The 60,948-nt window shown below is 44.1% G+C and overlaps 1 protein-coding gene across 2 annotated transcripts; it reads right to left on the minus strand.

Annotated features, from left to right (window-relative positions):
• Nucleotides 1-14,834: 14,834 nt before the first annotated feature.
• Nucleotides 14,835-60,747, minus strand: LOC147884904 (uncharacterized). Of its 2 annotated transcripts, none has more exons than XM_087397743.1 (8): nt 60,241-60,747; nt 54,802-54,857; nt 54,232-54,293; nt 49,954-50,013; nt 37,877-37,942; nt 32,750-32,868; nt 18,857-18,972; nt 14,835-15,504 (listed from the first exon to the last, which is right to left on the minus strand). In XM_087397743.1, exons 1-8 carry the CDS (start codon nt 60,714-60,716, stop codon nt 15,347-15,349), a joined length of 1,113 nt encoding a protein of 370 aa, XP_087253869.1. In that variant the 5' UTR covers nt 60,717-60,747; the 3' UTR covers nt 14,835-15,346. The 2 variants fall into 2 exon arrangements, 1 of the variants encoding a protein (XP_087253869.1); XR_015543567.1 differs by having other exon boundaries at nt 15,364-15,504; nt 32,754-32,868.
• Nucleotides 60,748-60,948: the final 201 nt, after the last annotated feature.

Raw genomic sequence — 60,948 nt, forward strand, 5'->3', positions numbered from 1 at the left:
GGTCCCATGGCTACATTTAGTGAGATATGGCCTAAAGTCCATGAGAGAAGTAATATAAAATAGGTGGAGATAGATCTTATATTGGATTATTCCCTCCATGTAGGATAGGCCCATGTGGGGTTGGTATAGATAGTCAAAGAGTGCGAGTTAAATAATGGGGAAAGTAGAATGAGGTGGCAAGATTCCTTGTGCCAACACTAAACTTGTCCTCCTAGATGGTTGAACGTATTATAAAACTGGGAAGAGACCAAGGGAATATCATAGACTTGGGATATGGGAGTTGATATATGTGGAAAAATGTGCCCAAGCGTATTGCACACAATTGAGAGTGCGTAACCGCCTAGCCCACATGGGAGACTTTTCCACACACACCATGCATGTGGAAGGATGCACTTATTGAGAGAGATCTCTCCCTTGGCTATAAAAGGAGGGGGCTATTCCTTGATGGGAAATGCTCATTCTTGTAAAGCCACCTAGCTAGTACTTTGATTTCCCCCTTCCCTTCCTTTCAAATAAAGCATGGCCCTCTTCCCTTGATGTCTCCATCTCTACATTCCTCCTCCACCCATGTACATACTCCTCTTTCCCCTCTCCCTCTCCCCTTGTGCCATAGTCTCCCTCGTCTTTCCCTCCCCTCTTAATCCCTTTTCCCCACCCATGTTAACGCTCCTCCCCTCACATTCCCTATTCCTCTATGGCCCTCGAGCATCGCCATACCTATCCTCTAGCCTCTTGTCTTGATTTCTTTTCTGACTAATACCAGTCGAGTCCGTAGCTTCATGTCTACACCCAAAAACACTAAAAGTATAACTGTGAGGCTAGGTGGTGATTTGTACCCAAAACTAGTGAAAAAAAAAAGGAATATGATCTCTAGAATAAGGAGTAGAACATTACAACTAGTGAGGCAAATCCTTGCTATCTTGCTAAATACTACTGCTCAATGAGCCAATAGCTAGAGAATGTGAGGTAGAAAAGCATCGCTATCCCAAAGAACACTCTCCAGCACACTTGCTCGATGACTCAGCACCACTCTTTGGTTAGCAGCTCAAACACAGCCCTTGGGCTTAAGGAGCCCCACTAGGAGGAATGGAACAATGTCTGTAGAAGCATCAACCTTATAAATGACCTGATAAGCAGCAACTAGTAAATCCCCCATGACAAGAGCAATGCACGATATGATACTAAGAGTTCTCGAAAAAAGGGATGGATGAGACAAAGCTTCCAAGAAAATATGAATTACCTCCAAAAGCTAGTGAGACAAGCTAGTACCTGTGCAACTTGAACAAAACTAGGAGGAGGAACCACTAAAGAAGTTGTCGAGCCATGCATGCACCGAAAACTCCACTTTGAGCCCCTCCCAATAAATTCTTAATGTTAGATGCCATAAAATTTAATGCATGTAGATCAAGTCCATATATGTTGACTGTGAGATTTCAGTACCGCTCAAATTAAAAATTTGAGCAAGGAGCAACAAGAAGTTATACTCGACTCTCCACCCACAATTGTGGCCATCCTTTTGCTTCACTTCCTGGCATGTTATATATGATATATTCAATATGCTATTGTCACCTTCCAATTGCATAACTACTTCTATAGCACTTACCAACCTGCCCATCATAATAGATAACCTAAATGAATGTGTGCATTGCATATGATGCATATCATGGAACTAATCGTAGCATAGGTAGTATATTCTTATGCTGACACACTACCATGGACGGATGCTATTGAATTGACAAAGAAACATTGCTTGGCGAAGATGTCCATAATTAAGAATAATTATTATTTGACATAATTCTAGCAATGTAAGAGAAAAGTTAAGAAGGGATTGTTACTCACTTCTCATAATACATAGTAAAGATAACTCATGCCTCGATCAAATCAATAGGTTGCAACTGGTTTCAAACATCATCTATGTACTTTTGCTTGTTGCTAAGCACTTTTTTTTTTTTGCGCAAAAAGTAGTGCTTGTTGCTAAGCACTTTTTTTTTTTGCGCAAAAAGCGGGCTGTAATCACAAAACGGATTCAGCCCGAGAAGTCAAAATGCTAAATACAAGCCTCCTAGGGCATAATCATCAGAGAGTGGACAAACAACCATGGTGGAGGGGCGTAATGCCACTGAAGACTCTGAGTGGAGTGCTAGAAGAATAACTCCCGGTGGTCCCAGTCGCGAAGGAAACATCGTCTCTTTTCCTTCCCTGCCCGGGACTCTCCCTGAATCTGATCCCACTGACCCTTGAGCGTGTGAATGATCGTGCTCCAGATATCTACGAGGGTCTGGGTAGTAGAAGAAGTCTGAGCTCCTACAGTCTGCGCGCATTTGGAAGTCCAGATATGCCAGCCTGTGATGCTCCCTATGATCTCCCAAACTGGGTGCCGAGGCATCGCTCCTGCATCTGTCTCTCTCAAATGCCATGGGAAGCTGTCCATGTATGCCCAAGTGGCCTGCGTGATGAAAAAGACAGGATCCTGTCTAGAGAACTCATAGGCCAACGGCTCAGTGCTGCACCAACAAACAGCTCCCCAAGTGATCGGTCCTAGCTCGGGTGTAGCCCTAGCTAAGATCCCCATGATTCCCTTCCAAACCATCTGCGCGTGCGAGCAACTCCAAAGGCAATGCTTCAGGGACTCCTCCTCCTAAAGACACATCTGGCAATGCCCCTCCTGTCCCATCTGTCTTAGCCAGCTAACAACTGGAAGCCCCTTGTGTGCCACCATCCAAAGGAAGTAGGAGATCTTCCTCGGATGCCAACTAGCCCAAAGAGTCTTCCAGAAAGTGCGAAGAAAGACCAAGGATATCCCCTGGGCATACCACCTATGTGCCTGTGTGGGTAGCCCACACTGGAGAGCCCCAAGAGCACACCGACCCGTGCGTGCACTGTAAGAAAAGAAGGGGGTAGGGTTCTCTGAGGTCTCCGACGGTGGCCAACGCCACTCCCTTGTGTCCCACTCCACCTCTGACAAGGAACGGCCCTCCCATATCCAGAGTCTCCAATCCTAGTCCTGCATAATCAGGGGGTCTATATTCCAAGTCTTCCCTTGCAGCCCTACAATGCGAAGGCGCTGCCAGGGAAGCTGGGGGTCGATCACGGCCTCTCTGCTCTGTTGCTAAGCACATTAGAACCAAGAGGATCGAGTATATATGCACATCTTTGTACATATAGAGGAATCTATGCTATAACTATACTAAAACAAAAAGAAATGAATATTATGCCATTATATTCAATCAAAATACAAAAGTATAAAGCCAAGAAAAATATTGTGTCGAACCAGAGGATGGCTATTATGAATTTGTCATTAACCTCTTTCTTAGGTTCTTGTTCACATATCAAACCTAACATAAAACAACCTTCCCATCTACTACAAGGTAGTCATATTTTATGTTAACATCAAACCTAACATGAAATGACCTTCCCATCTGCTACAAGGTAGTCATATTTTCATGACTTCGTCCAATGGATAGCGAGAACTGCTTTGGTTTCTTGAGATGAGCTTCCTATTTTCTCTACTAGAACTATGTCCTCCTCATCCCTCCTACTAATAATTAGACAAAAAAGGTATGAGATTTAAACATTTATATTAATTCTAATTTTAAAAAAGGTTTTGTTAAAGAAATATATAAAACTAAAGATAAGGTTTCATACTTGGAGATATCTTTGTGGTCTTTTTATGTAACCTTCTGGGGCAAGATCACCTTCATCCCTGACTTCCTCACTATCTCTAGTATCCTCACTATTGTCTTCATCACTTTCATCATTTTCACCTTCTTTCTTACTCTCATCATATATAGCCATCTCTATGTTAACATCCTCTTCATGTGAGATATGACCTTCTTTCATACTAGTCATGTGAGAAGATATGGTACTAAATTATTCCAAGTAGGCATTGCTCTCAATAATTTTTACAAGATATCCTTTCCTAATAAGAGCTTTCAACAAATGTACCATTCGACACAAGGTGACTTCACATCCTGGAGGCATCCAAAATTCCTCAAAAAGTCCATCATACTAATTAAAAGATCAACACTATTTGCTAGTCTTTCATAGCAATTTTCTTTACAAAGGAGGGGACTTAGAGCTTCATGGTCTTCCAGCACTAGTCATAATCTCTTTACATTGCCTCTTATGTTATTCTATAAAGAGTGATCAAGATATCATGCATAAGAAAAAGGATTCAAGATTTTGTATTCTAAGGCTACATTCTCTATTCTCTCTTTCTTGAGTACACACCATTGTACACCTTAAGTTCTCTACTTTATTGTCTTTCCAAGATAAGACACATTTCTTTCTTATCTTCTTTATCTGTAAATATGACAATGTTACATAATCTCACTCTACCAATGGTGGTATGTTCTGTCAATGAGTGGACGAACATTAGTGGGTGATATTTTATAGACAAAGAAAAGTTAGGGCCTGCTTTCCCAAGTTGTGTCATCAGATAAGAATTCATTCCATGAAACTCCCTTAAACTTTACACTCTTTTTAGACTTTGAAATTATCTCATGTATGAAATAGAAATCCCTATTTAGAGTGATTTTCTAAGAGTGTGCTCATTGATGAGTTTTTGAACGTATGCATGCACATTTTGTGGGATGTCATTTGTCATAGAACGAGTAACTTTTGATCATCATCTTGTACCTTCGACTGCCATTGCCAAAGAAGTAGAGCTCCCAAGCCAATCACAAAAGCCAACAATAAAGAAGATTAAGCTAAATCCAAGAGCAAAGACAATTGCGAAACAGACATGGGTGCAGCCTGAAGGTGACCTCCCAAGGATCCTACTCAACTCTCCTCCACATGGCCCGGTAGGTGGTTTCTCCCCACTATGCAAACTGACTCTTCTTTTAGAGACCCTGCTATCAGATGCATTGGCAAAGAGAACACATGAGGAGGTGTCAACAATGGAGGTAGACCATGCATTGATCACATTGAAAGACTACTGCGATCAGCAAAGAAAAAAGAATCAGGAATTGCAAAAGCAAGTGCAGGAATTATAGAGAGAGAAAGAGGCAACAAATAGTTTACTTCTTAAACAGACAGAACTCGAGCAGGAGCTAAGTAATGCACATGCAGAGCTTGCCAAGATGGCTAAAGAGTACAACAACTCTAAGGAACAGCAAAACAAATACATCGCAAAATTGACAGGGCAAGGTGAAAGTACAACAAGAATGCATGCCCACTATCAAAACATGGCTGCAAGAAATGAAGGATGAGTTTTTTATTCAACTTGAAAAAATGGGCGCTGATCTGAGAGAATTACAGATTGAGAATACACTCCTCAAAGACCGCATTTGTGTGCTTGAAAATGTGGAAATCCAACTCAGGGAAATGGTAGCAAAAGTTGACAATGTGTTTATGACAACATCCGATGTCAATGAAATGAAGAATCAACTCAGTAGAACTTCACAAGAAGCATGGGACAATCTTAAAAGCAGGATTTTTACAATTGCTACATGCCCATATCAAGCATTTGCTTTAGCTGCTTATGCATATGAGGCTATGGCACACGAGCTAAAGGATCTCAGGGCAAGAGTAAAAGCAGGAACTCAAAGACAAATGCCATTTGAGCACAATTTTTCCCTTTTAGAAGAAGAACCTACTACCACCTTAGCACCTCCTACAATGTAGGCAAAAGAGGTTAATCAGTCTGCCAGGTAGAACCAAAGATGCCAGTATTACTTGCACAAGCTGATGCTCTGCACAGCCCAACTCAATCATGGTGTGCTAGTCCATCTAAGACCATAGAAGCAACAGAAAGTACAGATGCAGAGCAACGTGACACAGAGGAAGACTAGCCCACATCTGACCCTATTGTCACTCAGAGTACCAAAATCGACCTGGAAATAACACACAGTTTCAAGCTTGACCTGAAGGATTATTTCCAATAAAGGGTTCGAGTCTCCAACTTTTTTGATATAAAGTCTCTCCACCAGAAGTGCCAGGTGTTGAAGACTTAGTCTCCACCTACGTGGCCAATAACCTAGGGTTAGCATAGGTTAGGATAAGTCAGTCCCATGGCACAAGGTGGTTACTAAGCATGTAGTGGATACCATTTTCTGTAACTGATAAGTACTGGGCTAATGCAATAGTATGATGTTCTGTAACAAGGGCTGCTACTAAAAAATATAACTGATTGCAAACTTATAAGAGTCGCAAGGGATCTAGATAGCTATAAAAGTCCTGTAACAGCCCATTTTGAGTTTGAGTTGTTTATCTCCTGCTAAAGCATAATACAAAATATCCATTTTGCAAGTTCATGAGTTCTCTGCTGTTTTTACGTTATTTAGTACTATCTACATGCAATCCGACTCCTATCAGTCTCTTTTCCAACTGCTTGCACCTGTTGCATTTGAGTTGACGTGTGTTTTGTGTTTTCATTAGCTAAATGCACCCTGAACACTTGTCGTATGGGATGGCATAATACTTGTAATGGTGAGGTACTTGTCATAAATATTATTTCTCTACTTGTAGACTTCATAGATCCAATTTGGACAACAAGGTTGCTAAGCTATAAATCCCACATTATCTTAAGTATGAAGCACTAACAAATTGTAAAGGTGATGAAGTGAAGAGAAGAGAGAGAGAGAGAGAGAGAGAGCACATGATATGGCTACTTGTACACAATGTTGTATTGAACATAAACGTGAATATATACATGAGTACCCTTTAGGGTTAGCATTAGGGTTTGTCCCTAATGCCCTATCTAGATAGTGCAACTTACACTATCATCAACACCCCCTCTTAAATTGCAATGCGTAAGTAGAGGGTGCATGTACAAGATCTTTTGGATTTTGTTTGGTGCATATGATAGCATTCAAACTTGAAAAGAATCAAAGTAGTATGTGCATGTGTGAGCACAGTGTCTACGTAGCGGAAGCATGTACAATGAGTACAAGTTACTAGATCCTACATATAACATGCATTTCTTAAGTTGTGGACCATCCTTCACCTTTGGGAGTAAAACCCAAAAGATCGGCCGAAGGGGAGAGGAAGGAAATTTGTAGAAAGTAAAGTCCACCTAGATCAAATACTGGTCGATCAAAAGAGACCGCATGACGAGCAGTGTGTATAACTGTGTCTTGAACATGTCAAGGGTGAACATGTCATAAGTCACCATTGACTGTACAACTACTCTATAGAAGAGGCATCTAGATCTGAGGCTAGTTGATGTAGCTATGGAGAAGAATCTAGTAGGTTGCGACATATGAGGGTGTCACCAACACGAAAGAATTGTCAACAATGGTGGAGGTATGCTGCAATAGAATAATCTTTGTCATATGATGCGGTGTCAAAGAAGACCACATGATCAGCATGGACAAAGTGAACCCAGGGGCTGCATAAAAGCTAGGGCCGAAGGTGCAAGTATGATACTCTACTCTGTTGATGAAGAGGCCCATAAAACTAACAAGGCATGGTGGCCTATCAAACCTGTATGCTCAACTGTCATGAGCTGAAGGTCATCTACTATGTGCATGGCTAAACGTCCATCGGCATGGGATGTAGCATCTATCATAGACTCATCAAGAAGGAGCTAACAGTATAAAGGCCTAGAAGCCTGAAATACAATTAAAAATGCATAAGATGTCCGTGAGGCTTAGGAGGTGCCAAATGCTAATGTCAGGACTGATCTGGAGTCTTGGATCCACAACCACTAATCCACATCAAGTGAGGACTGTATAATACAGCCATAAGTGCATGTTGAAATAATGAAGTTCCTAAGGTTGCGCTAGGGTTGAGAACCTCATGATGTCCACTGCACTAGGGCAAGACAACACTGATGCATAAATATCATCATGCTGAGGAATGATTTGTTGATCAAAGGTGGTGATAATTGGATCCAAGCATGATGCAATGCAGCATGACTGAGCCGATGCTAAGATGTCCTATAGACTAATCTGTTGATCTATACTACTGATGAAAATTGTGTCCAAAGAGCATGCTCCACGTCAAAGGTGAAAGCATCAGTGATGGATGCTAAAATGGAATCACCTGAGGAGCTTTTATACCAAGAGACCACACCATACTATCCTCCCTTATATGAGAATGGAGATGGTAACATCCCAAGTGATGTTGTACTCAAGCATAGGAAGAAGGAAAGGATCAACAGAGGCCATAATCTCAGCAAGCTGATCTACACCAAAGAGAAGAGCGATGCATTGTTGAAAGAAGATATTACGGCTCAACATGACATAAACTGATATATATCAAGGAGTTTGAAGGGGATGATTGGGTCATATGGGTAGGTTCCAGGGAAACATTGCACCTCCTTCATAGATACCTTTACAATTACCTCAAAACACTTTCCAAAATATCATAAGACATAGAGACCCATAACTTTTAGCAGAGACATGATATCAAATATTCAAACACATATTGAGATGCACCTTGAAATGGGCTTCGCTTTGATATAAGTTTCGTAAGAAACAGAGAAGCGGTCGGAAAGATATGGGCAGTTTACTGGACGGGGTAAAAACTGCTGTCTGAAAAAGAAAGAGTCACACACAAAGTCAGATTTTTTGTTTGGCATCTAATATAATAACTGAAGACATAAAATGATGCTCCTTGAAGAGAGCTTCACATAATATAAGCTTCGTTCAAATCGGACCATCAAGCGAAAAGTTATGAGCAAAATACTGATAGGGGGTCAAACTGTCATGAAAAACACCTACTCCTTATACTGGTGCCAACTTGGGAGAATACTACCTCCATGATTAGACTTCATCAAGAGTCCAAGTCCCATAGAGGTCGCCTAGGACGGAAGGAAGAGCTCCTTTTGTGACTTGGGAAATAGATAAACCATGTATGCGCAAATGAGCGACCGAATAGACAACACTTTTGAGCACTTTTGAAGAGAAAACAATGGAAAAAGGGAAGAGACACTCAAGAGAGAGAACCTGAAGTGACCTTCATTACCAATAGGGTGAGACTCCACTCCAATGCAACTCAAAATACTATAAACACAAGGGAGAAGAAGAGGTTTCATATGTACAAGAGGGAGCGGAAGCTCCAAGACTACTCATAGAGAGAGAATAAACTAGAGAGAGGTGGACTCAAGAGTCTACATAAGAGAATATCTACAAGAGGGAGAGAAGGCTCATAGAAGAGACTTAAGGAGACTAGAGCTACAGCCACATGAGGCCTAATGGTGGAAGAGATGTTGAACAAGGGAGAGACAAGAGGGAGAGAAGGCTCATGGAAGAGACTTGAGGAGACTAGAGCTACAGCAACATGAGGCCTAATGGTGGAAGAGATGTTGAACAAGGGAGAGGAAGGCTCCTTTTATAGAGATTTTTTCACCCTTCTTCACCCATTTATAATTTCTGCCTGTAGATTCCTTTCCCCATCAATCACATAAGCCCGATGGAACAAGGGCTTACACTCTCTCATGAAAACTCTCATAGAAAGAATATCACAAAGATGAACCTCACGACTCAGAGATGGAGGATGCCTCGCGAAAGGCGGGCTTGATGCCTTGACACAAGCAAGGGCTTGGGAGCACCCAGTGCTCTGATAACATGATGAAGTGAGGAGAGAGAGAGAGAGAGAGAGAGAGAGAGAGAGAGAGGAATCCCAAATAGTAAAGCTCCATTGCCCTTGTTTTACAACCAATGCACTTGTTTTTTTATAGTAAATCCCAAACCCGCTATGCCTGTTTTAGTAAACCTGAAACAACCCTGCCCTTGTCTTTGTAATCCCAAATGAGAGAAAATGTATGCCACTTATCTTGTAAAACCACTGGGATGGTGACCACAAATCCTGAATGGATGAATTGTATGCCATTCATCTTGTAATAATTAAAGAAAACCAACACACTGTTAGCAGCTACTCCTAGACAATGTATAGTGTGCAGCCAACCACCACAATGGTTGTGACTTAAAACATCTTGTATAAATGCAATTGTCGATATGGCCCTTGAGGGGTCCCATTTAGGTACTAGGTCCATATTGGCATGGCATTGGACATATATGGCATGTTGATATTGCCCTTTCCCCTAAAGGGGACCAGTCAAGGGCCCATATATTGTATGCAACCAACCACTGGGCTGGTGACCACTTATTGTACTACCACGATGCTGGTTGTGATCCTAAAATAAAGAATTTGCGAGACACTTATCCTTTACTACCACCATGCTGGTTGTGATCCTAAAAGAACTTGTTTGTATAAAGAAAGATCCTAAAACAGTTTGTTTGTATAAAGGAAACTTGTATTCGAATGGCTACAAACATTCAACAACTCTAGCAATAATTAAAGAGGGCTTCATTAACAATTGAATAGATACATCTCATACATTGAGGTCTTTTAGATACATCCGACTGCTTGGATGGGCCCTTCTTGTTCCTTTCCTTCAAGGGGCTCGTTCCACATTTTATTTTATGCTTGTCCTATGTCCTGACAATGACATTCATCATGACACTCCGTTGACATAACTCTACTTCGAGTCCCTATAAGAATCTTGGCCATGACTATGTTGGTCTTTTGCTTTTGACGCATGTCTGGACCTTTGTCGTCATCCTCTACTAGAGACATGACCAGCTTTAGATCTTGATTCATAATGTCAGCTTGGAGAACCATGCTCATAGTTCGATCTACATCATGACCTATTAGACTCCTTAGTGTGGAGACTTTCTATGGATGACTACTCGGATTTTCTTCTTTCCAGTGTTTGAAACGTTCCTCCCTTCTAAAAGGGTTAGGTCTTCATGGACATACACTTGGAATTGGATCTTATTCACTCTTGGTGTTTGTACGGCATCGTGGAACATCTCTCCTCTACTCATGTGATTGAGTCCTTCTTTGTCTTGAGCTGGTCGACGGTCCTCTTGATCATCTCTCCAATTCCACTAGTCATTATGTAATGGCTCTGAATTCATGGCAGTCTTCCATATTCTACAAACCTCTATGGCCTCTTTGCATACGTTCCTCTTGTTGTGCCATGTATCATCAAGCATGTTTCATACATCCTTGCAGTAGTTGAATAATATGTAGGTCTATTTGAGTACGCTCCTCAGTCCATTTCTCTATTATCAAATAAACTCGCAAGATGCTGATAGCCTCAAACTGTCCTGAGAGAAACTAATTGTAGTAGTTTGCCAATCCGAGTAATTGTTGTAACTCAACTTAAGTCAGCATAGACTGTTGCTAGTGCAACTTGTGTGCTCAAATCTACAAACTTAAACACTCAATCAACTCAATTCCTCGCTCAAAACTTTCTATGTATCATTCTTCAAGAAGATCACCAAATGTTGATGGTCTTTTTCATTGTCCTTGAGTTGACTGGTTAGACGCTTCAACTGAGTTCTTGGTTCATAGGCTCACAATGAAGATGCTTGCTCCTGCAATCTACAGGTTTCTATGTAGGGCTAAAGGTCATTACAAAGACTAGCAAGCTAGGCATCAAGAAGTTAACAAAAGGGGAAACACACTGACCATGCAAACTGTATGAAGACAGGCAAAATTTGCTCAAGTGGAAAGAATGTGAGTCATTTCTTCATTATAGTAAGAGATTTCTGTATACAATAGCTTATAGCTATGCAGTCACAATGTTCCACTCAACAACCCACTCAGACTCACCCTCTTCACGCCTTGATTAGTTGAGATCCTCGCATAATATTCTATCTAGATCTCACATCAACTACCACTTACCCTCTATCATAATTGAATCCCATATCTAAAAGGGAAGCTCACTGACTCCCTCAAGTGAGTTCACCGCCTTCAAAACTAGCCTACCTACTTTGGTGGATCGTGTCCTACCATTGGATGGCTTTGTTGGATTCCCACATTGGTCTTGAATCTTTGGAGCTCTTCTTCACCATCACCACCTAGTACTTTACCACTTCTCAATCACCTGCCACTTCATCTTCACCATTCAAATTTTGCATTGTAAGTCACCTAACCCAAGTCTCTTGTTAACCAAACATTAACAAACACATACTTGTTTTGTGTATATGGGGTTGTCCCCATAAAACATCTCTAAAATGTTTCCCAAGTTTGATTTGGTTGAAGAGTCATAACATATTAGGATAGCATCCAATCTGTGCATTGGCATACATCACACATGGCACACCATGCATAAGTATCTTTGAACAATGCCCTCACACCACAACTTGGCTTGCAAGACCTTTTGGGCTATGAGTTCACTATAATTTGAGGCTTGAATTGAATGTAGAAACATGACTCTCCAATTGCTTCCCTTGTGGATGGAGGTTTACAATCCATCAAGTTGAGGAGACCAAAATACGTTAATTTGTAAACCATATTGGATGACTTCGTTGCATTGCTTTATTTGTTTTGGGAAGCTTTGATAAATTGGCAATCTAATGGTGTGGACATGCGGTATTATCATCTGATGGAAGATGTGCATGTCGTTTGGTTGGGAAACTTCAAGTTAGGAACCATGATAACAACCTCGCAACACTAACACAAACTAAGATTAACTCAAGAAATGCTAATGGGAACAAACTATTTATAAGTAAAGAGATGAATAATGCATGGGCTATAGATGTTTTGATATTCTATAACTATTAGTAACTTTTCATATATTTCGTGGGGCTTAGCCATGATGGCTCGAAAAACATAACTTATTCTTGTATCCCATGTTAGAATTCCTTTTGGCTCTTATATTTCAATATTTAAATAACCCACGAAAAAAGTCAAGAAAAGCACGCAACGTCAAAATTTTGCAATCACTTGCTTCATATGTGGCCTTTGAGCTTTGCAAAAGAGAGTCGAGGGATGTTAAAAAAGAGATCGAAATAAGATTGGATCTTACAAAATCCAAGTTGTCTTTCCAATTAAATAATGGTGTTTCTTTACAAAAAAAAAGGTTGAATAATAAATCTTCTCAAGTGTCTCATTTTTGCCATCTCCCTCCATTTCATCATTGCTTGCATTACCAAGATACGTTGATCCTTAGTCACGAGACAAACTAGTCACATTTTGGTGTATAATTTCCAACATCCATCTCCTTGGAATACTCTACCCCTTCCCACATATTGATGGTGGCTTCCAAGATGTACCTCCTTCAAATACGTGCCTTCTATTATTTTGTTATTCATATTTTCATACCTCTCTTTTCATCTCAATGCAAATGCCTTGGCTTTTATTTTATAGCTACTGTTTAGCATAGTAAGCGGCTTTCCAATTCTCGAGAAATTATTGATCCCCTTCATTTCACATTAAATTCATAACTCCATAGGTCAAGTAGAAGGCAGGATGTACTATTATGTGCTAGCTTCCACACTAAAAAAGTTTAGGTCCTATAAAACACCATTAAGCTTTATAAAATTCTAGCCCCATACCAAATATGTATGGAGTCTTCCCTTGAGTTACTGCATCCATTGCCTCTCTAGTTCTTGCAAGAAAGAGGTTCATCCAACTCTCTATCCTTGAAAGGTGGAAAAAGCTTCTAGCCTAACGCATGAGGAGACAAGTTGAGCCTCTAAAGTCTATTGATCAATGCACCTATTCTTACCCAATAGTTCACCAAAATGGTGACAAACAAAGCTATGTTTTCACATTCATTAGAGACTTTGGCTCCATCAAACTTAGCCAAAAGCAAGCTTTCTTCTTTTTATCTTTTCTGTCTAGTACTCTAAACGTTTTATTAGTTGGTTTGTTCACTTTCCGTGTCCACCACCCTCACTTATTTCTTTGATTGCATGGTCCATATTATCTTAATGCAAATTGTACAAGTTTTTTAGGCTCCTTCCCAATACTTTTCCCATTGGCTTACACAGTTGTTCAAGTTTATTGCAGAAAGCCAAAGGTAGATCCAAGAGTTCCACCCAAACCAATGATTTTGTTGAGCATCAAGCATTAGGAGAGAAGGATTGGGATTAACACCCTAAACAAAGAGGTTGATTTTGAATAGTCAAGAGCCTTAGCTCTTAATAGTTGCTGCCATCTCTAGCATTTTTAAACAAAAAACACTAGAGACCCCTTTCTAAAGGAAAAAAATGTTAACAACGGGCCATGCAAATAAACCAACTACTAGGCATATGCTTCAAACCAAGCTATAGTCATTGAGAAGAGTATTGTCAACAAATAAACTTATATTTCTCAATCTCATAACCTTGTCCATCTTTGTCACTAGTGACATGTTCTCTACTACCACTAGCCCCATCTCCATTAATACCAAATGTTAATGATGGATTCTTACCAATGTGGCATCATGATACCAACCCTTCCTTCGTTAGCCCCACTTGGACTTCCTTTTGGACTAAAGCGAAAACCATCAACTTTCCAAAAAAGCTATTTACTAATAGCCCAAGACCCTCCCTTTCTCCACTTCCGAAATCCATAAGTCACTGTCGTGGTGGCCACTTGTCCTTGTCTTATTCTCTATTTCATCAAAAGAAACAATTGGATTGCTAGCAACAACTCCACGTGCACAAGCAACACTACCTAGTCTACCTGTGGAGGAATCTCCCACACTATCCATCTCCATCCTCACGCTTTACAAGGACAGACTTTTTAGCAATAACATTTTTTACAAAAGATTCTCCCTTTGATACCATGTTAAATATTTAATATGAATCAATGAAGTACAAAACTCATAATCAAAGTGATACAATGTAGCTCACACCTTACTATAAGTGGACAAACACATAGTGGCAATGCATGAACACTAGCCTTGGTAGGTTTTGCAATCATGATACATAAATGTAGCATTTTAAATGCAAGAAGAAAAGGAATTTACATAGGCAAAAAATTTTAAGTGGGGACTCTTGCAAAAACTTATAGATACAATTTAAAATTCCCCTCCCAATTGACAATGACAAAAGGTCTACATTTATCAATCTCTTTAAAGGAAAAGCTTGATCCCACCAAGCCACACAATCTTGGGATGAAATTGGTCAATTCCATAGTCCATCAAGTTATGCACTAAGGTTCTAGTCCATCAAATTGTGAACCAAGCAAAGGACATGAGATTTCTTGAAGTACATGTATTATTCATGGGTGAACACTGTGTGAGGCCCGGAGTACCAACTCAATATGTATTATATTACTACCCTTGTCCAAATTTTAGGGTATGGGAGGACAAGGCCTATATAGAATATGCATGGATCTATGATTATTTAAGGAACTTCATGCCACAAAGCAGAAGTCATATCATTTAAGAAATATTATACATTTCATTCTCCTAAGCATTTGGATTTCTACGGCATACAAGAGAATCTTTTGAGTAGACAAACGCCTTCTTGATTTGCCTTCCCGAAAGAATTTTGACGAATTTTTTTTGTAGCCCTTCATATTTTGGAAAGCAAAGCTTGATAGCATTTGTTTTAAGAGCATTTGGCTATCAAAATCCAAACCTTGGCTACCATAAAATTCACTTCTACTACGATTATTTTTCAAAAATAACCCCTAGCTCAGTCAACTGTGCTTCAATTATTTTGGACCAACCTTTGTTGGCCTGCGGATTTGCTGGACTTGGATGCATGATGCTTCCTATTTTTACTCCTGTGATGCCACAATTCTGAATCTTGTCCGTAGCGTACTTACCTGAACACAAGCCCCCACATTACACACAAAAATTCTTCACACCAAAAATCTCACTTGCTCAATATATTACATCAGGCTTGGCAGACATCATTCATAATCAATCATCATATTGTACATGGCATAACACGAGTGTTGACGGAAGAGACAATAAAAAATACAAAAACAGAAAACTTGAAGAAAACTCAAGTTTATTGATTCACATTATCACTTCCCAAAGTGTTGATTATTGACAATTTAAATTTCAATCCAACTTTTGCATTTCTGCTCTGTGACCGAGGTGTCAAGAACAGGTTTCAGTGACCAATTTGGGCCTAAACCTTAGTTTATTTAAAACTGTACAACGTAGCCATCACCACTCTGCTGATAGCCTTCAACAAATTGGCGAGTGCACTGCAACAACTACATGGGCAACTGAATCCCACAGTATCAACGAGCATGGAAAAGATTGTAATGAAGGTCCTACGAGGATTCAAGATATTGTCATATGCCCCAACAAGATCTACGGGACAGCCAAAGACACCTCCGAGTTACAACTGCCATTTTATGATACCCCTCCAAATCACATCAAAAAGTACAATCATGATTGCAACCAGAATGTTTATGAGTTAATGGCTGATCTGGCTGATCTGACCAAGTTATATGATCTTCTTACTATACTCTAGTACTTCCTTGGGTGTGATTCAATTTGTTTGGGTGGCTGCTCGAAAAGGTTGTTCAGATGCCTTGAAGAGAGAGAGAGAGAGAGAGAGAGAGAGAGAGAGAGAAAGAAAGAAAGAAATTTTATTAGAGTCTTCGGAAGACCGATGGGTCTATGAGACTGAAAGAAAACCTGATACAAATCACAGTAAGGGTGGAGCTATTGAAACGAGCATCATCACCCATAATGAATCCTAAGTCTAATCATACATAATCAAATCAAATACATCTGGATGTAACAATGAAAAGAAAAGGATTGGAGCGGAGAGGAATCCTCCATATGTCATGTCGCCCTAGTTGGTGCATAGCCGGTGATGGGGCGCTGGTGCCCATCAAGGGATGCTGTGCATCTCGGTCTCCTAGACGAGGCTCGACGCAAGACCAAAGCCACCGTGACTCCCGAGGGACGTATCTCGGGTCTAAACAATGACGGGAGGTCCCCCAGATTGATCTGTCCCCTTGATGTCTCGTGTGTCGTGCTACGATCGTCAGGTCAGGGTCTCTATCACGTCTGTGGCTAGAGACTGGACGATCAATGTCACTCGATGGGAAGAACTCTGTGATCCTACTCTGAGAGGTGTTTGATGATGTGGCCAAGCCCCGTCGCCTGAGTAAGTACTCTCTATGTCAGACCCCCTCGTGAATAAAGGCCGCGAGGCATCTCTGATCTGGGTAGGTGAGGAATCTAGAAAGGATCCCGGAGCTATCTTTGAAGAGGTAGTGGTAGCGACCTCAGATCTCGTAGTACACTGGGCACCTGAAAATAAAATGCTCCTCCGACTCGACCTCCTGACAGTCACACAATATGCATAAGCGATGCTCCCTAGGAATCCCCTACTAGCCCTCTACTGCTACTACTCCGTGAGAGTGGCCAAGATTGTTGCCTTCGCAAGTTCCGCTTGGCCACGTCCCACCCATCTAGATGTCTCCTTGATTATAGATTGCATGACGGCAATCTGTGCCTCTACCACTGGTGCACTCCTTGGGGCTGTATGTAAGGCGGTGACCTCCTCCCGGAGCTGCAAAATGTCATGTCTGAGCCCTTGAATAAGCCCAGCCTGCTCCTGTATAACACGGGCCTGCTCTTGTATAACGTGAGCCTGCTCCAAGGTGAAACGAGTCAACTCCACCTCTCATGCTCGATACTATGTGCATCCATGAGAAAGGCATCTGATGGATCGACTTGTGGGAACTCGGGTCCTCAAGGGATCTGAAACTAAAAAGGCTGTGGTACAAATGTAGGAGGGCGGGGCTGAATGGTAAAGGTGGCGAGAGAGTAAGCTAGGCAAGGTACGAGGATAATTGAGACAATGGTGAGGTGACTCCAATCGGAGCCAGGGATGGCTGACTGAGAGGGAGAGGAGGGGACCGAAGGATGGAGAGTAAAGTGTGTTTGTGTGTGTCACCTGCAACGAAGGCGACATGAGTGATGCGCATCCGGTGATGAGTCCGGATTAGCAAGAGATGCTACTAATGTAGATCCTAATGTGGATGGTGCTGATGTAGACCCTACTAATATAGTTGAGGTAGGCGCTGCTGATGTTTGAATTCTTGTGGATTGCTATGCTATCGGCTCCGAGCCAGCTGTGCGATCAAAACATTTGTTGAAATCCTAAAGCTTTAGTTGCTTTTGGTGAGCCTAGTCATCTTTCTTGTGCTTCACTTTCTCATTGTCTTTCTCTCTCTCTCCTTTTCTCATCTTGAATTAATGTTGAATCATTAACTCTTTTCTATTTTGCAAGGGGCATCTAGGTCAGGAAACAACCCATACCGGAGGCCCCGTAAAACAGCCCCCCCCCCACCCGGGAAAAAAAGAATAATCAATGCAAAAGGGGGGTTGGGCAGCTAGAAAGAGACCTATGAAACAGTGAGGGAAGGCAAGGGTAGAGTAATAGGGGTAGAAGGGAGAGGATAGAGAATCGGGGGTAGAAGGGCGCAGCTAGAGGGGCTAGAGGCCGGAGTAGAGTTGGTGGTACTCCAAGCAAGAAAGAAACCATGACGTATGACATGATTGGACGTCTGTGCAAGGATCAAGGCCAAGACCTCCTCTCCATGTGCGAATTGCTATGCCCGTAACCCGTCATGATCCTGGGCTCTCTTGTTGTGGAGCCAGCATAGTGCAGCTTTCACATTCTGTGCAGTGAATAGAATGCAAGTGGTGGGCCTAGGAGAGCAGACATATCGGGTGGCACTAGAGCCAAGATGCCATAGAGGGATGTTGTGTTGGTGTGCGGTGTGCCAAATATTTGGATCTGTGATAGGTATAGGTGGCTTCCCTTCGTATAAGAGCCATGCAAAGGTGGGATCCCCTCTACGAAAAGACCAAATCACCTTATCCATCATATGTGAGAGGAACACTCACCTCTTATGTCATGTCAGACATCGTGAAATCCGCTATGCCTCAAGTCTCGTCAAGTGTCCCAAGGCATATGCTCCCGTACAAAATAGGATCAAAGGGTCTATGAGACTAAAAAAGTCTATTAAAAGTCTTCGGCAGACCAAAGGGTCTATGAGACTAAAAAAGACCTAATACAATGAGCTCATGGGTGCACTATCTAGAGGTTGCACAAATTCAAATTTAAAAAAAAACGATAAATTTTGGTTGCACAATGGAGATCGTTTTAAAATTCAAAAAGAAAAAAGACATGGGACTTACCAATCCCAATTATAAATTTTGGTTGCACAATGGAGATCGTTTTAACAAGAGCCTCATTGCAAACGAGTTCTAAACTTTTGCGCTCTGGTGGATGGAGTTTGTCCGGGGTACGATTCCTGAATAGCATTCCCATATTACCTCAATTTAGTATTGCAAAGGAAAACCTCTACTCCATGTAACAACCACTTCGACCAAACACACTCATCTTTAAAAGACATTTTAAACAATAACTTCTTAACAAAATACACAAGTTACCAAGAAAGTACAAGTTTTGTGAGTCTGAAAATACATCATAGATCCAAAGAACAAAGAACAAAAGTGTCAAGAAAATCCTTATTGCTTGCATGTGATTAAAAAGATGAAATTGTTACAATAGTTGTGTTGCAACAAATAGGTCCAACCTCATAAGAGCATAATGGATAAGGGTGACAGGCCTTATACCTTTGATGGGGTTAACACTGAGCTTATGCTCAAAGGGTATCGAGGACCACCTCACTAATAATGATAAAGGATTCAAAAACCTCCTCACATATTAAGCCAACTATGCACATATGTATGATTCCCTCAAAACTCCTTTAGTATAGGTTAGGGTACATGATGAATTGGAACATAAAAGAATAAGACCAGACACTATATGTTTAACCTCATAATGCCAAGTCATAGAAATCAGCTATCCGTTCTTTTGGGGAGGGGAATTGCAGCTTCTATGCAGCATCATTTAGCTTCTTTATGATCAAATACAAACTACAAAAACGACAAGATAACTTGCTAGTTTTCGGTATGCATAGTTTTAGAATCCTTGGGAAAATACAAATACACCCACATGCCTTCCTTATGAACTGATGGTTCTACAATGATTGGCACAGTATCATCCTTTATATTGAGCATTACTGATACTATCCTTAGCTTGCTACCCCACTCCTTGCATATCCCACAAGAAATCAGCAGCTATCTTAACTATAACATTCTTAAGGCTAACCACTATCAGTGATCTCCACTAATACCCATACAGAAGCATAAAGAAGCTGAACCTTGTAGCTGAACACTTATTACTGTTATTGTTGGAAATCAATGTCCCCACCTGTGAGCCCCCACATGAGGAGGACATGGAGGGGAATATGACTGTGAGGAGAGGGATCTTGGGGGGCATCTATGGGCTGCAGCAGGCAGTAATGGGCTGCGCATCAGGGTCTCCATGACCACCTGAAGGTGCGGCAGTAACAACCCCCTGGCAGCCCTATATATACGCTGCCCGGGGGGGTCATCCAGCCAGCCAAATGGCTGGTCGGTCCAGGCCACCAGGGGGTCGGCCATTTCAAGGGGCTGCTAGCCCCCTATATAAACCCCCCTTCACCCCTCACATTTCCATCAGCCACTGAAGCCTCTCCAGGCAGTGTGGACCAAGAGTGAGCCTACTGGAGTTCTCAGTTTTGGTCCAGCCCTTTGCTGGTTGTCTTGTGCTCATCTTTGACTTTGTTTTACCCACTGATTGGATCTGAACATGGATGGGAAGTCACCTAGTGTGATCTGCGTGTCCGTCCGTTGTCAAGTACGGCACGACTTAGGCTCCAGATCTCTATTGCGCCTACTATCTGTGACCGTGCGGTCCACGTGGTTCAACTGAAACAACTCCGTGATCTTGATCTAGGAGGTCGCCTAGTGTGATCTGCATGTCGAACGGTGTCGAGTACGGCACGACTTAGGCTCTAGATCTCTGCTGCGCCTACTATTTGTGACCATGCAGTCCATGTGGTTCAACTGAAAGAACTCCATGATCTTGATCTGGGACGAGTTGGACAGTAAGCCCAAGGTCTGTCTCTGTGTCCTGAGTAAAAACTCTTTGTGTCGAACTGCCTCATGAATGGATATGAGAGAAGCCTGGAGAGGGGTTCGAAATCGTCCCCTAACATGACAATGACATCGACCCCGGATCTTGTAGTATATGGGGCATCTGAGTGCGAAATGCTCCTCTAACTCAACCTCCTACCGATCACATAACATGCATAGGCGGCTCTCCTTGGGTATTCTCTCAGGTCATCCACTCTCGATACGGAGTCGATGCAATGAGCTGGAAATTGTACGATAGAGATCCTCAATGAATGTCGTAAGTGGATCCAAGTGTACTCTGGTGGGACAATGAAGCACTCCTCAGAGATGCGTAGGCAGTGGTCTCTGTAGAAGCTAAGCTTCATTGGAAGCTCTCTCTGTTCCAACCAAGTCCTAAATCTGTGTAGCTGTGGGAGATCATCCTCTCGAATGACTGTCCAAGTGGAGCCTCAATCTCTCAAACTACCTATGAGTCTATGCATACCAACCTCTCTCCTCAATCTATGAAGCCCATGGACGAGGACAGGGCCAGCCATGGCAGCTTACGTCGCCCCGATGTGCAAGATCCATATTGTCTAACGTCGTGTAGATAAGTAATGGTCTAAAATGCTACAATTAACTATAGTGGAGAAGTGCCAAACTCGGCCTGAATCATATGATGTGGCAATGATGGCTTGCCTCAGATCATCCATAAGAGCAAGAGAATCTATAGTCGCTCTACTCGAGCGCAAGGAATCAAAGAGAAGAGCCTTGGTTCGAGGGTCCTTCAGTGCGAGTAGAAGCATTGTCTCTCCAGTCGGCATCGCTGGTCTCATCGTGAAAATTGGCCCATAGAAGACAACACCCAGGTAAGTGTATGAGGAGACAATCTCAAGCGCTGACCTATCGAATGTGAATTGGTCCTTATCCATGGCTGCTCAAGATGTGTTGAAGATCATAACCTTGGTCTTACCAAGGTTGACCTTCAAATCATGTGACGCACAAAAAGCCTACAATGCATCCAAATATCATGAAGGCCCTCGACGAAGGAGGGCATCAGTATTGCGTCATCTGCATACAAGAGGATCTGAATCAGAGTGCCAACGAGAGAGCAGCCAGCCGCCCCTAGTGCCCCCATCTATGTAGAAGCCAAACAAGTGGACAACCTTGTTTGACCCCGATGGTGCTCATAATCTCCTTTGTCCACTAGGCCCCTGTCCGAACTTGGCCTTATACTCTCTCATAAAGCGCCATAACAGGCCATGTTATCTCCGGGTCATACCCCAACTCCTGCAAACGCGTGATGAGGCAGGCCCGTGGGACAGTCAAAGGCTTTGCAGAAGTCCACAAAGCAATAATACACCTACTTCTATGACCTGGCCTCCTCTATGACACTCTTGAGTGTGAGAACGTGATCCATGGTCCCGTGGTCATGCCGGAATCCTACCTGTCCCTCTACTCTGAGTCCTTGCATCTCTGCAAACCGGCTGACCTCTATGTCAAGTACTAATGCATAAATCTTGGGCATGACATCTTCAATCATAATGGTACTGTAGTTTTACAGACTCAAGGGATCCCCTGCCTTGTGAATAGGTGTGATAGTGTTAAGTGTCCATGCGTGTTGAAAGCCAAGGCAAATTGCTTCATTGAATAGCTTTGCTAAGATCGGGGCTAAGATGTCAAGCCGGAGGATGTACTAGCCTAGTCTGGACAAGAAGGGGAGGATCCTAGTGACCGTAGACACAAATGAACTCGAAGCAAGGGAGGAAAAAGATGCCCAAGCCCTTGCCATTAATCATAGGGATGAGAACGGATGCTATTCTTCCTCACATCTACATGGCAGATTCGTCAATGGAGGCGTGGGCCATCTGAAGAATTTATATGAGACTGACACCACGTCCAGACAATATGAGCATGGATGAGGGAGATACCATCCATGACCACTTGACAAAGGTCAAGGTGGTAAGAGATCAACTAGCTTTCGTTGGTCAAAAAGTGGATTCACGTCAGATAGCACTGAGGAGCTTCAAGGGTTTCGTCACGACTGTCACAGCAAGACAAGGACCAAGCCTCCCACGTTTGAAGAAGTTATTGATGCAGGAGGAGACTCAGGAAAGTCGTACAACAAGGAGGGCAACAAATGTAACCAGCCTTAGATCACTAAGGGCAGTGTATCTGTCTCTACTATCTCACAAAAATGAAAATACAGCCAGCCAACTTAAAGGATTGCCTTTGTCCACAAACAAATCTCAAAGCATAGAACTTCACTTCATAGCATCATGGAACCATTCAAGACAAGGGAGGCTAGAATGCCCCTACTCAGAAACATAGAGAGTGACACCTGTTGGCCCCAACACTTGGCACCCCTTGCGGTATTTATTTAATCTGGTTAGCTCAAAATACAAAGGGACTCCCTTCAAGAGCTCACCCGCAGGTGCAACCCAGTACTACGCCAACCCATGGCTATGCTAGTGACCAACTCCCAGTGCTATTACCTTGGTTCCTTTCAGTAGACATGCATATTCACAAGTAGACCAGTCTGACAGCATGCCAAGCAATGCATTACCCATTTCCAAGCCATTACCGAGCCCAAGGCCAACCACTGCACCCCCAGGAAGAGAGTATCACAACCAGTGCCCCAATCCTCTCCCGGGCCAACGGCAAGGCATCCAACCTAGCAGGAACTCAGTAGGAATGGCCATAGCAAAGAGTGTAAAAGGAAGATGAGAATTCAGCCAACAAAAAGAGCCTGTTTCAGCCCGAAACAGCTCTAGAAGTAGGATGAGAAGCGGACAGCAAACTCTGGTAGGAGAGAGCTGCCCACGAGTGTCTTCCAACACCAGAAAAGATCAGAGAGGAGTGCGTCCAGCAAGCTGTAGCAAATCAGCCAAGAATGCGTCCACCAGAACACAGTTTACAGCCCACAAACACCTCCGTTTTCAGTGCACCTTGCACGAGGTAGGAGCAGGAAGAGAGGCGCCCATGAATATGGCTTCAGATGCAGAAAAGAAGAACTCCATCATGAAGAAAGTCAAAAACAGCTTCAAAAGTGGCCCAGAATGAAGACGTCCAAGTCCCAGAAGCATGCCAGCAACAAAGGGCACCAAGGGGAGGAGAACTGTCGCGAAGAAAGCATGAAATTCCAGTTCAGCAAGCAAAGGGAGAGCTGCAGAAATCCGCAATCTAGGAATGAAGCTGCCCCTGGTAGGGGTGAAGTCTCAAATCAAGAAGGAAAGCCAAGGAAGGGCTCTAGGGGCTTCCAGAGGTGACACAAGGCAAGCAAATAGGCCACTAGCAGACACATAGGCAAAATGAGGCGTGGGATTTTTTAATGTCCCTAGGGGGTCAGATGGTATACCATGACCCTATTTTGTAGGATCTCTAGGGGACCTGTTTTTAAAGGATGACCCGACTGAACCAAACCAATGACCTTAGAAATTGGAACCACTCTAATAGCACCAGAAGTTGCACTTATTGCACATAAAATCATAGGTACCTTTTGGGCATTAACTAAGAACCCTAGCCTAGTACCCTAGGACAAATTCAGTGACAATTAGTTTAGACATTTCACCATCACCACCACGTCTGAGTGACATACCCCCCTCTTGAAACAACAAACTATCTTGTTTGTTGTCGCAAAATTACAGCAAATAGAAAAGGGTGTCACAATAGGCATAAACCAGCCCATAATCTATTAATAGTAGTACATCACATGAAGTACCAAAAATACAATGTACATACAGCAAGACTACAGATCCATCCGTATGGCAGTGTATCAACCAACTGGAGTGTCATGATCACTAATCATAGAAGTCTCACGGCAAAAACACTGTCAACATCAGTGCCTCGTGTGAAACTGCAGTGTCACCAAGCGACCTCTAGATATCTTGTGAGCCTGTCTTTTCTGTGGGCGCGAAGGTGCAACCCCCCCCATGAGCATCCGGTAATGCTCCAAACGTGTGCTCTGCTGAACCGGCATGATTGACCAAATGCCTCAAGGTAGAGCAGTAAAATCTGAGGTGAATCTGCCAACTCTACCATTAACTTTCCGTTCCTTATGTGCCACAATCTGCTCAAGAATCAAGACCTCATCTTGCTCATCAACTTCAGGTTGCTCTTCAATTGGCATATCCCGTGGCACTTCTCCAAGCTAACATGGAAAGCATTGTGGATGGTCCACTGCTCAGGTAACTTCCGCCTGTAAGCTACCTCATTGATCTTCTCAAGAACTTGAAAGGGGCCGTAGTACCTCATATTCAGCTTGGTGTACAGCTTTACCTTCCCTTTCTTGTTCCTGAGGCGTGCCTTAAGAAAACACAGCAAGACTAAATCACCTTCAGTGAAAACCAAGTCCCTGCGATGCTTATCCGCAGCTCTTTTCTGCTTATCTTGGCTGCGTTGGAGGGCATACTTAACCTTTTCATAGGCTGCCTGCAAGTCCTCCACATACTTATCTGCCACAAAAACCACCTCCTTCGTATGCAAGATAGGAGGAACCTTTCTCGCTCCTTCCACTATTTCAAACAGTGCCTTACCTGTGGAAGAGTGCACTATATTGTTGTATGCATACTCAATCAGTGGCAAGTATTGTTCCCACTTTGTTTTGTGCTCAGACACATAGCATCGGAGCAAATCCAAAGCTGTAGAATTTGCCTCTTTTGATTGACCATCAGACTATGGATGATAAGAAGATGAAAACAGCAGTGAGGTTCCCATGTCTACAAACAAACCTCTCCAGAACATGCTGGTCATCCGTGGATCTCTATCCTTCACGATAGACTCAGGCATCCCATGATACTTGAAAACAGATTTTAAGAACTCCTTTGCCATCTGCTCTAAAGTAATCGTCTTCCTTACTGGAATGAAATCAGCCATCTTGATGAATCTGCAAATTATGGTCCAAATGCCATCATGACCAGAAGGAGTGCGAGGGAGATCAAAAACAAAATCCATGGCGATACTATGCCATGGTCTATCTGGTATAGGCAAAGGCTGAAGTAAACCGGGCTGTTTCTGCCTGTCATACTTCACCTTTTTACAAGTGATGACATAAGCCTGACTTTCAATGAGCACCTTATGCCTCAATGGCTGTGTTACACACAACTTTCCATGCATCATCATAAATCCCTCCTTAAGTGTGTAATGATCATGCCTATTGCCTCCATAAGCTGATCATAAATACGTACAAAAGCATCATCTATAGCATACTGCTCCTTCATGGCATCAAGCTCATTGTGATAAGCATTGGATACCTATGGTTTCTTGGACGTAGCTTCCGTACGTGACCTTCTGGAAAGTGCATCAGCCACTATATTTTTCTTTCCAGCCACATGTACAATCTGAAAATGAAAAATGGAAAGGAAGTTTGCCCATCTCATGTGCTTTTCTGATAACTTTCTCTGAGTGAGAAAGTATCACAGCGATTGATGATCAGTTTGCACATAAAAATCAGCACCTAAAAGATAGTGCTTCCACACAGTAAGAGCATGAATTACAGCTACCAACTCTTGCTCATATTTCATGTTTTGTTCAGCATCTCGGAGCAGCCTGCTCTCATATGCAACCACTCTTCCTTCCTGCATAAGGACTCCACCAACACTATTGCCGCTTGCATCACATTGAAGAACAAAAGGCTTTCGCAAATCTGGCAAAATGATGACAAGATCAGAGCATAGATTTTCTTTCAGCTCATTGAATGCTGCAATTTCTTTCTTCCCCCAACGGAAAGGCACTGCCTTCTTCTGCAAAGCATGTAAGGGTGAAGCTATCTCAGCAAAATAGCGAATGAAGCACTTGTAGTATGAGCACAAGCCAAGAAAACTACAAACTTCATGTAGGTTGTTCAATGGAGGCCAATTCTTGATTGCCTCTATCTTGGCAGGGTCCATCCTCACTCCATCTCGTGAGATGATGTGTCCCAAGAAATGTATCTCTGGCATGAAGAACTCACTCTTCTTTGTGTTGACCAACAAGTTGTGTTTCTTGAGTTCTGCAAATACAACTGCCAAGTGTTGTCTATGCTCCTCTTCATCTTTCGAGTGCACAATAATGTCATCAAAGAATGTACCCACAAACTTCATGTGCTCTCTAAAAATGCGATCCATCATCATACGATTGAAGGTAGCAAGAGCATCAGCAAACCAAATGGCATGACAAGAAACTCATAAAGCCCAAAAGTGGTCCTAAAGGCAGTCTTATGTACATCTTTGGGCCTGATTCGTATCTGATGGTAACCACTCTTCAAGTCAATGCGACTGAAGATGGCTGATCCCTCTAATCGATCCAAGATATCATCAATGCGTGGAATAGGAAATCGATTCTTGATTGAGATCTTATTCAAAGCCCTATAGTCAATACACATTCTCCAAGATCCATCCTTCTTCTGCACAAGTAGGACGGGAGAACAATATGGAGAAGAGCTTGGCTGAATCAGCCCCTTCTGTAACAATTCATTCACCTGACACATGATCTCCTCCTGCTGTGCCGCACTCACCCTATATGGTGGTCGGTTAGGTGGAGAACTGCCAAGAATGATATCAATGGTATGATCGTCTTGCCTCTCAGGAGGTAACTCCTCTGGGAGTTCATTTGAAAACAATCTTGAAACTAAAATAAAAACTCAGTTTGCCGTTTTTCCAGCTTGGAAAAATCAGAGTTATCCTCATCTGGTTCTTTTTCTTTGACAAATATCAAATACGCTGAAAGATGCTTTTTCATTATAGAAGAAATTGCCGAAGCGGATACAACTGGGACTGATTCTCCCTTGGAGTTTACATCTATGACTTGGGTTTTACCCCTATAAGTCAAGGTAAGCTTCTTATCATGTGTATCTATGATAGCATGCACACGGTACATCCAAGGCATCCCCAGCAAAACATCACACTCAGGTAAAGGCATCACATAGAAATCCTCATAGTCCACATATCCCTGAACGTGAATCCGTAGCTTCCCTATGATAGGAGTGACAAGGGTACTGAGCTCCGTATTAGCCATGTTGGCCTCACAAAGAGGAACAATCTCCTCAGGTCAAAGGCCCAACTGAGCTGCAAGTTCAGGAGTAATGAAATTCGCTTTGGCTCCTGAGTCAAAGAAGTACAGACAATGCTGATCCTGTAGCTTGCCCCATGCTATGCACATCTCTGTCTTCTTCTCATCATGCTCACCCCCAATAATGTCAAGTATATGGCCAGCACCTGGCTTGGGCTTCTAGCCTCTGGGGTCCTCTCTATTGCCTTGATTAATGTCAGCCCGAGTTGCTGCAGGTTCTTTCCTCTTCTTGTTAGGACAACCTGCTGCCCTATGAGTCTATGACCCATCTCTTTGCAGAGAAAACATCTCCCTTCAGTAAACAACTTGTTCCTCTCTTCAAAAGTGAAAGAAGAGGGCTGTTGTTTTCTCCTTGGTCCTGCCACAAACTTTGATTTAAGAGGGACTTTTCTAGCTTGCTGTGGTTTCTTTGGCTCCTACTTGAAGTTGCTTTTGAAACTTGAGGCTCTGCCCTCCATGAGTGAGTAAGCTCTGTTGGCATTCTCTATCAACTGTGACATGCTGGAAATGTGTCTTGGTACAATAGTCCCTCAACTCTTTGGGAAGACCACAACAATACTTTTCAGCTTGCTCTGAAATGGGGACGGTTCTGTAAGAGCTCACAGGTAGAAGCGCATCCCAAAACTTCTTGTTGTAAACTTCAAGATTCCTGCATTCCCTAGCATTCAAGTTATGCCACTGAGTCATGAGATCTACTTCAAAAGTAGTGGTGAGCCATGCGGCTGAGAATGCCTTTTTAAATTCAACCCATGTAGCAAGTGTTTGGCCCTGAAGGAGAAGGTTAGACCACCACTGCATGGCATTTCCCTTAAGGAATGTGGCTGCCTTCCTGATTTTCAAAGACTCTCTGAAGTACCCTCCAGCAAAAGCCAAAATTGCTGCAAGAAAGTAAGAGCCTTCATTCTATCTGCATGACCATTGAAGGTCTCAAACTTCACTGCTGCCCCCCCTTCCTTGTAATCCTTCATCTTGACCCTGGGCTCCAGCTGATCATAGCCAGGGGGCTGCAAATAAAGTGGCTGCTGTCCTTGGGGTCCTTCAGGAGCTTGAAGAACACCCCCCACAATTGGGTTTGGAGGCCAAGTGGTACTGGCTGAGTGCGTGACATCATAGGGCTGCCTCCCTGCAATCTAGGTTGTATCCCCACATTAGCATACAAAGAATTTGGGGCTGGCTGTGAGGTCATGGCCTGAAATATGGATCCTCCTCCAAAGTGTGTAGGCTGAACCACATACTGTGGTTGGGCTTGCTGCCCTTGCTGCACATTCTGAGCATTGCTACCATGCTCACTCCCATTTGGTCCCTGCCTTTGTGGCACTGCAAGTGGCTCTACCACTGGTGTCAGTGGCTCTGAAAGTGGCTGTACCGCTGGTGTCGGTGGCTCTGGTAGTGGCTAGGCCCACAAGCATCTGTGGACCTTAAATGGGTTGTGCCTCTGCCCTTGGCATCAAAGCTGGATTATGCACAATCTCCGCAAAGCTCTGAGTGACCTGAGTCAAAACTTGAAACACAGAAGCCATCTGTGCTTTCATTACTACCATAGCAATTGCCTGTACACTTGGGTCAACACCCAATGCAACTGTACCCACAGGATTTTGCATTTGTGGAGCTGGCTTCCCCAATGCATCAACTTGAACATTCTGCCCTTCATGGGCTACATTTTGCACTCTTATTCCGGGTTGTGCTCCCCTTATCTGTGGCTCTAGGTCAGACTCTGAGTCTACATCATAACCAAGCCTGATATGCTCCATATCCAAACGCAATGGATGGCTGTACCAAAATCAGCAACTGCGTTCTCTACTCAAGCTGCCCAGGGACTCCTCTGGATGATTTGATGAGGATCATATGAGAATTCAGCCAACAGCAAGAGCCTCTTTCAGCCCGAAACAGCTCCAGAAGTAGGATGAGAAGCGGACAGCAAACTCTGGTAGGAGGGAGCTGCCCATGAGTGTCTTCCAGCACCAAAAAAGATCAGAAAGGAGTGCGTCCAGCAAGCTATATCAAATCAGCCAAGAATGCGTCCACCAAAACACAGTTTACAGCCCACAAACACCTCCGTTTTCAGTGCGGCTTGCACCAAGCAAGAGCAGGAAGAGAGGCGCCCATGAATATGGATTCAGATGCAGAAAAGAAGAACTTCCGTCGCGAAGAAAGTCGGAAACATCTTCAAAAGTGGCCCAGAATGAAGGCATCCAGGTCCCAGAAGCATGCCGGCAACAGAGAGCACCAAGGGGAGGAAAACTATCGCGAAGAAAGCATGAAATTCCAGTTCAGCAAGCAAAGGGAGAGCTGCAGAAATCCACCATCTAGGAATGAAGCTGCCCCTGGTAGGGGTGAAGTCTCAAATCAAGAAGGAAAGCCAAGGAAGGGCTCCAGGGGCTTCCACAGGTGACACAAGGCAAGCAGATAGGCCACCAGCAAACACATAGGCAAAATGAGGCGTGGGATTTTTTAATGTCCCTAGGGGATCAGATGGTACACCATGACCCTAATGCAAAGGAACCAATGACCCTATTTTGTAGGATCTCTAGGGGGTCGATTTTTAAAGGATGACCCCACTGAACCAAACCAATGACCTTAGAAATTGGAACCACTCTAATAGCACCAGGAGTTGCACTTATTGCACATAAAATCATAGGTACCTTTTGGGCATTTACTAAGGCCCCTAGCCTAGTACCCTAGGCCAAATTCAGTGACAGTTAGTTTAGACATTTCACCATCACCACCACGTCCCCGTGACAACAAAGCACTTCTGGCAAAGACAAACCCGGCAAGGGTAAGTCTAAGGACTCCAAGGGTGGCAAAGTAGAGGACATAGCGAAGAAGAAGAAGGAGGTGAAATGCTTCTACTGCGAGAAGCTTGGTCACTACGCAAAGGAATGCCGAAAGAAGAAGGTAGACTTAGAGTGGAAGTGGAAGTCCAAGAACAAGGAGATCCAAAGACAGATTCAGCAAATGTCACTACCGGTGAGCATTGCTCTGCTTATGCAAGAAGCGAGGGCAAGGAAGGTTGGTATGTGGACAGCGGGGCTTCGAAACACATGTCCAACAAAAGAGAGTGGTTCAAGACCATGGAAGGTACTCATCAGTTTATAGTAGGGGACAGCCATGTAGTATAGCATTCATCACAACCACGGGAGAAGAAAAGGTAATTTCCAGTGTGCTTTATGTGCTGAATCTTTGCAAAAATTTGTTCTCAACGAGTCAGATGGACAAGCACAAGATGTTAATACTCTTCGAAAACGGAGAGGTTACGTCAGCTCCAAGGAGAATGGACAGGTGGTGGCCCAAGGAGTCGAGGAGAATGGGTTATACCAGTTACATGCCTTACTTGTACATGGGGACCACGGACGCTCGAAGTTGTGGCATGAGAGATTTGGACATGTCAACTATGGCAATCTTACAGAAATGCAAAAGTCAAACATGGTGGATGGACTTCCACCAATTACAGGCACGAACATAGTCTGCAAAGCTTGCTTGGAGGGCAAGCAACACCAAGAGAGATTCCCATATGAGGTAACATCAAGGGGCAAGGGACCACTAGAGCTGGTTCATCCTGACATATGCAGGCCCATGTCAACAAACTCATTTGTAGGCTCGCGTTACTCTTTGCTATTCATTGATGATTTCAATAGTATGACTTGGGTTTACTGCCTAACTAAGAAATCTCAAGCTTTCGAGAAATTCAAAGAATAGAAGTCCAAGGTAGAAAAGGAGGCAGGGAAGGATGTCAAAGCTTTCCACACTGAGGGGGAAGTGGCGAGGGGGGGGGGGGGTCACCTCCTCTGAGTTCAATACTTTCTGCAGGAAGCACGGAATCAAGCGCCAACTTACCACAGCCCACACATCTTAGAAAATGGTGTTGCTGAATGGAAGCACCAAACAATTACGAATATGAGTTTGACCATGTTGAGAGGGAAGAACCTCTCTAAAGCTTATTGGGTGAACACCACTGTTCACATTCTCAACAAGCCCACGACCAAAGCCATTGAAGACAACACCCCATAGGAAGCATACTATAATAAGAAAGCGACTATTTCTCATTTAATTATTTTCGGTTCTAATGCTTTCGTACATGTGCATAACTATAAAAGGACAGAGCTAGATTCCAAGAGCAAGAGGTGTATCTTCGTCTCGTATAGTGAAGAATCAAAAATTTACCGCCTCTTCCACCCGGTAAAGTGTCAAATGCTTGTAGACTAAGGCAAGCACGGAAACAAAGGAGGTGGAACCAATGAAGAGAAAATATGTACTGCTGAAAAGAGCAGCTGCTCTGTCTTAGGAAGTCCTTAGCGAGTCTCTCCTTCTTGTAAACCTGCAAAAAGGCTGGATAGCATGAGCAGGTAGTCTTATGTCCTGGTTGAGAGTTTTCCTAAATAAAGTTGACAGTCTTGAGTCACGATCTTTCTTCATGGTTTCAGCAATTGAATGATTGTGAACTGCATTTTATATTTTATGTGAAAGCTTGTTCTCTTCTTGCAAATATCCGGTAGTTAGTGCATGATTTTGAATACATTCACATGTAAAACTATAAGCCTCTAAAGACTCTCCTGGATGGTAGTGATAAGTTGGCAGCTTATGACAGCTCAGCTTTAGTGGATGTAATTCTATGCAAACAGCTTGTGAGCATCCTAATCCATTTGGCTCCTATCAGACCTGACATAGCATATGTGGTCCATAAAGTAAGTCAATTCATGCAGGCGCAAGGGAGTTATACTTGATGGCCTCAGTCTAAAGGGTAGCATTCATCTAGGGATGATTTGTATTTGATGTAAAGGCATAAGTTTTCACCTTAACTGATGCACAACTGAAATCTTGCAAACTAATACTAGGTGTTTGGTTATCCTACCTTTTTTCTAAAGAAGTTTCACGCATATAATCTGCTAGTATGCCATCATTGCACCAAAATGTCAAACATACAGTTTAAAATACACATTGACGAATCTATAACTATTATCCACCCTTCCTATTAAGTCTTCTAAAACTACATCTTTTGTGCTTTTAACCAAAAATGTCAAATCAAGGGCAAATTTTGCTTACTTGCCTGAGGCCTCCATGAAAACAAGAGGGCAGTAGTTATAAACCCAAAAACGTGCAAAAAAGGCGGAGGCAGATCCAAAACGATCTCGAGCCCATCCCCACAATCGTTGACCACTTATCTGGGAAAATATTACCAATTAGGAATAAGGAGCTCCAACCATGACCTTGAGATAGAGAAAATGTCCATGTCAAAGGGAGATACAAATATCATTTGACATGCTTTCAAGTACACATCAAATGCCAAAATGCAAATTTCGGGGGGGGGGGGGGGGGGGGGGGGGGGGGGGGGAACTTGATTATTACATTTTTAAATTGCAAGAAATTTACAATGTAGAATCTTTCTTCGTGAAACACACATAGGCTCAGACACAACAAGATTGTTTGCAACACAAGTCCGCAAAGTCCTTTTGGGAAGTCCCATATGGATGGATCTACCTAAATAGTCAAGGCATGCCGCAAGATTGGCAACTATGGAAGGACGCTAGAAGTAGGTCTTTGATATGCTTCATAGACATCAAGATTCTATTGGGTACAGAGCTAAGTTCAATTATGGCAAATACTTGATCAGATGTCTTCTACTCATGACGGTTGTCATTACTTGACCATCATCAAGGCCACAAAGACAACCGTAATCAATAACCACGAAGACCAAGGCACAAGCGACATAGGTCAGTCTCTCAGCCTAGGTCAAGTCAGAAATCAAGTCCTTGTTAGTGTTTTCGTCTTAGGGTTTTAATTAGGTTTAGGTATCAGCCTAGGTTAGGAGCCCAGAAGGGCCCCAATAGGGCTGGACCAAGTGAGCTCCCCATCAAGAATGGGCTGGGGAAGGGCTGCCTTTATAGGCTGCACTGTGCCCCTCCCTAGGCAGCAAAGGGTGGGGAAGTAAGCCCAACCAGCCAGCCAACCAGCGGACTGGCTGGTCGGCCCATTTGGAGCTGGTTGGCTCACCCCACAACCCCCTATTTAAAGGGGGGGCTGCTGCCCTCATTCCTCATTCAGCTCCCCTCCAGTTCAGCCTCTCTCTTCAACCCGGTGCAGCCCTCAGCCCTTCAAAAATCCCCTGCAAGACAGCCAACCATTCAGCAGTCCCTAAGGGTGATCCAAGAAGGTGTCCACGCAGCACCATAGCCGGCTCGGAGTAGAGGTTTGGGGTTCCTGTTTCAGCAGCTTTCATTTACAGTTTACAGCTCCTTTCACAGCTCTCTTTAGCTCCATCTCTCTCAGCTTTCATATAGATCTCTCAACCTCCATATCTTGGAATTCTGTCTTCCCTTCATCTCTCTCACTCACGCAGCTCCACTACATGCCCGGGGATAGCACAAGCCTCTTCAAGAGCCTTGCACAGTGGCAATTCTCCAAGTATAAAGCAAATTCTTCTCTCCTTGGGGGAGGGGGCCCTCAACAAGTACAAGGACCCACAACCAATCTAGTATTGTCTACATTCTCTCTGTAACCCTAATCTGTCTATGGTCCATACGCATCACTTCGCACAAAGGTTTAAAGAAGGTCTTGCTGCGCATTGTACAATCATTAACTGTTGCATGTTACAATCACCAATAGGAGCTAGGGAAGAGTATCCACAATACAACAAGAGAAGGGATAGAACCCCAAGGAGATGTGGAGAAATCATACACAGAGAATCAAAGAGCATGTGAGAGGAGAGAGGCTTGAGCTGCAAGCTCACCAATACGAACTAGGGAAGAGTATCTAGTAGCAACCGGAGAAGAGAGAAAGAAAAGAAAGAAAGAAAGTTTATTAAAGTCTTCGAAAGACCGATGGGTCTATGAGACTGTGAGAAAACCTGATACAAGCAAGTTGAAAGGGTAGAGCTACTATGCAGCATCAACACCATGCAAAACACAAAAGACAAATGCTACATAGTCATATCAGAGTAATAATCATCTCCATCATCATGATCATCATCGGATAATCTGTCCCAAGAAAATGCTTCAATGTCGCGGCTGTGAACCACAAGGAGATGAGGAGAAGACTAGAAGAGGGAACGAGGGAACGAGGGGATCGTCACATTAATACGACAATCCAGAGCATGTGAGAGGAGAGAGGCTTGAGCCACGAGCTCGCCAATAGACCTATACCATCAGGATAGTGGTATGAATAACAAACTTTTGAAGGGCATGATAGTGAAGGATAGGCAACCTAACTGGGACCCACCTACATATTTCATTTTCCTACTTATGCAAGAGCTTTTGCCATGTTAGAATTATTGGTATATTCTAGGCAGTGGCCAATGTAATGTAATAAGTAGGTTAGGGGCACTTCTCCCTCATTGAGGTTTTCCCCCCTAACCACAATCCAATCCCTAACTACGGTTAGTGGATAGAATAAGGGTTTTGTCACTTAGACAAAACCCCTCACTCTTTCTCGTACTGTAGACTTCTTCTATTCAATTGTTTAGCTCACTCTTGCTCTCTACTCTCCCAACTCTCACATTTGGTATCAGAGCAAGTTCCTCCTACCCGTGCTTCTACTGCCCCCATTGCCCGCAAGCTTGACCTCCTGCTCCCACTCCTACCCGTCCGTGCAGATCTGACGCCATCCGTACACCCATACGGATTCTGTACCATTTTTTCATTGCCAACCGTGCAAGTCGCCATACATCTGCTGCCTCAACGCCGCCATTTCGTACAACTATTGCATCAGCGCCGTACAACCAACCCTTTCTGCTGTCATTCCGTACAATCCCAACTGTACGGATTCCGAACAACAGTCCATGAAGTGATGTACTGCTAGCCTCCGCATTCCGTACAGCTCCTCCATTCCGTACCAGACCCCGCATTCCGTACAGCTAACTACCATTCCGTACAACAGTCGCCGTCCGTACAAGCAGGCGCGTCAAACATTTGTACGGCTTCCGTACAACCGACTGTACTTTCACCGCACAGCTCCCATCAGCTGTCCATACAGTTGTACAATCCGTACTATACGGACTGTTGCAAATTTCTTGAGCAAGGTACTTTTGTAGGGTACTCTCACAGGGTGGTTATTTACAGGGTTCATTTGCAGGCAATTCTTTGTGCATTGTGCCATTCCTTGGCTGAAGATTCGGAGCAAATATTTGTGTGCTTTGCAGGCCACATTTTGTGAAATTGGGCATTTTGTCAATTTGGGGCTTTTTCTTGAATTTGCCCCAATTTCTGCTCAATTTCACCCCAAAATTTGGGGCTTTTGGTTTTGCACTGCAATTTATTGCATATTTGGAGCTTTCAGTTAATTTGCCCTCTTTTGGATGCAAGTAATGTAATAAGTAGGTTAGGGGCACTTTTCCCTCATTGAGGTTTTTCCCCCTAACCACAGTCCAATCCCTAACTACAGTTAGTGGATAGGATAAGGGTTTTGTCCCTTAGACAAAACCCCTCACTCTTTCTTGTATTGTAGACTTCTTCTATCCAGTTGTACTCTTGCTCTCTACTCTCCCAACTCTCACATGCCATAGAATCCATACTAGCTAACAAAATGAGGAATGAGAAAGCAAACTTGCCAGTTTAATCCAGTTGAACAAAACTATGGCACAATTAGAGAGGGAATTCCTAGCAATGTTGTCCTCAATGATTGAATTCCGTCATTAAGATGATCAAGCATTAAGATATATGCTAACCAAGCCACACCTTGCTAGGCACGATCAAGAGCTGGGTTCTTTTGTTCCAAGAGTTCAAATTTGAGATCGAAGTTCATCCAAGTTGACTTCATTATCCAGCAAACCACCTATCCAAACTCACTTTTAAAGAACCAGCCTTGGGAATGGAGGGACCTTCTTGATGCAAGCCTTTTTAGGAAAACATGGTGGATGGTTGTCTATCTGTTGTAGAGGTATGAGGAAGTAGTGCATTTATAATCCACTGAGAGCTGCCAAAAGGCCTCCCTTCTTCAAAGAAAAGAAGAAGATAATATATGGATTCTTATATTGTTTATTTGCCACTTTGAGAAGTAGTTTGTACCAGTACTTCTCGACCAAGATCCCACTTCATCATTTTGAGTCCTCTTTCAGTTATGTCTCACTTGTAAGGCTCCTGGGGTTTTAATAGAAAGGACACTGGGATCAGATGAGTATCAAGCTGGATGCCATAAGCCATGCTTGGTCTTCAGAAACAATAGAAGTAATTCTATTAATCTCTCTCTTGCGGGTTCAAACATTGAACCAATGCCATGAAGCAATAATATATTCCTGTATTACTTCTTGAAGCACTTCATTTTCACTTGTTCCTTCTATGTGGTCCAATTCACTCCTATCCTTTAAAGACACATGTGTAGCCTTGAAGTATCTGCTGTGATAAATGGATGTGCTCCTGAATATCCAGAGTACTTATACTCCTAATACGTCATTGTGTTTAGGGCAAGAATCCTGGACAATGAGTTAAGATCAACACGCATGTCAGCCAGATTTAAGACAAATTATTAATGCAACCTCAGGAAGGAATGCAGAGAAGAGACAAAGCAAATAAAAGCAAGCGCTGAACATCGAAGCACAAGGTTATAAATGAGGACATGTTTAGAAATAATTTACGGTACACAAAAGGTCATGCATGCCTTCAATTGGGATGTAGACAAAATTATTAATCTCCAAGAAAGGGAAACAAGCACTCACAAGATTGAGGTCATGGGGAAATAGCATTGAGAATCTCTGCCAACCAAAAATTCCAGGTGTACAAAGATTTGGACAGCTGAAATTGTCTGTAGAGACGAAGAGTTATTCCTGAGGAGAAACTTTAGACACTTGATCTACAACTAATGACTCCCTAATGGGATTGTGTTTCCCAGTACACCAAGCATGTCTCCATCTTCTTCAACTTTTCCTTGCACAAGGTATTCATGAATTGGTCCTACGATATGATCTTGTTCTCTAAAGTCAGACATCTCTTTGTTCTAGGCTCTCTCCTTGATGAAGCAAATATGCCTTCCAATCCTTTTGGGTCTTGTATGGAAAATGGGATACTTCGTAATTTGAATTATTCCAACACTCACAAATTATGTGTGTAGGTTGAGTTTGCTAATCCTTAATCCTATTCTGCCTTGAGATACAATTGGAATGTGATATTTGATTAACACAAGAAACATCAAAAACAAATCAGTCGAGACACTTAAAAAACGAAAATTCATTTCAAAGTTTACCTCCAATCTTGGACACTGCATGCCATAAACAGGCCTCTTTGGATGACGGAACACAGGAGACTCCACCTGTACAGGATCAAAGCACCAGCAGATAACAAAATCAGATCTCACCTAGATTGGGTATTTGGGAGGTAATGCAACCTAGCGGATGTTAACGACTTCAGACTACATAATTCAAAAGACTTGATCAGCAGTTCCTTAAAGATGATAACAAAATATCCTACAATCACCTTTATTGCACAAAGTATCATATATACAAGCATGGAGATATGGATTAAAATAGAGGTGATAGTGAGCTTCAAGGTATATATTTCTCCAAGGTTGCCACACATTGTCATCTACCACAGCCTACTAATGTCTATATTCTCCTTTACACATGGCAACACTGGCATCATCTGTCCCTGCTTACTGATGTCTAGTATCCTTCCAATAACACTATTGCCCACCTTCCATAAAGTTCAATCCCTTGTCAACCCACCACCCTCTTGAACATAAAGGACTTTAGTTTTAACAATATTCTAAGAAGCGAAGATGCCAGACTTGTCTTATGTCAACAGTAATGCTGCAGCCTAAGGTTGTAAGCTGCACAAGGTGGGATACGGTGAGGTTTACAAGGATGGGATCTATTGTAATGGACACAAGGAAAAAGGGCTTGGGTCTATGACTAAATCTAGACCTAGGTATTACTAATGCGTGCAAAGAGAACCCAAAAGTGGGGTATTAATACTACTAGGACACATGAAATATGCAGAGAGTTCCAAATGTAGACACTGGGTTCAGGGGACAGTTCCACAAGTTCCAAAGCAGGTCACTGTTCATGTCAACATGAGACTACAAGCCTGAAGAGGCAACAAACTAGGAACAGGAAGGAGGAACCCAAAAACATGACATGACTCTCTGATTCAATTCTATGAAGTTATCTTCACTCTTATGAATCTTTCTGGATCATGTCGACAAGCCACATGGAACTTTTTACAAACGTTTAAGGTTCTCTCAAAAACCCACATGTACATGGAAACATATGCAATATAAGACTTATATTTTGCGTGATAGAAATAAATGGCCATATATAAGACTTATATTTTGAATGATAGGAATAAATGGTGTGGCCAGACCCATATTCAAATATAGTGTTCGAACTAAAATAGTCTACACAAGGCCGGGAGAAACACAATCTTGCGAGGTCTGTCCAAGCAATGACAGCATCACGAATCGAAAAGTAGTCAATGAAATGTTCAATGTTGGTAATTGTAAAATTCATACTCCAAATTCACCAAACTAAAGAGTTGAACTTCCAACTTGAAGAATTAATTGGAAAGAATGACCATTTAAAAACTGGAAGTTGCACAAGTGCTATTCAAAGGTTGATGAACTCTTGGTTACAAATACTGAGCCTAGTTTTGACACTTGCGACAACATATAGGACATACCTCTTTTTTATGAGAGACTTCTTTTGGTATGAAAGATTTGAAATCACCCATCTTTGATGTGTAGAAAAAACAACAAAACTCCTAAGACATGGGTAGAGTTTGAACACTCTTTGGTGAAAAAACTCTTGCCCAAATATGAGCTTGAAAGAGACCAGAAAGCTATCTATCACCCAGAAAGGGTAGAAATCCCATAAAGCATATTCTATAGGGAGACTTTGCTCAAAATCTTAAATATGGATGACCTCCAGATTTTGTTAGAGGCCTAAAGGATGATTCAAGTCAAAGAAGAAAACCTCTAGAGACTTTGTATGAAGCCATAAAACTTGTATGATGACACAATTTGTGAAACCAAAAGAGAGAACAAAAGGTCAAATGAAATTCATCCTCAAACTAGGGCCCAAATCAAGGTTTATATCTAAACCACTCATTTAAGTCTATTAAAAGCCTTACCAAAGGAAAAATGAGCCTAAAAAGACCAGAAACAATGAGTGGGCCACTAAGCAAGCATCTGCACACAAGGAAAATATAAATACAAATACTAGATATCTGAACCAAGAGGGGGGGGAAAGGGGGGAGATCTACAATGTGGTATAACTGTGATGGTCCTCTGTATGTTGTCTAAGGAACCAGGTGTGTCTGATAATGGATAGGAGGGTCTCAGCGTACAGAGGCTCACGCAGGGATCGGTACCGCAAAGGGATAAAATTCGTGATAGAATGCTGATCGTGTGGTGCGCTATGGTCTCCTCACAATAGGCCTCCATCGGACAAGTGCCACTGCCAACCCCCGTTGATTCTATCCTTGGTCCAGCAAACATGAAGGGGAGATCCCCAAGCCTCATTTGTGCGTCAGCATGCTTGTGGCTCTGTCGTGTCTCTCGCTTTGGATCTCGACTACGTCACCCCCTTGGGGACTACGGTCCGTGCTTTCTGATTGGAAAAAAATCAGTAATCAATTTCTAAGTGGAGTCTGTCGGTCTCATCTTTGTGTCCTAAGGAGTTCGTCTCTGAATGAAGATCACTAATTGTCTTTGATCTAGGTGAATCAAGAGGCTGGAGAGGGGCCCGAATCACACCATATCTCCACTTGCAATCAGTATAAGTGCATCGACAACGCGTACCAAAGGAGGAAGGGAAGGAGGAAGTCAATCGGAGGACGAGAGGGGAGGAAAATGTAGGAAAATGTACATATAGGGAGGGGATAGTGAAAGTCACGGAGAGAGATGGAGGAAAAAGAAGAGACTCCATGATGGAAGGAGAAGGGTCTTTATAACTTAATTGGAGAGGAAGGTGGTATATTCATATGTACACTAGAAGGTGTATATGCAATGAGAGAGGCCAATATGTCCATGTGTAGTCTAAGGCTCACAAACCATCTGCATGTCCAAGCATAACACCACCTCTGATCACCCTCAGCTACTAATGTCATGGACACAGATAAGGCCAGCCATAGTAACTTTCGTCTCCTTGAAGTCAGTGAGTCAGTGGAGGTATGTGATCACCTAGAATGATGCGTCAAGTTATAGTGAAGGAACCCTGAACTCAGCCAAGATGATTTGGTGTGGGACTGGCGGCTTAGTATGGATAATGGGTGCCAATAAAAGAACCTAGAGCCTCTCCACCCAACCTCTGATAGATCATGGATCCAACTTGGGCTGCCATGCATACCTGCTAAACGGATCAAAGAATCAAAGAGAATAGACATGGTCCAAAAATGATCGTGAAAGCATTGGCGCTCAAGCTTGGCAAACACACCATTCCCTTGCTCAATCAAGCATGCATAGCTAGTCTCATCGTGAAGATCGAGCCAAAGAAAAGCACTCCCAAGTACGTGTAACATCAAGATGAAACGATTTCTACCAGTAATCAATCAAAAGGTGAACTACTCTCTATGCATGACTGCCCTAGATGTGTTGAAGATCATAACCTTGGTTTTACCAAGGTTGACCATCATGTCATGTGTCTCACAGAAGGTGTGAAGTGCATCCAAGTGTCGTTGGAGGCCCTCAACTGAAAAGAAGAGCAAGACTACATTGTCTGCATAGAGGAGAATCTAAATCAAGGAGCTGGTAAGAGATGAGCCTGCCCCTCCTAATGTCTTGATGAATGTCTTAAGCTCGTCAATGTAGACACCAAATAAAGTTGGTGATAATGGACAACCCTGTTTGACCCCGATAGTACTCATGATCTCCTTCATCCATCCTATGGCTGTCCGAACCCTACTTGAGACCCACTCATAAAGTGCCATGATTGCCTAGATGCTATCTTGACCGTATCCCAAATCTTGTAGACATCTAATGAGACGAACCCATGGCACTGTGTCAAAAAACACAAAGTAACAATAAACCCTTTGTCTCTGTGCTCTAGCCTCCTCAATGACACCTCAAAGTGTAAGGATGTGATCTAGAGTCGCATGATCAATGCCGAAGTCTGCCTGTCTAGTAGCTCTGAGTCCCTACCGTTTTGCCTACTGGCTAACCTGTATATCAAGCACTGAGGCATAGATCTTGGACATGAAATGTCCAATCTTGATGGTCCTATAGTTTTTTCGGGCTCATGGAATCCCCGGCCTTGTGAATAGGGATGATAGTATAAGAGTACAAGTGTGGGGAAAATCAGTGCAAATCGCTTCATTAAAAAGCTTTGCTGAGATCCGGGCCAGAATACTTAGTCCATATCCAATGTATCCAATGCGTAGCCCCTCATGATCTTTGGTTTGGGGATTATGTAGCTCCACTGCCTGTCTATCAGTGGTAAACATTGCACATGGGATGGAGCATGGTAGCTATCAGACATCAAGTGGTGGTGGCTGGTGAGGAATGTCATATAGCATGCGTGCACAAGAGTGCCAAGGTTTGGTGTTGGTAAGAGGAGAAGGGTCTCATCATTCAAGAAGTGCTTGGTGTAGCTGCTACAACAAGATGTTTAGCTAATTGCAACTCATCCGCGTTCTAGCAAACGAATGCCTACTTCTTTCGGTGTCCAAATGGCAATACTCACGTATCGTCTCCATGTCACTCGAAAGGTGATGCATAGTTTCAAATCTGAGTTGGCAGGGTAATGCCTTACACTCACCATCATACCAACTACTGCAAGGAACTAAGCCAATAAGCGAAGGACGAGTGGAATAGATGATGTGTGGAAAAGTATGAAGAGCCGCCTCATGGAGAGAACGGGTGATTAGAATGGTTCGATCTTCCAAGTGCAGAATGTCCTCGAGATCTGTAAGGAGTGTAGAAAGATGTGTGGCGTACTTGGAGGATAAGCTACAATGCAATGGACGTAGTGGTATGTGGTGTGTAGACGGTGTGGCGGTGTGTGTCGTGCAGTGAGGGATGGATACACTAAAGAAAAGTCACGTTTCATCAGCTCCAGGTGGTGGCAAAAAAACAAAGAAATCAATGATGGGTGGAGCAAAGGCAGGGATCCCATGAGGTAGTCAACTAACAAGGTGAATCCACTTGAGGAGGGCCATTAGTTCATACCATTATAAATGATATGGTCATGTATCCTGCCCATGCCCAAGAACGAGAGCCCGCATGAAGTGACCAGGGCTAGCCTATCTACAAATACGAGATATCCCAGTTTATCCAAATCAACATCAGGCGAGAATAGAATCATCTCGAAATCAAGAAGTATTGTAGCCATCCTCACGTTGAAGTCCACAAAAAGGAGGACTTTCCTGTGGCTAGAGAAGTCCATGATGTCCGGATGTAGGGTTGTCTACAATGAGGCCTCAACATCCTCAAGGCTCTCTAGCAAATGCAAAGTCTCGAGGGGCAATAGCACACTACGATGAAGAGGTCCGGTCGAGGAGTGCCTCGGATCTAAAACAAACAAAATCTGGCATGCATGCCATGCCTTTCGATAAAGATCATCCCAATGAAAGATGACCAAACTCCACCTAACTCTTGAGTCTCCTCACGATATGCTGCCTTCCATTATATCTACAATTTAAGTACTGACACAGGACGCTCTTGTTGGAATGGTCACCTCCCCATCTGTAAGCCCCCATATGAGGAGAAGAAGAAGAAGAAGAAGAATATATTATTGTCCTCTGAAGACCAAAAATCGGCCTATGGGACCTGAGCAATACAAAATCCTCGTACACAAAGACTCCTCCCTTGGAGGGGAGGGTATCAAGAGAAACTACCTTTATGTCTTAGGTGAGTTCCTGTGCTTGAAAAGCTTATAGACAAACGTTCCTAAAGCTGGGGGTGACCCGCTATGTAGCATATCAGCCAGTCTGTTATGTCCCTCGAGAAGAAAGCTAAATGCTTTCCGGATGTGAGTATAGTAAGGGCATATCATTACCATGTGTTCTTCAGTTTCTGCCATTCCCTGGTCACATAATTGGCATATTCTGCTCTCTTTTGGCATATCTTTCCATCCTCCTATTTCAATCTGCAGCTGGTGTGATCGGGTGCGAAGTGAGGCCAAAGCTCTTCGCTTATGTATTGCCATGGGTGTGCAAATGTACTTCTGCGTGGCTGTTTCTCTTCATGTATAAGTAGCCCAATATTCGGGGTTGATAAATGTACGGTAGTACTCAAACTTATCTCTGTTTTCAGCTGTTTGCCATTTCCTGTGTAGTGCATTCAGCAGGTCATGATGAAAGGCATCCTCATCTACCTCCTCTGGAGAGTAGTCCAAGTACCTCTCTACCTCTCCTCTGGAGAGCATGGGGGAGGTGGACCTAGGGATGTATAGACTGCCACATGGGCAGAGAATGGGGCTGCCACATGGGCAGCACATGAGCTGTCATGTGGACAGCACAAGAGATCTTGTGCAGGAGAGATGGCGAGGGCATGTAGCCCTGGATCTGGCTTGGCAAAACGGAATCTCAGAGCAGGCGTACAGCCTGCAACAGGGCCCTGTGAAGGGCGCAATGACATCAGCAGGGTATGGCCCAACTGTACGGGGCTGTACGGAGGCTTACCAGATAGAGGACAGGGCTGTTGGTGTCCTGGCTGAATGCGGGATCTGCAGTAGGCAAAGGCACCTGCATGGCAGGGCCTTTGGGCCTTGTATGGAGCCTGCAACAGGTCGGGAGCAGGGCCAGCAGGTGGGCAGAGTGCCTGGTCCTATGGCGGGCTGCCACATGGCCAGGCGGATCTGGAGAACAGCCCCCAACCAGGTTGGTTTACAGACTGGGGGGTGGGGGGCAGTCTGGTCGGCCCAAACAGACCCTTAAAGTCGGCCAGTCTGGTCGGTTTTTGCAGCAAGGCCTTGGGCCTATAAAAGGAGAGGTTTTGGGCCTCATATCACATCTTCTGAAGCAGCAAAAGACCAGCATTCAGGAGCATCAGGAGACCTACTCTTGGAGCCTATTCCCAGAGTACCGGGAGAGAAGGAAGAGCTGCAGACTGAGCTTGGAGGGCTGCCTACTTAGGCTGACACTCAGGGCAGCAAGGTTGAGAAGAACACTCTAGACAAAGAGTCTACATATGCTCAAGGTGCAGCACGCGGGCTCAAAGATCTAGAAGTGCTTGACATCTAGTAGGAGAACCTTTTGGTATTGTATCCTGTCCTACTTTGTGGACGGACGGAAATATAAAGTGTTGCTTCTATATTTGTCTCTGACCGTTGACTATTTACTAGCTTGCACATCTATGCACATTAAGTAAAGAAGTTTGTGATTCCACACCCCACACCACACTGTGTAAGCTCCTGGGCAATACTATCACTCTTCCGCTGTGGATACCCTCTGTTGGGTCATTTCTAACAGCTCTCGGCTCTAATGGATCTCTACGTAGAAAACTATATTTCGTCCTCTATATGACTACAAGAAATTTCCCGCTAAGGTACCATTACAATTCCAAACACTAGAGGTCAGGGTCTCGATGCTCTAAGTCTCATAGACCCCATAGGGGGACCGTCGGATGCCCATTCGGGGAGAGGCTCATCTCGAACCACTGCCCGCTTTCCCTCCTTGCAAGTCGTGTCCCCTCTTGTGAGAGGGTACGCCTCTTCTCTACCTGTCAGGTGTGAGGTTCTCATCCGTATGAACCTAGGGGTGATCACATAGCACTCTCCGCTTGCGTAATGTTGCAAGACAGGGCTTGAGTATCTTTGAAACGGATGATAAAAGACCGATCACAAGTGGGATCGCGACCTATGCACAAGATGTCCTCAATGCCATGCAGCCTCCTAGACCCCTAGGGTAGAGGCCACGAAACTGGTAGCATCATCGATGGCAGTGGTTGAAATGCGTGGAATCCCCGGATCTCTGACGTCCTTGTTAGCTCTCCGTCGCTGCTGCTTAAGAATGTTAGCCAAACAATGGCCTTCGCATGCTCATATTTTGCAACATCCACCCATCTAGTAGTCTCCTCGATGTTTGACTGCATGGTGGCTCTCCGCTCCTCCATTGTTGGTCCTTCACTTGGGGTTGCCGCCAGCTAATGGCATACATCAGCAAGTTCCTTACGGAGCTATGTGATTTCCTAACTGAGGCTATAGATATACCTCTGCTGCTCGGCCTCTCGTGCACAGAGACGGTGAACCTCCACAAGAATCCCCTCCAAGGCATCTCTGGGGGCTGGCAACTGTTGTGGCTAGTACGTGTATAGCGGAGTGGACGGCTGGGTGTGGGAGGATGCATCCCGACAGTGAGTAAGGAAGTCATGGAAAGGGGGTGCCATCTCGTCCTCCCCCTCTCTCCCAAAGGACACACCCTGGATTTGGGAATGAAGTTCTCGTTCTAGTTTTCATTTTCTTGTACTTTTAAATTGGAGGAGTAAACAAGGGCCAATTTGAAGACATGAGACAACCTGTTGCATGGTTTCGTATGAGCATCCCTGCACACTCCATCTTGCACTAGACAACGCTGGAATTTATAGCATCTCCTGTGTTTACTAGATGACACGTAGTTGCTTTGCTGCAACTTCCACCTCCTTATATCATTCTACTTTATGTAACAGCTCTTGAGCTTCTTAAGCTCAATACATCACTCTTTTCCTGTGGATCTGGGCCATAGGCATGGCAGGCTGAGTGAGGCATGTAGGGAATAGGGGCAGGGGGTTGGAAATGACAGAGGACTGGGAGGGAGGAAGAGGTATTTGAGAGGTGGCTGAGGTGAAAGAAAGGAACAAAGAAAGTTTATTAACGTCTACAAAAGACCAAGGGGTCTATGAGACTTTTAAAAAACCAGTTATACTGAAAGCTATAGGGTGGGGCCCCTAAAATTGGGCACCCATAACCCAAGGCTGGTGTCTAAAACAAGAAATACATCACACTATTTCCTTGCAAGCGAGAGAGAACCCAAAATGTAAAGGGCTACGATGGGATGCCACTGGCTGTTAGCATCAAACCAGCTATCCATGCAGGTGACTAGACCTGTGTACGTCGGCCACTTGTGGATATACAAGATAATCTTGTCTAATAGTGGCTCTGGATCTGGTGAAGGCTGACGTCGTCTAGGAAGAAAACTGTGATAAAGTCGCTGATGCTGCTCAGCATGTCCAGATTTTCTGGGTCCCTCCCTCCTCCTATGTAGCCTCTGAGAGGAAGCTCGTCGTCCGACAAGTGCATACGTCACTCCCATGGTCTGTCTCCACACATCAAATTATAGAGGACATATCTCTGGTCTTCATGTTAGTGTCCACCAGAGGTTGAGTCTGTCAAGTGGTTCTCTGCTAAGTCTGATCCCCTACTGCACCTAGCTCTGGGTTATTGGAGTAAAGTCCATGATCGCCCTCTGCAGTCGTACGAGCTGATCTCTATGTCTCTAGGCCTCAAGGAGCAAAGCAGCCACACATCGCTGATCAGGGTGTGCCAGAAACTCTCTGAGTGGTCCACTGAAAAGACAGTGATGCCGTCCATGGATCTCATAGTACACAGGGCATCTAAATGCAAAATGATCCTCTGTCTCGGTCTCCTCCATATTATACTAAGTGCAGAACCCGCCGTCTCAATCGAGATCCTCAATACATGTGGGAGATAGAATGTAGCCAGGCGGTTGGGTAAACCCCTCCTCTGAGATCTGTAAGCAGTGAGCTTTGCAGAAGCTGAGTTTAGCAGAAAGCTCAGTAGGTGCTAACCAAGTCTTGTACGTATGGAGCTGCAAGAGATCCTCTCTGATGGCCAGGTTCACGTCCTGGTAGGTGAAAAAATGGATGGATCCTCAAGGCTATACTGAAACGATGGTAGTCTATCCATCTATTATCACAAGCGTGTAGTCTATCCATCTATTATCACAAGCGTGCAGACCATCTGCATGTCTGCTGCATACTAGCGGCTCCCCTTCTGTCTCCAAGTTTTATAGATGAAGTCAGGGCTAGCCATGGCAATCTGCGAGGTTCTGATTTTGTGGTACCAAAGTCCCTTACTCTTGGGAGATAGTGACTAGCTGGAAGACTGCATCGAGCTATAGAAGGGTAACCCTGAACTGAGCCCAGCTGTAGGTGGGAAAGGGAGCTGGCTCAGAATTGACAGGAAAGTGGAATATTGCGGGGACAAAAGCGGTTACTGTGGCTTTTAGGCTCGAGCTGGAGGGGGCACATCGAGGCTGATGCTAATGACGATGATGATGATGATGATGATGCCGTGGCTATAGCTGATGATGCTCAGGCTGCAGCTCCTATGGTTGCAAGAAGTGCCAAGGCTATAAGCTTCTGCACAACAGTACTATCAGTCTGTAGTCCATTGCACATTTGCCAATCGTTGATGTTGTCTATGTTGGAGAAATAGGTCAATGAGCCACTTGTGAGCCCCCAAATGAGGGGAGCTCAGGAGGTTTGACACCTTACATATTATGAGTAGATGAACCCATAAGGGGAAGGGGTGAGACTGCCATGTGGGCAGCAACATGGCTGCTGCATGGGCAGCACACTATAGTCCCTATTAGGGTTTATTTGGGAAGCCCAAAGGGCCACCAAACAGTGCTTACATGGGCTGCCTATGGGGATGGAAAGAGCTCAGCCATGAACCCAGGCAAAGGGCACAAGGCCTGCCACAGTAGCAGCTGGCAGATCAGGGGCAGGCAAGAGTACGGCAGGACAGCAGCAGGTGCTGGTAGGTACGGAGGCCTGTAACAACAGCAGGGACAGGCACAAGGGCTGCTAGAGGTGGGCAGCAGATGCAGCACCAGAAGCAGTCAACACTGGCTGCGAGGAGCTGCTTATATGGGCCCTACAAGCAGTCGGCTAACTGCAGACAGAGTAGGCTGACAGACTAGTCGCCCAGTCTGTCAGTAACTGTAGAAATAGACTGTGACCAGTCAGCCCAGTTCCATATAAAAGGAGCCCGTTGTGGGAGCTCCACTCATTCCTTGGGTTCTCAGATTACAGATCATTGTGCAGCAGTGAGAAGAAGTGGGGGCCCCCTAGAGATCATCATCCAGAGCGTACTTTGCAGTAGCAACAGTCCTTGGCATCTGCAGCACACCTTGGTGCGTACCTACTCACTGTAAGAGAGCATAAGGGGTGCAGCAAAGGGAGTTTTGTCTGCAGTACACAAATCAGAGCATATATTTGCATGAGTACTCACCCTTGAGCAGCTACTGAAGCCTATCTCAGAGGCATATGGCACAGAGGAGGAGTTTCCTTCCGAGGGTGCTGCAAAACAGAGCCTTGCTTTGGTATATTACCTCAGGGATTGTTTCTAGAAGTGTTGGTACATATGTTCGCAAGTTTATGTACTTGAGATTTACCTATATATCTATTCTGTTTTGGCTATACATCTGAGTTCTCTTTCAGATCTGAGTTGCTCTCTTTATATAAAGTAAGCACATGTATTTGAGTCGTGTTCCACATTAAGTATTTTGTGATCTCGGGGTGAATCTTCTGCTGCGTAGGAGTGCTCGCCACACCTTCCAATAGAGACAAGTAGGTAAAATATCAATCTAGCTTGGCAATACCTTTAGCAATGTGTCCAAGCCAAACCTAGCATGTGTTACCTTGGAATGCTCAATGGCAGTAGTGGACAAGAAGAGATGAGGATAATGACAACTAGGATGACACTAGAAACGATAACGACAACGCCACGATCGTGATGATTCCCAACAGACTTTGAATATGCTTGTCATCATATCACAAAGGGGTAATCAGGCCTACCAGCAGGCTTATCTAATAGCCTTTATGTGGCAGATTACGAATTTGAGGCTCTAGATGCTAAGGGAAACCTAAAACTAAATAAAATTCAAGCTTTCATGCGTAAGGCAAAGATCAAGGGTGCAATACACAAGCCCCTAGAAACTAAACACAGCTTTTGCTCCTTCTCTTGGTCCTATTTTATATTTGTAAGATGTTGCTGATCAACAAAGTAATCTGATATATTTGAGAATTCTTGATTGCTTGTAGCACGATGCTATCTGAATACGTGCAAAAGCAATTTCAATGCAAAAGATAAGGAAATTATCAAGAAAGCTCCTGAAGGATACGATCCTGGTCTATGCAATTTTGAATGACTTGAGAGTTGGGGCATCATTAGAGATATATGATACTGGAGAGTCTCAATGGTGGGGATGGTTTTCACATGGGTTTAGTAAAGAGGTCGATAAGGTGATTTCCAAACATGGTTTTTACTTAATTTGACTAAGCTATTTCTAAGTAAAGTGAGTCAAAGCTTCGATGACTCATTTAAGAATAAGCCATACACCCAATGCCCCACGAACAAGGTAAGAAAATACTGAAAGTTGAAACCTGACCTTTCCCATAATACCATGAAAATCTCGGACCATACTGCTATCTCCAAATGGCACACCAGTCTGCCAATCAAAACCATAAGATCACAACCCTTCTTAGGTCACAATGGAGCTCAGGCTTCCTAAACAAAACTTTGCAGATACAGAGGCATTGAATGTATATTTAAATGCCATGCAACCCATATACATAGAATCCAAGCCACTAGCATGTATAACTTGATGATTAACAGTTAGCCAGCCTTTGCGGATGTTACAAGTTATTGGTTGGTAATGTAACAGGATTCTTTATGCAGCGAAGATCACATTCACAAACCATAGAGAGCAGGGGTGAAGGAAGGAGATCTTCGACCAAAACATTCTGCGATTTTGCATTCCTCTAGCCCTCTCCCCAAAAAAATCCCAGTTCATTTATCCTCTAGAATGTTCCGTTCGTCACCTTATCCCCTCAATGCTTCTTTTTGTTACCTTTACACCTTGCCTTAGGGCCCCTAGACCACCTAATCACCCTAGCCCCCTACAAAAAAATAGTTGACTTCAACCAACATTTAATTGCATAACTCCCCCCCTAACTCATCCGATCTCCTGGATTCTGATTGCACCGTGAAGCAGGCAAGGCCCCCCTTCTTGCTCTGGACTCTTCCACATCATGGAAAATGCGACTGCTGCTGCATTTTTCAGCATCTTGACAATAAACTGTAGCAGATTTTTGGCCAGTCTTCCCCGCATTAACACACATACTATCAACATTAGAACCCCTGTATATAATGTCCTGTACAACCAGTCCACAAGTTGATTGCACTCAGCCATGCACTCCTTCCAAACGACACCTTCTAGTGGCTGTGTATCTCTACAACATGACCATCCAGCACAGGCACAGCATCACGCAACACCAGAGCATGACCCCATTTGCCACTGCATACATAGCCTCATCCTTGGCTGCCATGAATGTGTTCTCATCCTTTTTACCACTGCCTGCCCGCCACATAGGCCTTCTTTGCTTTTCCCTCCGTCCCATTGCACCACTAACTAGTCACCCACATTGATCGCACCAGTTCTGATTCGCCCACTCTTTCCTAGTATATGACATGAAAGCTTTCATGGCTACTGCTCAGCCCCGCAATCCACAGATTGCAACTTCCTATGCAAACTCCGTTGCAACAATCTACTCTGCACCTCTCCCTCTGTGACCCAAGCTTCCACGCTCACGCACCAGAAATGTAACACGATTGTTTATTCAGCGCAAGATCACCTTCACAAACCGTAGAGAGCAGGGTTGAAGAAAGGAGAGAGATCTTCAACCAACACGTTCTGCATTTTTGGCCCTCTCCCAAAAAACTCCCAGTCCTTATTGATCGCACCAGTTCTGCATGTCGCTTGATTTGCCAACTCTTTCCCAGTACATGACATGAAAGCTTTCATGGCTACTGCTCAACCCCGAAATTCACACATTGCAATTCCCTCTACAACCTCCAAGATCTTTGTTGCTCAACCCCGCAAGTCACACATTGCAATTCCCTCTACAACCTCCAGGATCTTTGTTGCAACAAATCTACTCTGCACCAATCCCTTTGTGACCCAAGGTTCCATGCTCACGGCATAAAAAATGTAACATGACTTTTTATTCAACGCAACAAGGTCATGTCGCAAACCATGGAAAGCAGGGGTGAAGAAAGGAGAGAAATCTTCGACGAAAACATTATGCATTTTTGCATTCCTCCAGCCCTCTCCCAAAAAACTCCCAGTTCATTTCTCTCTAGAATTTTCCCTTCGTCACCTTATCCCCTCGACGATAACTTTTGTTCCATTTACACCATGCCTTAAGCCCCCTAGATCACCTAGCCGCTCTATCCCCCTACAAAAACATAGCTGACTTCAACCCACATTTAATTACATACCCCCCCCCCCCCCAACTCATCCGATTTCCTGGATTCTGGTCAGACCCCAACGCATGCAAGGCCCTGGCCCCTCCGTCTCCCTCTGGACTCCATAGCAAAGAGGGGTGACAACTACTCACTCAACAGCACCCTTCTACACAAACTAAAATATAGTGCTAACAATGGGCGTCTTTAATTCAGGTAGCTCTCTGCCAGGTTCCTTACCAAACTTCCACACACCCCTTTCCCTTCCTTCCTCACCTATGTGCTGTCCCATCGCTGCTGCTCCCCCAAATGGCTGTCCCCCCCCCCCCCCCCCCCCCACCTCTCACCAAGATTCAGCACACATCCCTTGCCCATGACTTACGTGTGGTTCCCTCAGCTCCTCATATGCTTGATCCACTCCCCTCCCCTGCCTACAATCTTCAGTTCCCCCCCTCCCACATCCCTCAGCTCCGTCCCCCCCCCCCTCCCCCCCTCGTACATGCTGGATACTCAAATCACAAACCCCAGGCTGTTTCTACTACCAGTGACTTTCTGGTCATCCACTTTCCAATGCCCCTCTCATTTAGATCTCTTCTTCCCATTCGTGCGAATCTGCTACAGCTGTACGTACGACTTGCTACAGTCATCCGTGGAATGCCCAAGCATAGCTGATAGATGAAGATCCAATAGTATAAAGGGAAGCATGCGCTCCAAAGGCTGCAGTTCATTAGGCAGTTTGATGCAGCTTTTCGCACGGAGAATTTTTCTGAGTCCTCCAAACTGCGCATGCTTAGTCTACATCTGACAGGGACAGCTAGTGCATGGTGGAGTGCACAGACCACCTCCAAAGAAGTGGAAGGGCTTCAAGAAATTCTACAAACAGTTCATGCCTAAGAACTTTAGAGACCCTGTCCTCGTTGTCTGGGACAGTTTGCATATGGATGCAGGAGACACGGTAGAGGCCTATAATCAGAAGTTTCGGGATGCATACTTGCAAATTACTCCCTTCAAGAAGGTCTCAAAGAAGACCCAGGTAAGAAAGTCTCACACCAAAGATACAAGCTGTGGTTAATACCCAGCACCATCATAAGGGCATACAAGACATCATGCATGCAGCCACTGTGGCAAACTTAATGCACATGCAGGATCCCACCACAGTGCCTTCTCTTTTTTCTTGGACAGCAAAGAAGAAAAAGCCAGCCACACCTCAGTTTGAGAAAAAGGAGTTTCCCAAGGCTCAAAAGAGGGAATTTCAGCCTCAAAAGCCGAGGAGGAACCAAGCACAAAAAGCCTTCAAAGGTAAACATCAGTTTTCCCCTGAGCAGATAGCTATTTTCCACAAGGAGGGGAAATGTTTCACGTGTGGAAAAGAGGGGCATGTGGCTGCCCAGTGTCCTGAGAAACCTTCAGGTTCTAAGACTCCATCTCTTTCATGCGCAATGCATGGAACACCTTCTAGCATAAATTGGTATCAGATTAGGCTAGAAGATGATGGGCATTTCCTACAGGCAGGAGTGAGTTCGCTTCGCTCTGATGCCACTACAAATCCTAGTTATCTAATATAACTAGTCAATTGAGGAGCAGAAAGGAGACTGTAATGATAGAAGAGAAGAAGATTAGGTCGGCGCCTATGGGCCTGTCAGCCCAGATCCCAAAGGGCTTCTAAAGAGCAATCTTGCCCCCAATAGAGAGAGTGAAGGCAATGTATCACACACTAACGATCCTATGCACAAGGTCTTATCTCTCCGAAGGGGAGAGTGGATTATTTATGGTGTACGAACGATTCCAATGTAAGATGAATGCAAACAATATTAAATCTCACAATAAAACAATTAATGCAAGAAAACATAATCATTAGGACGCATCTATGTTATGAGATGATTGAATTCTTGTTACAAGTACCCCTAAAATGGTCAAAATTATTACCCCTATTGATGCTACTTCATCTCCCTTTACAAAAAGTGCACATACAAGCCCATTATTCCCTTGTATCTATTTTCCTTTTTGCTGAATATAAATATTCCTCAAACGCCTATTTACTCCGGCATTCTAAGGGAACCTCCGAAGCGATGTGATAAGTTTTCTTCTTAAAGTGATCCACTCCTCTATTCCAAAGTGACTATCATTGTTTAAAAAAGTGCCCATTCAGGATTTCTGGAGTCGCTGAAGAGTTTGAGAATCATGTGTGTTGTTAATGTCAGAAAAAATTACATTTCTTTAATTTGGAAATCAGTAACAACATAGACAAATTCTTTGAAAGAGTTTGCACTCTTTTAAACATGGGTTGTTTCTGTTAGCAAACGTGTCAAATTGTGAAACATGCCCACAACGCAAAATCAGACCCAACTCACCATATCCTTGCAGCTTTGTACTCTCCCAAACTAAAACCTACGACCACATTTTACTACAGCAATGTATGCACCTGTGCCATTCCAAAGGGCCCAGGATTCATCCCAATGAGAAGGACTTCAACCCTTCGACCACCTGCAAAGATAGAACAAATATGAATGCTCTTGTACAAGATACAACGAATACATAAATGTAATAGTCATTCTTAGTTGAAGTATAAACATGTGCCTTCATAGGACTAGAATATATCTAACGTCACAAGTTGAATATCCTATAAAGTAAAGGTAGGAAAGACAAGGGCTAAGAGAGAGAGAGAGAGAGAGAGAGAGAGAAATTTTATTAAAGGTCCACGGAAGGCCATACATGGCCTATGGGACACAAAATCATCCGAAAGGAAAATACATCATCAACGATGCGCCAACTAGGTGGCCTCATCGTAATACCGCTAAGATGCCAAAAATGGCTACAAAAATCCTAGATACAAAATGAAATGAAATAGAGTACCAAAAATGCCTAGATACAAAAATGCCTAGAGAGAGAGAGAGAGAGAGAGAGAGAGGCAGGGGGAGAGAAGAAAGGGGGGGGGAGATGCATAAACTCAGCTAGAAATAGGGACATGAAAACTTGCAGGGCTAGTCCTTACCATGTTTCCTTATATATTGTTCATGTAGATTTCCAGCATACACCAATGGATTGTACCTGCTTTGAAATTCATTTGGTAGCATTAGTGCTTTGAAAATGATTTAAGACATTGCATGAGACAATTTCCGACATGTATGCCCCCCCCTTCTCTCTCTCTCTCTCTCTCTCTCTCTCTCTCTCTCTCTCTCTGAAAATGATTTAAGACATTGCATGAGACAATTTCCGACATGTATGCCCCCCCCCCTTCTCTCTCTCTTTCTCTCTCTCTCTCTCTCTCTCTCTCACACATGGACACTTGAAATCCAGCACTTGCATGCACAATTCTTACAAATGTCATGTTTCCTTATATATTGATCATGTACATTTCCAGCATACTGAAAAAAAAAGGGGGAGGCCTTCTGGACTGAAGTGCCCTCCACACACATGCACAGGTATACACATAAATGTGAATTGCTGCAAATGGGAATGCCAATCACTGGCTACAAGCACTCTTAGAGATGGAGAGTGCACACATTGCAGCAACAGCAAACTAATAAACCTCAACCCTAGCTGAAGAGGTGAGGAGGACGAAGCTTCCTGGTGAATTCTCACAAAAGCCAAGGCTTCAGCCCCATCCTATCTTGCACATTGACACAATGTGCAAAATCAAAGTGCATCAAACACATGCTATAGATGCAAAACTTGCATCTGATTGGCTGGACTGAGCGACATGGTGAGTTCATGCCTGCGCCCTGTGTGACACGTGCAAGACCACATGAGATAGACCAGTTGATCGGTGTCATGTGGCACCCATCCCCTTAATGTATGTGGGAGCTTGCCACATCGTCCCTTAAAAAATCTCTAACTCCTATCCATGACATAACAACGTGGATGTCCTAACCTCGGAACTAAAGTCTACCTACCATTCATTTGACCTTTGATTGATTCTAACCCAAATGTAACCCCATGGGTGATTTTGTGAACTAACTCCATAGTTCATCACATTTTCCAAGAATCCCCCTTGATGAATAATGGATTAGGCTTCATGCCCATTAGGTTGAAGAACTTCTTTTGCTTAATCCTGGCAAGAGGTTTGGTCAATCACCTGATCTTCTGTCAGACAATAGAATTTCATTGCTCAGTACCTTTTCACGTATGAAGTTGCACCCAATGTGCTTTGTCTGAGCATGAAATACAGGATCCTTGGCCAACTTAATAGAGCTTTGATTATCAGTCAATAACGGAGTTGAATCTTTTTGAATCCAATGTCATTCAAGATTCTCCTCAACATCGCCTCACAGGCTCAATAGTGGATGCTCTATAGTCAGCTTCTGTGAAGGATAAACAAGACATAATTTGCTTCTTTCTGCTCCACTTGATCCAATTTTAAAGCAATATCCAGAAGTAAACCTGTCATCGAAGCACCCTGCCTAATCTAGACAACTTTAGACAATTGCTTCTTTTATATTTGATCCCATGAGTCAAGGTTTCTTCAACATACATGACAATTCTCTTGGCTGCCTTCCAATGGCTTTCTTTAAATTAGCGATATATTGGAAACTACACTCACTCAATATCTATGTCTGGCCTGATGCTGGTCAAATATACCAAGCTACCTACAAGTTGCCTACGTAAGGTGCCATCTAAGAATATCTTGATCTTTTGACAATTCCTCACCTAGATTCATTGGCGTATCGATCAGCTTGCAATCCTCCATTCTGAACAGTTTGAGAATTTCATTCACATACTTGGTTTGGGATATGAACAGTAATACATAAAGCCAAGGTCTTTCATGTCAAAGGCTTTATTCAGGTCCTCTTTGGCCTATTTCATTACTTCCTCATTATTACAAGAGATGACGATGTTATCAATGCATAAGACAATGAGGGGACTATATTGCCTTTGTCATCATGCTTTGTATATAGATTATAATCAGATGAACTTTTATTCAATCTCTTTGCATGAAGATGTTCATCTATATGTTGCATACCAAGCAGAGTTGCTTGTTTCAAAAGGCTTACACAATTTGCAGACCACCTCCCTTGGCTTTAGCCGCAACTCCATGTGGCTGGTTCATATAGACCTCCTCTTTAAGATCACCATTTAGAAAAGTGGTTTTAACGTCATCCATCTACCGCCATAATGACACGCAAGCACCACTATCACCGTTTAGAAAACCGGTCTTAATGCGGCTGGTCCATATAGACCTCTTTCAAATGACTGTTTAGAAAAGTGGTTTTAACGTCCATCTAATAAAAGAGGCCAGCCATAATGAGTGGCAAGGGCTACTATCTATCTGGCAATGTGATGTTTGGCATTTAACCAGCTTGGCTTAATACTTTTCCACACTTCCATCACTCCACTTCAATCGGGACAGACCCATTTGTTAATGATGGAAGTTTTTCCTGGTGGTAAATCTACTAGCACCCAAGTCTTATTTCATAAGATACTATCATACTCCTCTTTCAGGGCTTCCTGCCACTTGGAATTGTCCTTGGCATCATATCTTTCAGGCTCGTCTATATCTTTAATAGTGGTCATTAATGCATGACTCACATTGAGCCTATCAGATGCCTTTGGAAACTTGTAGACCTTCTGAGTTCTTCGTCACTTGTTAAGGGTTAATCAATAACTTGACCATCTTTGATGATTTGATATAACAATCTCAGCATGGTCCTTGATTCCACATCACCAATATGTGATGAAGGTTCTTCAGCAACAGCGTGCAATGCATGAGGAAAAAAACACACTGTCACACAAAAAAGAGTGAGGAGCTCCCGTCTGCAGCTGCCCGCCACCGCCCGTCGCCATCACCCAGCCCCCTTGGCAGCGCTTCGCTCCCTTGGCCGTGCCCAGCTGCCTTGGCCGCACACGCCCCCTTGGCAGCACCCTGCTCAGGTCGCCCTGCTGCCTTGGCCGTACAGGCCCCCTTGGCAGCGTCCTGCTCGGGTCACCCCCCCGCTTCAGCCTGTCTGCCCGCGCGTTGCGCACCCCCTTCAGCCTGCTGTTTAGTCGCGTGTCACGCCCCCCCTTCAGCTTGCTGTCTGGCTGCGCCAGGCCGCCTTTCAGGCCCCCTCCCTTACTGATTGCCCGCGCCTCCCTTGCTTCAGGTTGGGCTGTTTCAGGGCCCTCTCTGGGACTGTTCGACTCGTGTTCTGGGGAGCTGAGATCCTGGGCTGTTTCCAGGCATTGGTGGAGCTGTCTGCTTCAGCATTGAGCGACCTGTTTGCATCCCATGCAGGCTGAAGATCGAAGCATTCATTATACTGGTTTTTTGGGGATTTACTTGTGGTTGGTTGCGAGTTCTTGGTGGGTATTTTCAGCAGAGGTAGCTCCTCCCCTCAAGACAACGTAAGCTGAGACAATGGAGGACACTAATGCCACTCCCGTCGCCGAACCTGAGGAGATTGAAGTCACAGTTTCTTTTCCTCCCGACATTGTGCTGATGATTGAGGTAGCAAAGGAGGGTTTTCGTTCGACACCCATCATTGGCTCTCTACCCGGTAGAGGCCACTTGCTTATAGTGATAGGATAGAACGATGTATCCTAACGTACAACTAGTTTGAAATGGCATCCAAGGCGAGGGCTAGCTAAACCCAAGCCTGTGTGTAGTCTGGAAAGCACACCTACACTTGACTGTAGCAGAGCATAGCTAGAACAACGTGTAGATAGAATAATGCCCTGCAATCACCAACTAATAAAGCAGATATTCCATGGTACAAACACCGAGTCACCGTACTTCAAGATTGTGCAGATACAAGAAGTATATGGAGAGCACTTTCAGATCAAAATAAATCTCCTATATATATGTATGTATGTATGTATGTACGCAAATACGTGCATACAAAGGAAGCTCCAAAGTTGAACTAACGCCTGCAGCAAACATACTCTGAGGTCTGTCACCAACACAAGCTCTGTTTGCTGAGCCCTATGCAATAAAACCCCCCGTGCCTCTTTTTAGGCTTCAGCAGCTTGCTCTGGGTGAGCTCTGCATGCTGCTCCCTCCTGCATACACAGGTATTCTCTTACAGTCTGTACGTGTGTACCCTGTGAAGCCCAATAGCTGGCCCTGCATTGAACTAAGGACCCAACCCCTCAATGGGATCTTTTATAGGGCTAGTGACTGGCCGACCTCAGTCAATCCGCCAACCAACCTGCCACAAACTGCCAACTTGGCCAGTCTGTAAAACCACAGACTAGGGACTGGCCACCCAGTATGTAAGAGGCTTTTCCCATGATCAGCCAGGCCAGCGAAAATGCCCACAGGCCTGGCAAATTGAAGCATGGCAAAGCATACGTTCCCACGGAGCTGCCACAGCCAGTCACACAGGAATTTCGGTGGTTGGATAATGAATTGCAGGACCATCAACGAATAAGAGAGCTGCAGATTGGTGTAGCCCCATAATGCTAGGCTGGAGAGCGAAATTTTTGCTCTCCAACTTGGCACACAAATGCTGGATTTCGTCCCCTTAAATCAAGGGGCTCATCGTGGGAACACAGCAAGCATGGGCAGGCACAAGCAAATCTCAGCAAATATGCCGACACGGAAATAGCCTCTAACTGACCCGACCAGCAGCCAGGTCTGACTTATTCTGGCCTATATGAGGCCTTCTGCGGGTGCTTTTTCTGGCTATATGCCAGCCCATCTGCCCACTGCATGGACCTATATCAGGGCCTATTCAGGCCTGCATAGCAGCCCACATGACTGCAGTTCTGCACTACATCCTCTACCCTCTAGATGGGCCCCTGGCTGGGCATCCTTCAGCCCCACAGCCAGCCCTAAAGAAGGATATATTCACAGCCCTGTTGAGGACTGTGGGACAACCAGTTCTGGTGGGTTTGGTGGGCCATGTTGCTACCCCAGGAAGGTGTGGACACAACATAATGGCTGCCTTAAAGAAGACAATTAGTAAATATGAACAGCTACGCCAGCTAAGAAAGATTTAGCACGGACCCTTGAGATAAGACTCCAACCCATTTGCATGACGTGGTGTGCATGCACCAAGCCAGACGTGGTATTAGATGTATCCACTTATACACTGGTAGGTGAACTTAGCTTTATGGACTAAGCGTACCTATAAACATAGGCCAAGGGCCTCACATGGGTCGTTCCAGGACGATCAACGTAGATGCATTACCTTAGGGCAGATCGGCCTCATGAGCAAAACCCAAAGCCAACCATTACGCCTTTAATTTCCCCCCGCTTACCAACCGTCCTCCCTCATTCACATACGTGGCACCTTCTTTGGGCCCAGGACAATTCAGCGTCCCGTACGATCCACGTTTAACAACATTAAAGGAGCGACTACAGCCGTCACAAGCCGCTTCGTTGAATTATGGCATTCTTTGTTGCTATATAAAGGAAGAAAAACAATCTCTAAGTAAGGCTGGATGGAAGCTAAGAAAGGCGCTTACACTTAGCTAGGAGCTTCATAAGGGAAAGAAACAGCTAAAGACTTACACGCAAGTTACAGGAAGTGCGAACTTTCGGCCATCCAGTGCAGCCACCAATTCATGAGCTACTGTCACCAGCGCCTCGCACGCTCCAGGTATGATTTGGCCCATTTTGAAATCGGCATCTGTCTTCTCTCCACAGTCTGAAGCTTCATTGTGAGGGCTTCTTCGTAGGACGTCAGCTGGACTATCGTGAAGCTGTTTTGCAACACGTTTTGAGCTGGGCATTCTGGGTGGTTCAAAAGCGAAGGCTTCCAACTGGTGGAATGCATGAGGCGTTGCGGAATTCTCTTGGACGTGGGGAGGAAGGATGTCATCGTTTTCCAGGGTAGCTCGCTGGCTGGTTGAAGAACTTGGGCGAAAGGTGCAATGAGTCGGGGCGTGGTGGGCGAAATCAGAGAGAAGTGCAGTGGCAGTGGGAATGTCGTCTGAAGCGATTTTCCTTCTCCTTTTGAAATGCCGGACGTTGTGAGGGGAAGCCATCGCCGGGATTGCAAGGTTTTGAACGTTTTGATGCCTCTTCTCGACTTCATGGAGTAGGGAACGTCCAGCGGGAGGCCTTTCCCGGGATTCCGGATTCGGGCAGGTAGGTCGGGAGCCGAATCCCGTCGGATTCCGTCCAGGCAGGCCGACACATGGCCTTTCCCAGCCGTCAAGGGAAGCGGAGTTGTTGCCATGTGGCAGGTACGGCTGTCGCTTTTTGGGAGACTCATTT

The sequence above is a fragment of the Dipteris shenzhenensis genome, chromosome 26 (genome assembly GCF_047967505.1).
Source record: "Dipteris shenzhenensis isolate YYH24624 ecotype China chromosome 26, Dip_SZ_1.0, whole genome shotgun sequence".
NCBI classification, from domain to species: domain Eukaryota; kingdom Viridiplantae; phylum Streptophyta; class Polypodiopsida; order Gleicheniales; family Dipteridaceae; genus Dipteris; species Dipteris shenzhenensis.

Coding starts and splice junctions, on each gene's coding strand:
- LOC147884904 (XM_087397743.1), bottom strand. CDS start 60,716: ATGGCTTCCCCTCACAACGTCCGGCATTTCAAAAGGAGAAGGAAAATC. Junction 54,858..60,240: donor GCACTTCCTGTAACTTGCGT/GTAAGTCTTTAG, acceptor ATTTCAAAGCAG/GTACAATCCATTGGTGTATG. Junction 50,014..54,231: donor GGCCCTTTGGAATGGCACAG/GTGCATACATTG, acceptor TTTGATTGGCAG/ACTGGTGTGCCATTTGGAGA.